Raw genomic sequence first — 68,827 nt, 5'->3', positions numbered from 1 at the left:
GTCATCTCTTTCTGGCTGGAGTTCATCCTTCAAAGACTCCTCGTGATGCAATCAGGACTCCCTGAGTGTTGCATGTTTAATACTCATGTTCTTCTGCCGTGATGCACGGACGGCTTGGCTGAATATCAAGTACTTGCCCACAATGACTTTTATGGAGTTTTAAAAAAATACTGTCTTGCTCTGTGTGTTCTGTGGAGATGTAGAATGTAAATTGACTTTCTCTCCATTGTATGTGAATTGGCTTTTGTGGGCGGGGTGGGGGCAGCTCTGGAACTTCATAGGAATTTTTTTTCTTTTTCTTTAGAATCTGTTAGTTCTAGAAGGCTATGTCTTAGCGTTGACCATTCCAGTGTATTTCTCCCAGGTCTCTATGACTTTCTCTCTGGTCCATTCTCTGTACCTCGTATTCATTTCTGTTCTATCTGATGCTTTCACTTCTTTATTCAATATCTCATATACTTTTAGACAAATATGTTGCCCTTATGAACCTTCCCATTTAGGCTCTTTCTCAGAGAATTTTTTGTTTCTTTGATTTTTTCCCTAAATTCTTCCTATTCTAACTTCTCATTTCCTGTTTCTTGTACACTTCTCTGTGACTTGCTTTAGTTTTTTATATATTTTCAAATGCTTTGTTAGGAACATTTAATTCAGATAGAAGTCATTTTACAGTTTTCCTGTGTTTTGTGATTGATTTTGTGGGGAATCTTTTAGTGAGCTGAAATCTTTGACTCTCTGTTTTTGTTTTTCTCTTCTGTCACCTTGGAATACATGTCTGCTATATGGTTTTCATGTTAACATGCCTAGATTTACCTGAACGAGAAACACAAGTTCTATGTAGGAACAGATGAGTGCTTTGATTGGCTTAGTCACTTTCTTAGGTCTGGATCTCTCTCTTTGGTGCAAGGACTCTAATAGATTTAAGGTTTTGGGGACAGGGGTGGTGTGTCTTCTGATTCTGGGAATCTACTTTCTTCCAGTATGACCTTTAATTTCTACCAGTTGCTTCATTCTTTTCTTCACCACAAGCCTCCAAAGGACTCTGCTTTCATCCAGCTCTCCCCTCCTGCCCTGGCAATTGTGCTGCCCCAAGATTGTCACCTCTGGTCCTCTGCACTGTGGAACCCCTTCCTTTCAATTCCCCAATTGCCAGAGCTGTAGTAGCCCAGGTACAGGCCTGCTCTGAGTTCATCAGACTCTCTTGCTGTGGAGAATTTCCCTGTGTTCCCTCCTGAGCAGGCCCTCCCTGCTGTCCTCTCCTCTATGTGCATGGTCTTTGCCCATCCCTCCACTACTGTGTGGCTCCCAGACGTGGCTCATTACAAACCAATGGAAGCCAATAGTGTTCTCTGGTCCCTGGTTATTTAGGGGCAGGATTATGTATGAGTGGTGGTTTTAGTTTCTATGTTAACCCCTAGCCTTTTGAAATATATGTTGAGAGATTCAGCTGCCATCATCCTAGGTGGATCTATTACTCTTTATCACTCTTTTTCAAAAGCAGAATTTCAATAGTACACCAAAGTAGACTGTTATGTAACAGAACATCCCATCTTCATCGGCCAGCTTCAGCAATCATCAATTTATGATTGAACTTGTTTTAATACAATTCTACTCACTTACCTTTTCCTATTTTATTTAAAGCAAATGCCAGAGATCATATTTCATCTGTAATCATATGAGTATGTTTCCCTAAATGAGGACTCTTTTTGAAAATATTATCATCATAACATGATAATTATTCATAAATTAAACCCTTAATATCATAAAATAGATAGTGTTCAAATTTCCTATTGTTGTTTTTAAGTTGGTTTCTTTGAATCAGGATCTAAATAAAATGCACAAACTGTGATCAGTAGAATATGACTTTAAGTCTCTTGTAATATGTAGGTTCCTCCTCAGTTCCTTCCTTCCTTCTTTCCTTCCTTCCTTCCTTCCTTCTTACTTCCATCCATCCCTCCTTCCTCTCTCTCTCTCTCTGGTTCTTGCTCTCTTCACTCTCTCTAGCTCTCTCTCTTTTTCTCTCTTTCTTTGGCATACATTTGTTGAAGAAACTGAGTTGTTTGTTCTGTAGCATTCCCACAGTCTGTATTTGGCTAATTTTGTAGCTGGCTATACTTGAACACATTCTTCTGTCCTCCATGCTTCCTCTCAGTGGATGGTAGAACCTAGAGCAGCACTGTGTTAATAGAAAGAAAATGCAAGCCACATAATTTAAAATTTTCTGGTAGCCACATTGGAAACTAAAAAGTATAATCACACAACAATACAAAAATAATCATATACATTGCTACTTAAAGCTACACATTTAAGGGAAATATAATTCTACCATACTTATAAAGTTGTGTTTAATAGAAAAATATTTTACATTTCTTCAGTTTTTATGTTACATTTAAGTGAGTCATAAATTAAATATAATTAAAATTCAGTTCCTCAGCCATACTAGCCACATTCTAAATATTCAATAGCCATATGTTTCTATGAGGCTGCTTACTCTCTTGGAACTGTCAGATGTAGAGACTGATCAGATCCACGGTTCATGTGTTGGCAAGACTTCCTCAAACGTGGAGTGTGCTCTTCCCTCAGGAGACACATCATATCCTGTGTTTCTTCTAATGATGTTAGCAGCCCTTTGTGCTCAAGGCCCAGATCCATTTATTGATTATGTGGAGCAAATGGTGATATGCCATCGTCGTGTGTTATTGCTAGGGACACTTGTAGAAAGAGAAACTTCCCCTAAATAACTGTTTTGCTGTTTAACAGTACAGCGTGTAAAGAAAACCACAGCTAAATGAGCTGGACCCCTAGCATCCTCCGTGGTCACCTATTAGTTTCTTTTCGTTTTCTTTTCCTGTGTTAATATGAACTCCAGGATTCAGACACATGGAAGTAGTTCAGTCCATTGCAATGTGGTCCTTACCAATGCTCCAATTATCCTCTCTTTCAGCAGTGAACCTGGTGACTTCAAGTTGACTCATTAATCCTTTTGATAAGACACTCATGGTCTTTGGGAGCATTCCTGATATCAGTATACAAGGTGTTCCTGTCTCATCTTGAATATTTACTGCCTCTGACCTGGACTCAGTCATTTCTCTAAGAATCTCTGGTTTCTTTTTGTGGGAAACAGTATTCTCAGACTAAAATGTGTATCCTAGAGGTACTCATCGACGTTGATTTATTTCCAGTGGACAGTTAGGGAATGCATATTTGTGATCATATATATTCAGGTACTCACATGTATTCACAAACACTGCCAATTCAAATTTAGAACCGTAGAGTTTTTATTGAACATCTATCTTTCGTTTGAATCTCCTTTCTCTAACACCAAACCGGTTTTGCTTTTAAGGACATGGGGAGAAATAGAATTAGAATATCTCATGGTGTCTCATTTGCTTTTCCCCATATTATATGAATGAAAGAATAAAGATAATAGTAACAATACCACTAACAATACAATTGAGATAAGGGGCTTTTGGTTTTGCTACAATCTTGAGGTATGCATAAATTATTGTGTTTGAAGTCTCTTGGAACATTTCTAATCCTATGGCTATTCTACAACAGGGATACACAGGTTCTTCTGTTACATTATGCTTTCAATGTCTAGAGGTGAAATTTTTAAAATTTCATTTAGTTTTATAATTATGTAAAAATGGATATGGTTTGTAACTCAAATCTAACCACATAAAGTATATTCAGACGAGTCTAGCCTTGACTGTAAGATCTGCAAGTGTCTCAAAGGCCTGGGAGGAGGTGGCTCAGGGACTCCTGGTCTCCACAGAGCTGGATTCCCTGGACAGGATTCCTCCTTCTGGCTGAGATGAAAAGATGAAATTTCCTAGACTCAATTTCAAAGCCAGCTTAACAGGGGTTTTAGTGTACAATGGCGACATCAGAGCTAGAAATTCTGACTAAAATCTGAATCAGTGAGAATAGAATAAATGGAAATTCTGAATGAAATAGGCCATTTAAAGAAAATACAGGTCAAGATAGCGTAGGCAGTCTCTGAACTCACCTCCTCCCACGGACACAGCCAATTTACAACTCTTGGAAAAATTATCCCTGAGAGAGAACTGAAAACTGGATGAGAGGAACTCCTGCAACACACGACAATCCTAATCGAGGTGGAAGAGGCAGAAATTCCCTTCTGGAGAGAAAAAACGCCACCTTCACAAGCCTCAGTGCTTAGCGGCCGCCTGGGAGCAGCCCAAAGGTACGCAGCCTTCCCTGGTGCAGTGGGGGCCCTGAGCTGGGGAGTGCCCCCGCTGTAGGCATTTTTTGGACCCAGCACAATTGAGGTGAGTGGTGTAATATCTGACTTTGCTTGCTACTAAAACATTAGGGAATACCACCAGTAAAACTGGCTCGCAAAGAAATTAAAGCCAGCTTTTAAAGGGCCCACACACAAACTCACCCATTTCAGAAAGCAACTTAAAATCACCAGAAAGAAAGGTGCACAGTGCTTTGGTGAAAAGAGACTCACCTAATAGGCTCTGAGTGCATCTCAGTGAGTCCTCTCCATGGCCTGGGTCATTGGCGGCAGCCATTGTTGTGGGCTGGTGTGGGCGAGGTGACACAGACACTGGCAGATGCTGTTGGAGTTGCCACTGTGGTCTGCTAGCCCAGAGTCTGCCCCACCAACTAGAGCACTGATTTTATCCAGCTCAGCCAGGGCAGGCAGCCCACCTTAGGGACTGGCCCCACCCAACAACAAGCCCTCGGGCAACTTGTGGGCCTGCTAAGTGAGCTGCCTGGATTCTCCCCAGCCTGGCGAGTGGGGCAGGGCATGCACAAGGAGCGGGTGGAGAGTGTGGGGTGGTGGTGGAGTGTGTGGGGCTCCCAGCTTGGAGAGACTGCATCCACTTCAGGGGGTCAGGGCACGTGCATGGGGCAGGACTGTGTTGACTGTGCGTGTGGACTTGTGGGCAGTGGGGCTTGTCAGCTGCAGAACTTGTACTTCTCAAAGAGCCATATAGGGGGCTTGCCCCACATTCCAAAGCCTGAAACAATTGGGTGCCTGAGGCGAGTCCCACCCAACTGTGATCCTCAGAGAGCTGACAAGAGCACCTGAGCCTAACAACCTGCCATGCTGGAGGCTACTCACCTAATAGAAATACTGCAACAAGAATGTCTTAGTCTGCTCAAGCAGTATAACAAAATACCACAGACTGGTTGACTTAAACCACAGAAATTTCTTTTCTCATAGTTCTAGAGGCTGGAAGTCGGATATTAGGGCATCAGCATGGTTAGGTTCTAATGAGAGCTCTTTTCCATTTTGCAGATTGCACTTTCTCACTGTGTGCCCACACGACCTCTTTGTGGGTATGGGATGGTGGGGGAGGCAGACAAAGACAGAGACACAGAGCTTTCTGGTGTCTCCTCTTGAAGAGCACTGGTCCCATCATGAGAGCCCCATCCTCATGACATCATCTAACCCTTATTACCTCCCTCACAAAGGCCTCATCTCCAAATACCATCACATTTGGGGTTAAGCATTCAAGATATGAATTTTGAGGGGAGACACAAAATTTCAGTCCATCGCATTCTGCCCTTGGCCCCCTAAAATTCACGTCCCTATGGTATGAAAAATACACTCATTCCATCCCAACAGCCCAAAAGGTCTTCACTCATTCCAGCATCAGCTCTAAAGTCTAAAGTCCAAAGTCTCATCTAAGCACCATTTAAATCCTGTGTGGGTGAGACTAGAGCTACAGTTCATCTGGAGACAAAATTCCTTTCCAGCTGTGAACCTGTGAAACTAGACAAGTTATGTGCTTCCAAAACACAATGATGGGACAGGCATAGGACACACATTCTCATTCCAAAAGGGAAGACCAAAAATAAACATTTGTGATGCTCTAAAAGATTGGAACAACATTGAGATTCGTGGAACACTACACTCAACAACTGTGGATACACACTCTTTTCAAGTTCACGTGGAACATTCACTAAGACAGACTATAGGCTCAATTATAAAATGTGCCTCAAAAATATGAAAGACTAAGACTCTGAGTATGTTCTTTGACCATAAGAGAATTACATTAGAAATTAACAACAAAAAGATATCTGAAGAATTGCCAAATATTTTGAAGTTAAGCAACACGTTTGTAAAAAACCTATAGGTCAAAGAAGAAGTGACATTGGAAATTAGAAACTCTTTTGAACGGAGAGATGATTGAAAAGCAATATATCAAAACTGATAGGATGAGGCTGAAGAAGTCCTTAGAGGGATGTTTCTGTCTCCAAATGCTTGTATTAGAAAAGAAGAAAGGAACTAGATCAATATTCAGAGCTATCATTTTGAGAAGATGGGAAAAGAAAAGTGCGCTATGCCAAAGTAAGTGGGAGGAGGTAGATAACAAAGCAAGGCACTGGAATACATAAAGTAGAAAACAAAGAATCAAGAAAGAAAATCAACAAAAGCAGAAGGTAGTTCTTCAAAAAGATTGATAAACTTGATGTACCTCTAGCAACACTCATCAAAGAAAAGAAAGAGAAGGATGGAGGAAAAGAGAAAGAGAGAGAGAAATTAACAATATCAGGACATAAAGAGGGGATATCACAGCCCTCAAACCAAGAGGATTATCCCAGGCCTTGAAACCTAAGCAAGGAACTCCTGCTAATGCTTGCCCACCTTGATTTCAAAACTCTTTGGGGTCAATGACTCATTTTTACCTTCCTTTTTCTCCCTTGTTGAACTGGAATGTCTATAATTTTTACCCAGTGCCTGTCCCATCGATTGTCTGTTGAGGACAGATCTCAAGATGGAGAGGAATTGTACTACCCAGGAGCTGTACTTAATGGATTACACTCAAGGAGCCTCAGCAGCACCTGATATAGAATTTGAACTGAGGCCAGCCCCATGGCTTAGCGGTTAAGTGTGCATGCTCTGCTACCGGCGACCCGGGTACGGATCCCGGGCGCGCACCGCCGCCCCACTTCTCCGGCCATGCTGAGGCCACGTCCCATGTGCAGCAACTAGAAGGATGTGCAACTATGACATACAACTATCTACTGGGGCTTTGGGGGAAAAAAAAGGAGGAGGAGTGGCAATAGATGTTAGCTCAGAGCCGGTCTTCCTCAGCAAAAAGAGGAGGATTAGCAAGGATGTTAGCTCAGGGCTGATCTTCCTCACAAAAAAAAAAAAAAAAAGAATTTGAACTAATGCTGTCAGGGGATGAGACTTCGGGATCTTTAAGAAGGTGTGAATATGTTTTGTATTTGGGATCTTTGGAGCCAAAGGGCGCATTGTGGTAGGCAGAATTTCTAAAGTGGCCTCCCAGATATGTCTCACCCTAATCCCAGAACCTGTGAATAAAATGAGACATCACTCCTGTGATTAGGATGTTACACGGCAGAGTTGACTAGAGGGTGGGGAGATTATCTGGATGGGCCAGATCGAATCACGTGAGTCCTTAAATACAGAGAGCGTCCTCTGGGTGGTAGAAGAAGACAAAGCCAGAGACATTCAGAGCATGAGAAGGACTCAATGCAACATTAGAGCAGAGATGATTTGAGAATGGAGAAAGCCCCCTGAGAAAGAATGCACAGTCTGTGGAAGCAGAGAATGGCTCCTGGTTGACAGCCAGCAAGGAAACGGGGAACATCAATCCTTCAACTGCAAGGAACTGAATTCTGCCAATGCAGGAATGACCTTGGAAAAGGACCCTGAGTCCAGATGAGAATGCAGCCGGCCAACACCTTGATTTCAGCCCTGAAACCCTTAGCAGAGAATCCAGGCATGTCATCCCAGATTCTGACCTACAGAGTCCAAGATAATAAACGGGCATTGTTTTAAATGGCTCCATTTGTGGTAATTTGTTACACAGCACGAGCAAATTACCACAGATGCCTCTCTCTACTCGACTGAGTTTCTCTCGTCAGATACACGTAATCTGAAGGCTGCAGGAGCAACAAAATCTGCAACCGCAGGGAAAGTCCTGTATGCACCTTCATGTGACTTGTCCTGATCCTGTGCATCTTAAGGAACACTGCGAAAGGCATTTCAAACACTCAAGGAATGGCTCTTCACCCAAACCTCTGAAAAAATAAACAAGGAGCAATGCTTAACTCTAAATTAACGTTATCTGAGAAGTCATCATCTATTTCTACGTCCTATGTCGAATTTATGCTCTCTCCTTGTACACTGGAGCTCACCTAACAAGACTTTAAAGCAAGTACCACTTACTGGCACAGACAAAATTCTTCCATCACAACAGAAGCCTCCAGTGTGATTAAATTTCCCCAAATAAATGAAAGTCCCAACAATGCAACCCCTCTGCCTGTTCTTATGAAAAATAGGGAAAAGATCCGTTGTTGAAAGTCCCAATTTACCAAAACTTTTTAAATTTGAAGGCCTTGCTTTCTGATTTTTATTTTTCTCGTGCCCAGTCGTGGGGGCCTGACTCCACTGGGTGGATGGTTTCAGTTCACTGGGCTCTGTCTAGGAGGAATTCAGGTTAGCAAAACCTCAAGTCTCTCCTGTGAATCAGTCCCTCACCCACAAAATCCAGAACGACATGTGAAGCCAACAAACAGTATCATCCCCAGCAAGAGTGGTGAGTTTGCACTGCTATTGGCTGCCAGATTATCCAAGAGAACAGAGAAGATGGAAATAGAAGACAACGGAGAAAAAAGAAATCCTGGTTTCAGCTTTTCCAGGATGCCAGTTAGTTGGGCTAATTGCCCAGATTCCAATTAAATGGTAACTCCTATGGGCAAATCTCCCAACAGGGGTTAATTGTTGGCAAAATAAATGGCAGGTCCTGGGACTATGCATGTTGGCAAGAGGTTGGAGAAAAGAACATTCTCACAGATGGTGAGACCATGACTTGGTACCACTTCTTTGTAGGGCACTGAGGAGTAAGTTAGCAAAATTAGAAATGCACAAGTACTTTGATCAGGCAATTCCATTGCAAGGAATCTATCGTAGAGAAGAGTACAAGTGATGAGGGAGATATGTGTAAGGGTGTCCCCTCCAGCATTACTTGTAACCATAAGCATTGAAACCAATTTCATGTCCATCGACTGGGAAGTGTTTCAATACATAATGGTCTGTCCACACCATAAAAGGATATGCAGAAGAGAACGAGGGAGATGATGAAAACGCTGAGGGAAGGACTGACAAGAGCTCACGTACAGTATTTACTATGTGCCAGGCACTGGGCTCTGATAAGGTCAAATTTTGCCTGAGCCTCGTGATCCTGAAAAATAGGACAGGTTAAGAAATCCTGCCACCCTTTGTCTCCTAGTCAGTATGGCTGACTGCCAAGAACTACCCTTTCCCGTATGACTTAGATGACATGCATGGATGCCTTCCTTGTCTACTTATCAGAAGGCCAGACACAGCCCCTCCCATCTCCATTCTTTGCCTCATACGTGTTTAGCTGAACCGCTTGAGCCTACTAAACAATTAGAACAAAATGGTTGTTAAACCAACTCTGGTTAAGTTTCTCTCCTGCCTCCAGGCCCAGGAATTTTGACCCACCCTCAGCCTGACCCGAGAGTAGGCTGGCCCCAGGGTAACACGTTCCCTGATCTGCTGTCCAACCAAGCCACCCTTTTATCTTACTTCACACTTGGCTCTTCTCCCCTTACTTACTCCTCCCCATAAAAGAAAGCTCTTTGGTCTGACCCTTGAGACATTTGCAGATCTTCGCAGTCAAGGCTAGACTATTTTGAATATACCTTATTTCGTTAGATTTGAGTTGCAAACCATATCCATTTTTACATAATTATAGAACTAAATGAGATTTTAAAACTTTCACCTCTAGACATTGAAAACACAATGTAACAAATGAACCTAACTGTGTAGCCCTGTGGTAGAACAACCCTACGGATTAGAACTATTCCAAGAGACTTGAAAACACAGTGATTTATCTATACCCCCAGACAGTAACAAAACCAAAATCCACTTTCCTCGTTGTGTTATTAGTGGTGTTGTTGCTATTATCTTTACTTTTTTGTTTCTATAATGAGAGGAAAAAGCAAATGAGCCATTGCGGGATATTCTAATTCTATTACTCCCCATGTCCTTTAAAACAAAAAATGCTTGGTGTTAGAGAAAGTAGATTCAGATGAAAGATAGACGTTAAAAAAAATCTCCTGTAGGGCCAGCACCAGTGGCCTAGTAGTTAAGTTCCACGTGCTGCACTTCAGCGGCCCAGGTTCAGTTTCCCGGACGCAGACCTACACCACTCATCTGTCAGTGGCCAACTGTGGCGGCAGCTCACGTGCAAAAAGAAGAAGATTGGCAACAGATGTTAGCTCAGGGCGAATCTTCTTCAGCAAAAAAAGAAAAAAATATAAAAAACAAAACCCCCAAAAAACCCTGTAGTTCCAAATTTAAATTGGTAGTATTTGTGAATATATGTGAACACATGAATACATATGAACATGAATATGCATTTCCTAGCTCTGTCCACTGGAAATTAACCAACGGCAGTGCATACCTCTAGGATACACATTTTGATCCAGGAATACCATTTTGCGCAAAAAGAAACCAGAGTTTCTCAGAGAAATGGCTGAGTCCAGATCAGGAGCAGTAAATATTCAAGGTGAGACAAAATACCTTGTCATACTGATATCAAGAAAGGTCTCAGAGGTCATTAACATATTATTGACAGGATTCAGGAGCCAGCTCGAACACATGTTCATTGCAGAAAGGGACAATAACTGGAGCATCAGTAAGGACCATATTGCAATGGACTGAACTACTTCCATGTGTCTGAATCCTGGAGTTCATATTAACAGAGGGAAAAAAAAAGAAAAAGAAAAGAAACTAGTTGATGACCACAGAGGACGCTATGGGATCAGCTCATGCTCATGTAGCTACAATTTTCCTTACACACCGTGCCGTTAAATAACTAAATTGTATTTAGGGGAAGTTTCTCTTTCTACAAGTGTCCCAGGTAATAATGTCCCATGACGATGGAATATCACCATTTTGCTCCACGTAATCAATTAATGGAGCTGGGCTTTGAACATAAAGGGCTACTAACATCATCAGAAGAAACACAGGACATGGTGTGCCTCCTGGTGGAGCACATACCACTTTTTAAGGAAGTCTTGCCAACATATCAAACATGGATCTGATCAGTCTCTACGTCTTCCAGGTCCAATACAGTAGCTACTAGAAACACATAGCTACTGAATATTTGGAATGTGGCTAGTGGTACAGAGGAAGTGAATTTTAATTTTATTTCATTTATAACTTATTTAAATGTAAACTTAAAAATTGAAGATGTCAAATATGTTTTTATTAAACACAACTTTAAAACTTTGGTAGAACTATTTCCTTTAATAGTAGCAATGTAGAAGATGAGTATTTTGTATTGTTGTGTGCTCATACTTTTTAGTTCCCAATGTGGCTACTCAAATTTTGAAATTACTCACATGGCTTGCATTTTCTTTCTATTAGACAGCACTGCTCTAGACTCTACCACCCACTGGGAGGAAGTATGGAGGACAGAGGAACGTGTTACAGTATACCCGAGTACAAAATCAGCCACATTCAGACTGTGGCAATGCTACAGAACAAACAACTCAGTTTCATCACAAATAATTGACAAAAGAGGAGAGAATAAGAGTGAGAGGAAAAGAGCAAGCGAAGGAGAGAGCAAACAACAGAGAGAGAGAAAAATGAGGAAGAACCTATATACGCAAGAAACTTAAAGACATATCCAACTGATCATAGTTTGTGAATTTTATTTGGATCCTGATTCAAAGAAACCAACTTAAAAACAACAATGGGTAAATTGAACACTGTTGATTTCATGATAGTCAAGATTTTAAATTAATTAATGAATAATCATAATGTTATTATGATAATACTTTCAAAGAGAGTCTTCATTTAGGGAAACATTCCGTTATAATTACAGATGAAACAGGATGTGTGGGATTTGCTTTAAATAATATAGGAAAAGGTACGTAAGCGGGACAGTAGTAAAATAAGTCCAGCCATAAGTTGATAATTGTTGAAGCTGGTCGATGACGATGGGGACGTTCTGGTATAAAATTCTATGTTTGTGTACTATAGAAATTCTGCATTTGAAAAAGAGTGGTAGAGAGTACAGGTCTACCTAGGAAAACGGTGGCTGAATTTCTCAACATGTATTTAAAAGGGCTAGGAATTAACATAGAGAGTTGTCAAAGAAAAACCCAGTTCTTTCTTTTCTGTGTGTCTCCTTTATTCCTCGCACGAAACACTTCACTTCTGACACTTCTGGTCACCAAATGTGTGGGTTTTTTGTCCCCACGCCAAGCACTTCTCCAGGACACCAGGTAGGTGTCCTACAACTTCACTCCATTCTGACACTGTCTACCTGGAGATAGTGTCAAATCCCACAGATTAAGGGTTCAGTCCCATAAGAATGTTCCCACCTCACTTCACATGCCAATTGCATGTAGTAGGTCTCCAGGTTATGAGTAACTTCTGTCCGACTTGGGTACAAAGCAGAAGTTCCCACAATCCCCTCCTCCTCAGGTTTGGTTAGCTGATGAACAGCCAGATGATGTCCATAGGGTGAGGTCTGGAAGGATCCCGAGTAGAGGAGCTCTGTCCTCGTGGAGTCAGGGTACGTCACCCACCCAGTGCGGATATGTTCACCAAACCGGAAGCCCTCTGAACCCCCTACTATCGGGATTTTTTTAGAGGCTTCCTCATGTAGGCAGGATCAACTATTAACAACATTTCCAGTCCCTCTCCCCTCTCTGGAGGGGGGTGTGGGGCTGAAATTAAATGTTCAGAACAAAGCATTTGTGTATATGCAAAAAACAAAACTAACATAAGAAATGTGCAACTCAAAACAGAAGTGGACAAGAAATAGGAAATGAGAAGTTAGAATAGGAAGAATTTAGGAAAAAAATCAAAGAAACAAAAAATTCTCTGAGAAAGAGCCTAAATGGGAAGGTTCATAAGGGCAACATATTTGTCTAAAAGTATATGAGATATTGAATAAAGAAGTGAAAGCATCAGATAGAACAGAAATGAATACGAGGTACAGAGAATGGACCAGAGAGAAAGTCATAGAGACCTGGGAGAAATACACTGGAATGGTCAACGCTAAGACATAGCCTTCTAGAACTAACAGATTCTAAAGAAAAAGAAAAAAAATTCCTATGAAGTTCCAGAGCTGCCCCCACCCCGCCCACAAAAGCCAATTCACATACAATGGAGAGAAAGTCAATTTACATTCTACATCTCCACAGAACACACAGAGCAAGACAGTATTTTTTTAAAACTCCATAAAAGTCATTGTGGGCAAGTACTTGATATTCAGCCAAGCCGTCCGTGCATCACGGCAGAAGAACATGAGTATTAAACATGCAACACTCAGGGAGTCCTGATTGCATCACGAGGAGTCTTTGAAGGATGAACTCCAGCCAGAAAGAGATGACTGGGGAAATTTTCACTTTTAAACAGCTGGTCATCATTGAATATATTTAATTGTATATGTAAAACAAAAATCTAGGAACGGACAAGATGGGAAAAATAGTATGTAAATGCTATATGTTTAACCAGGTTGAAATAATACAATAAGAAGTGGCAGGAAAAGATGGAAGAAAAGAGAAAAATAGAATAATGTCAAAAGTTTGAAGTTGAGAGATATCATTTAAAACATGTAAAACAAATATGAGAAGTTTGACAAGTTCATAAGGAACTGAAGATGTCAAAATAATTTTCGGCAATGTCAAACACTATCTATACAATCCTTCCTAAATGCCAAACAAAACTCATACAGACACACCCATACACGCACACACAAAGAAAACAAGAAACACGGAGAAAGAGACAGAGCAAATGAAGTCTACTACACAGGGTAAGTAGAGCCTAAGGATATGGGAGGCTTTAGCATATAAATATGAATAGGAGAAACAGGAATATTTACATTAATTTATCCACATCCACTAAAATCAATGATGAAAATAACCATTATAGCATTGAACGTAAAAAATCCACAAGTCCACAGTGATAGTTAAAACAGAAATTTTAATGAAACGGAAGGGGGGAGGAATGTCCTTTTCCACAGCACAATGCCAGCAACTACAAGTTTACATGAATGACTGAATTAGAAAATTCCCAACGTATAAACACGAATATGATAATTGACATACAGCAGGGATCATTAATGGGTGGTAAAAATTTCTAGGGAAAGATCGTTGAGAAGAGGGTATTCATAGTCTCAAAGTACCACTCACCAAATTACTAACGGCAGAAAGAAAAAGATGTGTCTTTACAATGAACAGATCTTGTAGGCCCCTCCATATCAAAGAGACCAATGCTAGTCTCAGTAATGGTGGTGGATAAGCTGGACATTCTTGGTCTCCAGGTGGGCTGCGCTAGGAAGCACACAGCATTAACTAACTATACAGCATTCTTGGAGAAAAGGTGAGCCTGAATTTAATCACGAGGAAACGGTCAGACAACTTCAGAACGTAGACCATTGAGCCAGACGACTGACCTTTCCTCTCCAAACAAGGCAACGTCACCACCACCACAGACAACCACAAAAAGGTAGGAGATGTTTTTGGTTCAAACAGACCAAAGAAATATAACAACATAATCTTTTTCAGTCCTTTGGAACCCAAAATATCTCTTCTTTTTCTTGTCTTACTTGTGGTGGCATTGACTGTTGGAAGACAGGCCAGTTGTCTTGGTCAATGGTCTCAATTCTGCAGGTGTCTGATAACGACCTCATGATGAAATTCAGGCTAAACATTGTCAACAAGAACACTGCATGGTTAACGCTGTCTGCTCCTAGCACAGCCCTGCTGGTGGCAAAGAATATCCGGTTTGCCATGTTGTCTTTTTCCAGTTGTTCCCGATTCCGGTTAGGGACAGCACGGGAATTGAGAGGAGCAAGCGTTAAGGTCTCTCAGAACTGTGTGTGGATCTAGGCAATGGTCTCCTTAGCGATTTATCACAATTGGAGGCTGAAGGGCTGGGATGTCTCCCATCAAACCAGGCTGTTGGAGTAAAAATCTTGGAGAGTGGTGTCTGGTTGTGAGGTTCATTCTAAGCCAAGGACCCTCTAGAGTTTTCTTGGGGGCTTTAACTTGATTTGCTGGTTTAGATTTTTTCATCAAGTGGAAAAGCGACTTTTTATAATGGGGTTTCTTCTTTTCTTCGTTCCACAAGTACTTGGTATCTGAGAGAGACAGGAAAAAAGGTCAGTGTGAGTCCTTGTCAGGTCCTGCTGATAGCTGAGCCTGCAGGGATGGCTACCTGGTGACAGAGGCCAAGAGCAAGCTGAGCTCCTATTGGGAGGAAGAGCTGAAGCGGGGAGCTGCAGGCTGGCTGAAGGGGAAAGTGAGATCCACAAGTTAGAAGAAAAACCTCCCTAAACTTCCATCCAGTCTGTGGTGCAGGAGCTAGGGACCCCTGTCTTCACCTCACCAGGAGGCTGGTGACATCCCAGCTCAGAGCTGCTGCAGAGCCTTAGCCAGATCCCTACCACCCTTTCCTCAGCAGCCGCTTCACTCCTGAATCCCCTTCCTCTGGAGCAAAGTGATGGCTTCTCACACCTCCCCGGGAGGAACGTTCTCAGCCTCCATCACGCACATTCAGAAACAGACTGCTGTTGGAAGGGGAGGGCCATTGGTAGAGAAACACACCCTCTTTTTCTCTATGTCCCAGTCCTCTGAGGATGAGGGGCAGGCTATGGGAAGAGTCCTGGAATGGGAGAGCCTACAGGAACCTCAGAATAGATCCAAACCCAGTTCCACCTTTCACAGAAGAGCAGCTGCGGTGCCAAGGGGCAAAGGACTCACCAAAGCCATGTGACCTGTTACTGACAACCCTAGGACTAGAACCCAGGCCTCAGGCCCTTTCCACACATTTGGGGGAATGTGAGAGGAAAGGCTCCAAGCTGCAGGTGTCAACAGGTAGGTCACCTTGGCTGGGTCACCTTGGCTCTACAAATTCTATCAGCGGCTGATGGATACTCAGCCATTTCAAGGAAGTGGTGAAACGTTTGGGACATTTCTATGTGGAACCTGAGATCATAGGAGACAAATGGCTCCTCTCATCTCTCGCTGTGTAGAGAGTCACTGGGGAGCTTTTTAAAAATACTGAAGCCCAAAACCCACCCCAGACCATTTAAATGAGAATCTCGAGGTGTGAGGTCAAGGCATTCATTTTAAATTACATTTCACCTGTGCTTGTTACATGGCGGTAATAATGCCAGCTCCAGTGAGGTCCTGAGGTGGGGACACTGAGTCCCTGGAAGCCCCATGCAGATGAGCACAGGCCTGCACATCTGGGGCTGATGAGAAACCTCACTCCAGGCCAGTCCAGCACTCCCACCAGTGACCCAGGTTCTCATTTAGGTTTTTCAATGGGGCTCTCTCTCCTCAGTTTTAACACTTCTTATTGACATGGAGAAGTCCAGGGTTAAGGGTTGTCCTAGGTCGGGTTCCCTAAAAGAGGCCCAGGAGGAGGACCCGTGTGCAAGTGATGCATTAAGACAATGTTCCCAGAAGAAACAGGCAGTGGAGTTGGGGAAGCTGGGAAGGGAAGGCAAAGAAGCCAAGAGAGTGTGTGATTTCAGACAGAGTGCAATGTGATCAGTGGCTAAATGATGCTCTTGTGATGAGGAGGACCATGGGGACAGGCTTCCCCGTGGCTAAGAGGAAAGGCGAGAGCGAGTATCAGGACTGTAGCAGTGGGAACACAGCAGAGTTCAGACTGCAAACAGGAGATAGAGATGGAAGGGCCTGGCAGAGTGGCAGCCGCCATGGAAAACAGAGGTAAGACCAGACAGAGGTAGCATCAGTTGTTGGACTGAACACACAAAGAAGAGAAAAAGAGTGGGAGATTGAGCTATAACCTTAGATAGAGAGCAAGCAGGAATAAGTGCATCTAAGAACCACAGATGTGATTACCTCTGGACCCTAAGCTTGAAGGCCAGGGAATCTGCACGCTAGTCTCCATTTGCTGAGCCGTGCTTTTCTTTGGAGAATCCTCTGTTTCATGACGCTTGAGGTGTTACCGTGGCCGAAGACTTGACACCCATGCTTGCTGGCAGCCGAGCCCTCAAGAGCATCACCCTTCAGAGGTTCTGAGGGAGGGTTCTTCATTCTGAGAGTAGCAGTCAAACCCAGCTCTGAAAACAAAGCCACAGCCAATAGGATCCACTGTTATTCCTGATCTTACTGTGATTTACTCCTCCACCCAAGAGGGACATTGAATAAGGAAAGTGGCTGGAACAAGAACGGCCATCTGAAAGTCCAGGGGTGAAGTCAAGCCACTGCAGACTCTTTGATATTTTCTTTGTTGTTGATCTTTCTTAAACTACCCAGTATTGATAAGATTGCCAGGAGGCAAACATGCTCCCAGTTGCCAAATAAAATCTAGAAAAATAGAATTGATAAAGACAAACAGTGCCTCAGTAGAGAAGACAAAGTCAAGGAAATCACATGGTCAGAGGTTGTCCTATTGGAAGGGAAGAGATTGTAGCGATCACACAAAACCAGAGTTGAAGGAAAAACTTATGAGAGAAGAAAACTGGGGAAGTGAAAGAGGGAATTTACAAACCTTGCATAAATATATATTTCATATGTGTACCCTATATACGATGTACACACCAAATACACATCACGTATATGATATATAATATAAATACAAATACGTATAAGTATTTATTTATCTAATTGAACTAATGAATACATAGGGATTTGGAGACATTGAATATAACATTCTAATTACTATTCTGGTCAGTTGAAATTGAAAAAAATTTAGAAATACAAGAAGAAGGAGAAAAGCTGTGGTGAGCAACAGATGACCTGTGAAACACCAGGGAAGAATTCCAGGAGGAGGAGAGTGAGACTACAACAAAGAGCATTAACAGTATGTGTGAGAGAATGATAGGTTGTGTTCCCCCAGATTCATATATAGAAACCTAATCCCCAACGTGATGGTGTTTGGAGGTGGGGCCTTTGGGAGGCAGATCCCTCATGAATGGGATTAGTGTCCTTATAAAAGAGACCCCACAGAGCTCCCTTGCTCTTGCCGCCATGTGAGGACAGAGCGAGAAGACGGCCTCTGTGAACCAGGAAGGGGGCTCTCACCAGCCATCGAATGTGCCAGAGCCTTGATTTTGGACTTTTCGGCCTCCAGAACTCTGAGAAATAAATTTCTGTTCTGCATACGTCACTAGGTCTGAGATATTTTTGTTACGGCAGCCCAAACAGGCGAAGAAACTATCCCTGGCCAAAATATCTGGTATGGAGCTTGCTTTCCTGCTCAGGCCTCTGTGGAAAGTGAGCAGGAAAGCGAGAGCCTGAGCCAGTGAGGCTGAGTCTTAGCTGGGATTGGGGGAAGCCAAGGGAAGTACAAGAGAGACTAGAGGGAGCAGAAGACAACTAAATACCCCAAGGTCTGATGGCACTTGTCAGGGCTACGCCTCCCCTGCCACTCACTGAGCACTTTCTGTGAGACCTCTCCATAAGCGACAGGGGTGCCTCTTGTTGCCTCACCTCCACTTGGGTCTCTCCTCGCTCCTCAGCTGAGATCATCGCCTGACGGATGAGTGCCAGGCAGCCCCAGGCTCCAGGAGGAGATACCGAGAGTGGTGGAGGGTAAGGAGGAACACGACCCAGATGAAATGGATGTCAGGGTTGGAAAGCTCAGTGTTAAGAAAACCTGAGCAGGAGTGGATCCTGATGAGAAGAAAACAGAGGACATGGTCTTCGAGAGGAGTGGAGAGCACGAATTAAACGGAGTATCCTCGGGCCGGCCCCGTGGCTTAGCGGTTAAGTGCGCGCGCTCCGCTGCTGGCGGCCCGGGTTCGGATCCCGGGCGCGCACCGACGCACTGCTTCTCGGGCCATGCTGAGGCCGCGTCCCACATACAGCAACTAGAAGGATGTGCAACTGTGACATACAACTATCTACTGGGGCTTTGGGGGGAAAATAAATAAATAAATAAAAAATTAAAAAAAAAAATAAACGGAGTATCCTAAAAGACACTGATTCGTGCACTTTACAGATGAAGGTGGCCCTTTGTTTTCAAAAAGGGGGAAAGACCGAAGAATAAGCAGGAGACTGAGCTGTGTGCCACTGTTTCCACCGTGACTGAATGTGCCTAACACATTGTTACTGACGGCACCTAATAGGGCAAAATTGGCCTGATGATGGATTGTGAGAGGAGAGGGAAAAATGGGCAAACGTGCCTTTCTGAGAAAGCAAGGGACGATGGGGTCCAGAGAGAGTGGAGACCATCAGAACTGCTCTACATCAGATGGAACAATGCATGGGACATCATTTTGTAAGGGTTAAAGCAGCACAAAGATACAGGGTTAGACGTGATATCCTCACAGCTCCTCGCAAGCAATTTTTATTGAATCGGACACTCTGGAAATGATGTCCTTAATACTCCCAAGAACCATGGAATACAGACATAATTTTCAGGGGGTTCAGATAAGGGAATTCAGATGTAAACACCTAAGAAGATAAATAACTTGGCCAAGGTAAACAGCCAATAAGTTGCAAACCCAGGACCTGGGGCAGAGCTGTCCTAAATCCAAGGCTCTCACCCACCTCACTCTACCTCATCACGGATTTCAACCTGACCCGAAGCGAGCATGGGAGAGGCCCCACTGCCACCTCCACACGCAACCCTGCGACGACCAAGACGTGGACTAGAGCTTCCTATTCCCCTTTTGTTTCTTATGTTGGAAGAGCGGCCCTTGGTTTCCAGAGTCAGTGTTGGCTGCAAAATTCCAGATGGCGGAGAGAAGGCCAAGCCTGGCTTTGTCATCACCGCCATGGAACTGGCTCAGCTGCAGTCGCAGATCATTGGTCACCCCGGTGCTTGGCTCCAGCTGTGCTTGTGCAGTTTGCAACTCTGTCCTTTGGAAACTCAAGTTTCCGCTGAAAGGCCCTTGCTGACAGACCTCCTGAGTAGGAGCTGAAACAAGAAGCGGTTTCAGTAGGACCAATCCGAGTTTTCCTTTGCTAAGCTCTCTCAGACCACCCATTTCAGATGTCTCTGCCTGTCAGGGACACCACCCAGTGACCCAGGAAACAAAGGCAGACTTCATGTATTTGAAGGAGACGTCACCATTCTGTGTGTCCCTGGGGAGGCTGAGATGGCAGGTGCCCAGACTACAGGGTCCCTGAAGTGGACAATCACCTACTGGAGTCCAGAGGGCTTTGGATGGGCAGACGAGGTCATGCCTATTATTCTGTTGCTATTAACCTTAGCCCAGTAGCCTGCAGAGAAGTTTCTAGAGAGGACTCAGGAGATGGGGGAGAAAGAGTTGTTGATGTCTACCCACAAGAATATAAGAAGATGGGAAGAAGTATGGTCTCAAGGCTTCAGGTTCCAGTAGAAAGGGAGTTGGGAAACTGTAGACCAAGGACCAACTTAAGAAATTTTTGCCAAGTACTAGCACCTTTTGACCTCCCTTGTCTATAAGTTTCAACTGCCCTCCACCCACCCACCCACAGACACACACACACACACACACACACACACACACATATGTATGCATTCTTTTGCCACTTGAGGGGAGGTACTAGCAGCTGTAAGTAAGGTAGTACAAGTCTGAGTCCCTTATTGGAAACTTAGGGGCCAGAAGTGCTACAGAATCAGACCTTGTGGCTCTTCAGGGAGGTAATACAGTGCACAATCCTTATATTACACACCCCTCAGTGGGGTCTGGGCAGTACTCCCTAATCAAATACGTTTATATTTCTACTGTGAAATGAAAACATACTCTCAGAAAGAGGGCTGACCAAAGACTTCAAACCACCTCAGGCCACTCTGCCTAAGCCTAAAGCATGGTCATGGCCCCCAGGGCCTCCTCCACACTGTTGTAGGCTCCCCTTTCTCCTCCCCTCTACACATCCTCATTCCCACCAAAGAGCGTTTTAAGTGTTTCTTAAAAATGTCATTTGGGATTGTGTTGCCGTTTAGATTCCTGACGACACACTCTGCGAGACCCTCATCGTTGATGCCTGGATTCACCAATCTCCTTCCACTTCTCTGATTCTGCCATCTCCACACTATCAAACGTCTCAACAGTCTTATCACCTAGAAGTCCTCTTCTCATCATGTTCCAACTCTACTTGTGCAAACTCCTCCTGCTGCCTTTGTAGTCCTTCGGTCTTCTGGCCTCACGTTCTGCTTTGCTCATAAATTAGGCCAGGGCCCTATCAGGCATGCTGGTTGATGATGGTTTCTGTGAGAGTAGCACACTGACACTAGACTCGTGATTGAAACTATAACCCACCCATGAAAGAAGTCACCGGGGCTGCACAAAGGATGAAAACCATGGCGATTTATGGAGGATGGGAAACCAGAGCCAGAGCTTTGGCCTCATTGAAACTAATGGGCACAGGCAGGATGTGGCGTTCAGGGTCTCATTTTTAAATCTTCAGAGGGACATAGTCACCCCAGAGGAAGTAGAGAATCTGCTTTGAACCCAAAATCATGGTAACAGACCTCCAAAATAATTGAGCAAAACTGTTAGCACGTGTGGATGGCCAGACAAGAGTGGAAGACACTGCTCAGGAAATGCAATTAGCAAGAACACTGCAGGAGAGATGAGGTGCCCCATGTCAAAGAAAGAGGTCTGACAAATGCCTGCTGTGCACCTGCTGTAGTGGTGGCTGTGAGGTGGTCATGACCCCTTCTCTCTCCTGCCTAGGGAACAATGGCTTGCAGATGCCAATGGGGGACAGGCTGAGACAGACACGACTAGGCACTAGGGTGACATCAAAGCTCCCGGGTCCCCCTGACATCTGTACTTAAAACTCTGCCCAAGAGACTGCAGAAATGATATCTCTCTACCTGGCAAGCAGCAGTGAGCACAAAAAATATGGAGGCTAACTGGGAGACCACCTGATTTCTCTGCTTTATAATGGGAGTACTCACTGGCTGCATCCAGAGCCAAGCTGACTTTAGTCTCATTAAACACGCAGGCGGTGCTTCTGAGGGCTTCTCCGGAGCTAGACAGATCACGACGACTGGAAGGAGTCAAATACTGTTTACCCAATGGATCTTGAGGGACTTCCCTCACGTGCTCCTTCTCCTGCAGCTCCCTCTCCAGACTGGTGAGATAGGGAAGACAGAAGATTAGATTAAGAGGGATTAGACACCACAGTATACCAACTGGTCCTGATTGGAGGCTTAAGGGTAGGGTCCAATGGTATCCCTTCAAAAAGGAGGAAGGAGGCTATCCTCCTCTGACTGGGGCAAAGCCTGGCTGCCCTGGAGCAGGACAGAGAGAGAGAAAGAGCAAACAGAAAGTGCTCAGTGCAGTGGCCAGACAATGAGATGATGATGGAGACTGCACTCTCCCTGTAAGGTATACTCATCACACACATCACACAAGGAGAACCCTTACAATGGCTTCAACTTGGTGAATAAATATTGTTGAATTTACATACGGCAGCCCAGTGAAGACAGGCTTCTAAGGCTCTGTGGACTCTCAGAGATCTTGTGCCTTCCAGGCCACTTTCTATCAATTTCGTGACATTTTACGATTTTTTTTTTTTTTTTTTTTTTTTGTATATTCCTTTTCTCACTGTGCTATACCTATCAAGGACCTAAGGCCAACAGTTGAGAAAGCAGATATGCATCTCATCATTGTTTTTAGCTTTCCAAGAGAGAGCAAGGGATTTCTTTAAGGGCAAGAAATCCCCCTGAGACTGCTTGGTTCCCCTTGTCAGACTGACTCTACAAGCACCACAAAGACAATAGACAACCTTGTTCAAAGGGCTGTGCCATCACTGCTTGAGTGAATGAAATCAGCAACATCAGCAGTGTTGGTTCACACAGGCATGTGAAATCCGGGGCTATTCGGATCTCGTGGTCTCTTCTTTCAGGTATTCTCCCCATATTTTATCTTTGCTTATTAGCCACTGATCATTCATTGTTACCTGGGGGTCAGCGATTCTTGTTCTTCTTCATCTTCATCATCCTCCTGGGTTTCTGCAAACAAAATTCAGAAACATCCAGACAGAAATGAAATAGTGCCCCTTCACCTATTACACACACAAAGGCTTGTCTGGGCATGGACAGCAATTATCTGTGTATGAGGTCAGGACGCACTGAGAGAATTGTTCTGAAAGCCCCGTGCTGGACTTTGAAGGAATGGCCTGGGATGAATTACTGACCCATTGGGCAAAATGTCCCTGATCTGGTGGATCCCCATCATGGCATACTCTAAGTTTAATTGGCCAAAGATCTTTTGTCTCCAGATCATTGGGTTCTTGTACAGTTTCCCTCTGGCATTCTCTAGTTATATCCTTACTCCTTCCACAGAGCAAGTTCCCAGACCCAGCAGCTCTATGTCCCCTCACAACTCTCACATAGATCCTACTCCATTCTCTAAAAGGAGGATAAAAACACCCTCTGCCGCACCCCTCCATACAGCCCGGGACTTCACGGGGACCTCCAAGTTGGCTTTCACAGCGTAAGAGGGGAAAATTCTCTTTATGGAAAGTGTTCTAGTATGACTCAATGTATCTACCACCAGATTCTACTATTCTAACTAAATAAAACCCCAACAGTTAGGATTTTTATCCTTTTATGAAGTACATTCATGAGCAGTCCCTCCTTTCATAGTTACAGCTACCACGCAACACTTTTTTTGACCCATTTTACAGACGAGGAAGCAGAAATCCAGGTAGGATAAATCAATCACTTGCCTATAGTTATAAAAGCCAGTGCTCAGGCAAAAGCCTGAGGAACTCATGCTCAGTCCAGGACTCTTTTCACTCTGACGAGCTGCCTCCTGTCACGTCCCCCTTTTGGTGCTCTAACACTGGGTCGATGCTGCCTCCTGCCCCAAAGGCCACGGTCCATCACAGAGTAAGCAGATATTTGGAACACAATGACCTCCCCCTGTGCATTTCTCCTCTCTGCTCCCACCCAGCCAGTCGTGGTCCTGTCATGGCCCTAAAGTGCGATGTGGAAAGCAGGGCAGCTGGTAAAAACACTACTGGGGAGGGGAGGAGGCTCTTGTGAGCCGGGGACGTCGGAGGGGCTCAGTGCAATCAGGGCCTGTGGCCGCCTTACCTGGGCTAAGCTTGCAGACAAGGCACTCTGCCAGCCTGCGTCCCTCAGCCAGTTGCTCTCGGAAGCCCTGCCCCTGGGAGTTGTCAAGGTCACCGTGGGTGAGGAGGTCCTTGAGGTGCTGATTCAGTAGGATAGACACCTCTCTTCCTTCCCGTAATTTCTGGCGTATCTGGGTCAGCTTTCGTGCGTGATCATGAATTAGGAAATGGTATTTCCTATCGTGGGAGAGAAGAGAAATCTTCAGAGGGGAAACGGGGTAACGATAGATGATAAGGGGTTTGAGAGAGAGTTCCGCGAGAATAGCGCCAAAAGGCCGTCCCAGTGTAAATCTGCTCATTTTTGGTGAACCCCGTTTTTGCCTTTTTTTGTTTGTTTGCATTTTACATACAGTGACCCAGTAAAAACATGCTCCTGAGACATTCTAGACCCCAAGAGATCTTGTCACTTCTAGGATTCCTTCTCTAAATGTTGAGACAGAATATGAATTTTATTTTGTCTGGTTACTTTCCTTGTAATGAAATACCTGCCAACAAGCTAAGGCCAACGTGCAGAAAGCAGATCTGTATCTTACTCTGGGTTTTAACCATACAGCAGAGAAGAAGTCATCTCTGAAAGGGCAGGAAATCTCTAGGCCTGGTTACTTCACTTTGAGTGTGACAGACTACACATGCTACAAAGAATATGGACAATCCAGACGGGTGGAGTGAGTGAGACCAGTACAGTCAGCAACTTCTGTTCTCCCTTGCATCAGAAAAGTGACTACACTGGACCTCTGGGCCTGTTCATTCCAGAACCCTCTCTATATTTTACTTGCACATTACCTCCTCTGATCATTCGTTGTTACCTGGGGGTCAGTGATTCTAGTTGTTCTTCATCCTTATCTTCATGGTTTTCTGCAAACAAATTCAGAAAAGTCCATTTAGACATTAGTTACTTCCACTTCATCCATTATAAACCCAGGGGCCCATCTGGGCACGGAGGCATAAATTATCTACACGTGAGTTCAGGAAGGTGTCATATTTTGTCTTTAAAGAAACGGCCTGCCATGGTATTCTGATCGATCAGGCAAAGTGGCCCTGAACTGATGGATCCCAGAAGGGCATGCTCTGTGTTGACTTGGGCAAAGAGTTAAAACTTTATTTTGCTACCCAGATCAAGAGATACTTCTCCAGCTACCCTCTGGGCTTCTCCTGCTGTATCCCCACTCCTGCCACACAGCTGGTCCCCAAGTCCAGTAACTCTGTGTCTCATCACGGTTTTCATATAGAACCTCCTCCTTTCTCTAAGGAGAAGAAAAACAATTCTGTCCCACGAGTCTCATATAACTCGGTACTTCCTGGGGACTGCCACGTCTGCTTCTACTGTTTACCAGGGAAAATTCTCTCCATGTTAAGTGCTAAGTATTCTAGTGTAAACCAACATCCCACTACCAGCTTCTACTATATCAAGTACTTAAATCAACCCCAGTGGGTGATTTTATCCTTTGGAAAGTACACTCATAAACATTCGCTATTGGAATCCTACAGCTACCAAGCAACATAGTTTTTAACCATGCTCTAGATGAAGAAACCAAAATCCAGGAAGGATAAATCCATCACTCGCCCACTGTTAGTAAAGACAACACTCAGGCTGGAGCCTGGGAACGTCCACGCTGAGCTCAGGCCTCTTTTCACTCTAACAAGCTGCCTCCTATCACGTCCTCCTTTCTGTGCTCTAACACTGGGTGGATGCTGCCTCCTGCCACAAAGGCCACGGTCCATCAGGGAGGAAGCAGATGGTTGGAACACTATGACCTCCACCTTGTGCATTTCTCCTCTGTCCTACCACTCAGGCAGTCCCGGTCCTGTCATGGTCCCAAATATGACATTGAAACCAGGACAGCTGGGAAAAACACTATGAGGGGAGGTGTGGAGTCTCTTGTGAGCCAGGCACCTTGGAGGGGCTCAGTGCAATCAGGGCCTGTGGCCGCCTTACCTTGGCTGAGTTTGCTGATAAGGCCCTCTGACAGCCTGCGTCCCTCAGCCAACTGCTCTTGGAAGCCTTGCCCCTGGGAGTTGTCAAGGTCACCGTGGGTGAGGAGGTCCTTGAGGTGCTGATTTAGTAGGATAGAGAAGTCTCTCCCTTCCCCTATCTTTTGGCGTAACTGGCTCAGCTCTCGTGCCTGAACTCGAATTAGAAAATCGAATTCCCTACGGCGGGTTAGAAGGGAAAATTGATCATTGGAATTGAGTGATAGGTTATTAGGACCTCCACAGAGGTTTCTATGAGAATATCCCCCAATTGCCTTCAAAACAGAATTCTGGTAGCTGTTTGGCAAATGCATAAATGGTTTTGAATGCTATATCAGCAACCAAGGAATACGAACACCTGAGGCCGCCTTCTAGGCCGCCTTCTCTCAATATTTAACAGAATATGATTTTTTTTGGTCTAGCTACCTCCTTTGTTGTGAAATACTTGCCAACGACCTAAGATGAACTCTGCAGAAAGCAGGTATGACTCTCACCCTGCATTTTAACCAAATATCCATGAGAGGACAGGTGGTGTCCGTGAGTACAGGAAATCCAGGAGAGTAGTCAGTTCACCTTGGTTCAGACTAACTCTACAAGTGCCAGAAAGAGAATACACAGCCTTGTTTAAAGAGCTATATCATTGTTGGTTGAGGGAATGAAATGAGTGCAATCAGCAGGTTTTGTTGACCCTTGAGTCACGAATGTGGCCTCCTTTGCCCTCTTTGTTCTTTCTAGGACCACTTCCATACTTTACCTGTCCTTTTCCCTCCTCTGATCATTCATTTTGGACAGTGGTTCTTTCTCTTCTTCATCCTCCTCGGCTGCATGATTTTCTGCAAACCAATTCAGAAATGTCTAGTCAGACATGAAGTAGTTCCACATCACCCGTTACAGACACAGGGGCCTTTCTGGGCCGGGAGACATAATTACTATGGATGATTTCAGGATACACTGAGAGAATTTCACTGAAAGTTTTCATTTTTGTCTTTAAAGAAATGGCTTGGCTTGGTTTTATGATCCATCAGATAAGTGTCTTTCATCTGCTTGATCACCATCATGGCACGCTCTGCCTACAATTGGGGAAAAAGTGAAAAATGTCTTTTGTTCCACAGATCACCATATACTAGACCAGCTGCACTCTGGACTTCTCCACCTGCAGCCTCCTCCACGTGTATCCTCCTCCTTGCCACAAAGCTGCTTCCTAGGCTCAGTCACTCTGTGTCCCATCACAGCTCTCAGAAACAATCTCCTCCCTTCTCTTACAAGAGTGTAAACAACCCTGTCCCAAGTCCCTCCATACATCCAAGGACTTCCTGGGCACCTCCAAGATGGCTTCTGCTATGCTATCGGGGTAAATTCTCTGTATGTGGAATGTTTCAGTATAAACCAACTTTCCCACCACCAAGTTCTACTATACCAGGTACCTTATCCAACTCCACGCACTGCGAGGCTTTCTTTTTTCTGAAGTGCATTTGTAAATACTCCCACAGTTGATCACTGCAGCTACCATGAATAGATTATTTGATTCATTTTACAGATGAAGAGACAGACATCAAAGTAAAAATCAATCACCGTGTTAGCCCACCGTTTGTAAAGAAAACACTCAGGCTGGAGCCTGAGAACGTCCACACTGAGCTCAGGACTCTTTTCACTCTAACAAACCACCTCCCATCATGTCTTCCTTTCTGTGCTCTAACACTGGGTGGATGCTGCCTCCTGCCACAAAGGCCACGGTCCATCAGGGAGGAAGCAGGTGGTTGGAACACTATGACCTCCACCTTGTGCATTTCTCCTCTGTCCTACCACTCAGGCAGTCCTGGTCCTCTCCTGGCCCCGAATGTGCCAGGAATGGTAAAAACCAGGACGGCTGGTTACACATTACAAGTGATTGTATAGAATCTCTTGTGAGCTGAGGACCTTGGAGGGGCTCAGTGCAACCAGGGCCTGTGGCGGCCTTACCTGGGCTGAGCTTGTGGGCAAGGCCCTACGCCGGCCTGCATCCCTCAGCCAGTTGCTCTTACAAGGTCTGCCCCTCGTAGTTGTCTGGGTCATTGGGGTGAGTAGGTCCTTAAAGTGCCGATTGAATAGGACAGAGACATCTCTCCCTTCCTGAAACTATACAAGCATGGGGAGATAAATACTCTCTAGCAAAAGCCAGGGTCTTCTAACACTGTAGGAAGCCTCATGTTGGGCCTTTTGAGAAGTGGCCGGGCTTGTCTTCTTGAGCCATCAAGTGAACTGACCCAAACCTGGTAGATCATCATCACCATGTCCTCTACCCTGAGTTGAGCAAACAGTGAAACATGTCTTTTTTCACCAAAGATCACAGGGAACATGTAATCAGCCTTCAATAGGTGTTGCTGAAAGAGTCAGCTATGTCCCAACAGACACCCTAGTTCTTGGTGAGATAGATGGGAATATACACTAAGACTAGACTGGTGGATGGAATCTATACACCCCAAGTAGGAAAGCACATTTGGTGCTTTCAAGAGGACAGGATCCTCGGTGATTCACAGAGGGAGGAGCACCAGGGTCCATGCTTTCTTTTCAGGGAAAACTCCAGACATGGAAAGACAGAGATATCTTTCTTTTGGTACTCAGAAGACTGTTTAGCCAGGACAAGAAACCTTATAAGTGAGAGAGACTGGAGTTCAGACCTGAGGAACCGTTATAACAATTTCTCCAAAGATATAGGCAAGACTACAACTTTACTGGGACAGTCATTAATGCTCAGTTCAGAAACACAATTAATAAGAAAATGACAGGAGAGATCAGAGGTCCCATCTTAAAAGCAGCAGCTCATGTGACCCTTGTTGTGCACATGCATCAGTGGTGGCTGGAAGTGTGTTATGATCCCTTCAGTCTCCACACTCTGGTTTGCCTGGTGTTCAATGACACGTACTTGTCACTAGGGCCTGGGATGACCATAACCTGGCCTGGGACTCGGATGGGTGTAAGGCTGCTTGACCCACGTGATGTCTGTGCTTACCACTGACTCTTAGATTCTGATTCAAACCAAAGAGGGTCTTCAGGGCCTGCTGGCAAAGAGACATCTCTGTACCAGGACAGAGGTGTGAACACACAGAATATGAAGGCTACCTCGGAGGCCATTTGGAGATTTGTCCCCTTTACAAGAGAGTACTCACTGGCTGCATCAAAAGCAGAGCAGACTTCATGCTCCTCAGACGGGATAAGAGTACTGTCTGGGGGATGGCAGGAGTCAGACAAGTCTCGCTGAGTAGAAAGAGTCAAACACTGTTCATCCAATGAGTCCTGATGCACATCATTCCCTTCCTCCTTCTCCTGTAGCTCCCTGCTGAGCCTAGAGGCACAAAGATAACAGAATATTAAACGAGGAAGGACTGGTCACCACAGTGCCCCAACTCGTTCTGATTGGAAGACTAAGGGCAAGGTCACAGAAGGTAGAGAGGGCATCCTTTGAAAGAGGAAGAAGATAACAACACTTCTGTGACTGGAAGTAGGTGAGGCTCCCACGGTGGTGGGAGAGAGACGAGCAGATGCTCACTGCACTGTCCAGACAACAAGTTGAGGAGGAAGGAGACTCATCAGTCATGAAACACAGCACACATTGAGAACCATTCAGTTCCTACAACTCCAAAGCATAAATTTTGTTCTCCTTTTCTTACAGAGGCCCAGTGAGTAGAGGCTCCTGGGGCATTGTTGACTCCCAGAGATCCTGTGCCTTCTAGGCCTCTTTGTCTCAATATTGTAACCCGACATACACTTTCTTGTCTAGTTATAGTTCATGTGATGACATCCTTGCAAAGAAATAGGCCAAATGTGCAGAATGCAGATATGCATCTTATCTTGCTTCTCCACAAGCAAGAGAGGGCGGGTGGTCTCCTTGAATGCAAGGAATCCCTGCGATTGAGGTGTCCAACTGATTCTAGGTTACCCAACTTGAGAACTTAAAACAAATTGGAAACCCCAATACGAGAACTCCCAAGTTAACAGACAGCATTCTGAAAAGGGGCAATTCGTGATTGACTCATTTGATGAAGTAGGAAAACTTGGCACTTTCTGCTTTGACCTGGAGTGGAAAACTTCAGCAGTCACCATTACATTCACAGCCATGATTATCAGAGTTACCTGGGGGCTGCTGACCCTTCTCTTTCCTCATCCTTCTGATCCTTTTGAGTTTCTGCAAATAAATTCAGACAGGGCCAGTCAGAATAAAAAGTTGCCTCTTGACACATTAGCAACCCAGTGGCCTATCTCAACACAGGGACTATAAGTATTCTCAGTATGAGAAGAGTATATTCTGAGAATATTCCTGGAGGCCTCAGGTTGTGTCTTCTGAAAAGTGACCAGGTTTCCTTTCCCGAGTCATGGGGCAGACTGTTTCCTACCTAGGAGATCAATATCACAATGGTGTCTGCCCTAAGTCTGGGCAAAGAGTTAAACATATTCTTCCAGAGGCCATGAGGAGCTCATCTAGTCACTTTCTGGTGATGTTGCTGCAAGATTCACCTCTCACTCCACTAGATGTCCCAGTTTGTGTCGGTGTGGATGAAATTATACACTGAGACTAGACTTCTGGATGGAATTTATTCACCCATAAATAGGAAAGAACCTTTGGTGCTACCCAGAGAGCAGGATTCTTGCCATTCAAAGTGGTGGAGGGTATGAGTGTCGATGTCATGCATTCAGGAAAAATTCCAGACACATTCCAGAGGCGTTTATCTATCATTCAAGAGGGACTTCGATGGCTCCTTATTGAGGACAAGTCAAGTTGGAGGAGAGCGAGACTGCAGCTTGGAGTTGAGCAACCATGGGAAAGGGGTGACAGGGATTTGGCCTGGGACTTCGGATGCTGTAGAGCTACTTGACCCACCGGATGTCTGTGCTTAAAAGTGAATCTCAGATTCTGATGCAAACCAAGATGGGTCTAGGGCCTGCTGGCAAAGAGACGTCTCTGTACCTGGACAGAGGTGTGAGCACACAGAATATGAAGGCTACCTGGGAGACCATTTGGAGCTTTGTCCTCTTTACAAGAGAGTACTCACTGGCTACATCAAGAGCAGAGCAGACTTCATACTCCTCAGCCGGGATGGGGGTACTATCTGGAGTATGGCAGGGGTGAGACAAGTCTCGGTGAGTGGAAAGAGTCAAACGCTGTTCAGCCGATGAGTCCTGACACACATCTTTCACTTCCTCCTTCTCCTGTAGCTCCCTGCTCAGCCCAGAGGCACAAAGATAACAGAATATTAAACGAGGAAGGATTGGACACCACCACATCCACATCCCAACTGGATCTCATCGGAAGACTAAGGGAGAGGTCACAGAAGGTAAAGAGGGCATCCCTTGAAACAGCAAGAAGATGACAATCCTTCTATGACGGGAATTGGTGAGGTTGCCATGGCAGCGGGAGAGAGAGGAGCAGATGCTCACTGCACTGTCCAGACAACAAGCTGATGAGGAAGGAGACTCAGCTCTCTTCTATGGTACAGTCATGGCACACAGCACACAATGAGAGCCAAAGCTGTTCCTACAACCCAAAACATAAGTTTTGTTCCACTTTTCTTACAGAGGCCCAGTGAGTAAATGCTCCTGGGGCGTTGTTGACTCCCAGAGATTTTGTGCCTTCTAGGCCCCTTTTTCTCAATATTGTGACCCGATACACACTTTCGTGTCTAGTTATATTTCCTGATTTCACAACAAGAAACAGGCCAAATGTGCAGAAAGCAGATATGCATCTTATCTTGGTTCTTCCCAAGCAAGAGAAGACAGGTGGTCTCCCTGCTTGCAGGAAATCCCTGAGATTGGTTACTTTGCCCGGAGTCCAACGGCCTCTAGGTTACTCAACTTGATAGCTTAATACAAAGTGGAAACCTCAATAGGAGAACTCCCAAGTTAACAGACAGCATTCTGAAAAAGGGCAATTCGTGACTGACTGATTGTATGAAGTAGGAAAACTTGGCACTTTCTGCTTTGCCCTGGGTTGGAGATCTTCAGATGTCACCATTGCATTCACAGCCATGATTATCAGAGTTACCTGGGGGCCGTTGACTCTTCTCTTTCCTCATCCTTCAGATCCATTTGAGTTTCTGCAAATAAATTCAGATGGGGCCAGTCAGAATAAAAAGTTGCCTCTTGACACATTAGCAACCCAGGGGCCCTTCTCAACACAGGGACATAATTATTCTCGGTATGAGAACAGGATATTCTGAGAATATTCCAGGAGGCCTCAGGTTGTGTCTGCTGAAAAATAATCAGGCTTCCTTTCCCAAGTCATGGGGCAGACTGTTTCTGACCTAGGAGATCAATATCACAATGTTGTCTGCCCTGAATCTGGGCAAAGAGTTACACATATTCTTCCAGAGGCCATGAGGAGCTCATCTAGTCATTTTCTGGTGATGTTGCTGCAAGATTCACCTCTCACTCCATCAGATGTCCCTGTTTTTGTTGCTGTGGGTGAAATTATACACCGAGACTAGACTTATGGATGGAATTTATTCACCCACAAACAGGAAAGAATCTTTGGTGCTACCCAGAGAGCAGGATTCTAGCCATTCAAAGTGGTGGAGGGTATGAGTGTCGATGTCATGCACTCAGGAAAATTCCAGACACATTCCAGAGGTGTTCATCTATCATTCAAGAGGGACTTCGATGGCTCCTTATTGAGGACAAGTCAAGTTGGAGGAGAGCGAGACTGCAGCTTGGAGTTGAGCATCCATGGCAATGGAGTGACAGGGATTTGGCCTGGGACTTGGGATGTTGTAGAGTTACCTGACCCACCTTATGTCTGTGCTTAAAATTGAATCTTAGATTCTGATTCAAACCAAAGAAGGTCTTCAGGGCCTGCTACTAAGGAAACATCTGAGTACCAGAACAGAGTTGTGAGCACACAGAACCAGAAGGCTACCTCCGAGACCATTTGGAGCTTTTTCCTCTTTACAATAGAGTACTCACTGGCTACAGCAAGAGCAGAGCAGACTTCACCCTCATCAGACGGGTTGGGGAGACTGTCGGGAGTGTGGCAGGAGTCAGACAAGTCTCGGTGACTGGAAAGTGTCACACACTGTTCCTCCAATGAGTCCTGACGCACATCATTCACTTCCTCCTTCTCCTGTAGCTCCCTGCTGAGCCCAGAGGCACAAAGATAACAGAATATTAAACAAGGAAGGATTGGACACCACCACTTCCCAACTGGATCTCATCGGAAGACTAAGGGCGAGGTCACAGAAGGTAAAGAGGTCATCCCTTGAAAGAGGAAGAAGATGACAATCCTTCTATGACTGGAACTAGATGAGGCTGCCATGGCAGTGGGAGAGAGAGGAGCAGATGCTCACTGCACTGTCCAGACAACAAGTTGATGAGGAAGGAGACTCAGCTTTCCTCTATGGTACAGTCATGACACACAGCATACGATGAGAACCACAACCGTTCCTACAATTCCAAAGCATAAGTTTTGTTCCTCTTTTTTACAGAGGCCCAGTGAGTAAAGGCTCCTGGGGAATTACTGACTCCCAGAGATCTTGTACCTTCTACATCCCTTTCTTTCTACATCAAGACATGACATGATTTTTTTTGTCTAGTTATGTTTCTTGCTATGAAATCCCTGCCAACAATCTAAGGCCCACCATGCAGAAAGCAGATTTGCATCTCATCCTGAGTTTAGCCATAGAGCAGAGAACAGATGGATTCTGTCAGGACAAAACATTTCCCCAGTCTGGTTCATTTCCCTTAGGTAAGACTGACAAGTATCACGAAGATAATGGACAACCTTTTTAGAAGGCTCTTTCTTTACCGGTTGAGTGAATGTAATCATTCAACCAGCAGTTTATGTTACTTTTGCATTTGAAACGTGTGGCTACTTTTGACCTCTTGTTCTCTTCATTTGGGGACCATCCTCGTATTTTACCCATCCTCTTCCAGGCCCTGATCATTCATAGTTACCTGGGGTCTAGGGACGCCTTTTCTTCTTCATCCTCCTCAGCTTCATGATTTTCTGCAAACAAATTCAGAAATGTCCAGTCATGCATTAAATAGTTCCATGCCACCCATTATAAACACAGTGGCATGTCTGGGCATGAACCTATAATTACCTATGTACGATTTCAGCATACACTGAGAGAATTGTACTGAAAGGTCTCTTATTTGTACTAAATAAATGCCCTGGCTTTTTTTTATGATCTATCAGACACAGTTTCCTGATCTGGTGTATCACCATCATGGCACGCTCTATCTGAAATAAGAAACAACGTTAGAAATATCTTTTGTTCCCAAGATCACCATATACTTGTCCAGCTTCCCTCTGGTCTTCAATGACTGTATCATCCATCTTGACATAAAGCTCGTTCCCAGGCACCATGGGAACTTTCTCTAAGGAGACAATAAACAATCCTCTCGCTCTCCACTTAAGACGCCTGAGGAGACTTCCAATTTCTGGACCAGCGTGTAAGGATCTTTGAAGTCATCACTCCTGTCCTCACAAGAAAAAGGCTGAACAAACTGAAAATCTACCACTCTTCTTAGATCCACCAGAGAATGAAGGTCAGAGGGCAAACCACTGCCCCCAAAGCTGGAAATACAGGCAGGCTAGACGAATACAGAGAATTACAACTTATTGGAGCAGAAACCTAGGCAGGAGCCAGTACCAAAGTACTAAAACGCAGCATGTAGTTGACTAATTGCTGGAGGCTCAGTGTGGAGAAGTTTGAAGTTCAAAGCATCAGGGGGACCCAGTCTTAGGAGAGCCCCCACATTTCTGGAGAGTTTTATTTCCAAGAGCCCTACCAGTTCCTCAAAGTGAAGACTAGAGAAAAATCTCCTCAGGCTTCTGGCAGGGTAAGAGGAAAGTAGCCATCTTGAAAAACATCCAGAGCATTTTGTTTTTCTTGACAAGGCCTGCTCTCAAAGAAACTATTTTACCAGAGCCTAACCAACTGGGATGCTACCAGATCCTAACTGACCTGGGGGAAGGAGAATACCCAATTCCAGCCCCCTCTAGCCTTCCTTGTTCACCTAGGGGGACAGGAGCGAGAACTCTGAGAAGCCTTGGGAATGTCACAGCACAGGGACACAGGCAGACTAAAAGACTGAGACCTAATCATAGGACTATAGAATGTTTATACACACACTCGCACACCTTACCACCACATCAGTAGGGGTCCTATAAGATAACAGCGGAATACAATGGAAAGAACTGCAAGTCTCAAACCTCATTTAAGCAGAAATCTCTAGGGAAGCTCAAGACAACAGAGGAGACAAAGCAAGAATGCCAGAGGACATTTAAGCCTCTGACACCTACAGCTACAGCAAACAGTAACCCTAGCCTAACCTCTAGCCAGATAAAGATAGAACCTCACACCAAGGCCTACATACCTCAAATCCTTTTAACTAGTACATCATGTTTGGCTTTCAACAAAACATTAAAAGACATACTATAAGACAAAAAAAAAAAAAAAAACACTTTGACTCAACAGAGCGAGCATCAGAACCAGACTCAGATATGGCAGACATGGTGGACTTATCAGGCCAAGAATTTTAAACAACTGTGATTCACATGCTAAGGGCTGTAATGGGAAAAGTAGACAGCATGCAAGAATATATGGGTAATGTAAGTAGGAAGACGGAAACTCTCAGAAACAATTCAAACGAAATGCTAGAAATGAAAACACTGGGACAGAAATGAAGAGTGCCTTTGAGAGGTTCAACAATAGACTGGACATGGCTGAGGAAAGAATCTGCGAGCTTGAAGAAACAGCAATAGAAATGTCTCAAACAGAAACACAAAGGGGAAAAAGAATGAAAAAGAACAGAATATCCAATAACTGTGGGACAATTACCAAAGGTGTACTATATGTGTAATAGGAATACCAGAGGGAAAACAGAAGAAGTATTTGAAGCAATAATAACTGAGAATTTTCCAAAATTAATTATAGACACCAAACCACAGATCCAGGAAGCTCAGAGAATACTAAGCAGGGGCATATCAAAAAAATACACACCTAGGAAAGAACATCATATTCAAAATGTAGAAAATGAAAGACAAAAAGAAAATTTTTAAAGAAGCCAGAGGGAAGAACAGCTTACCTATAGAAGAGTAAGGATAAGAATTACATCAGACTTCACGCCAGACACTCTTCAGGCAAGAAGAGAATGGAGTGTAAGAAGAAAACCCTCCAACCTAGAATCCTGTATCCAGTAAATTACCCTTCAAAGCCAAGGAAAAATACAGACTTTCCTTGACAAACAGAAATTGAGGGAGGGCCGGCTCCGTGGCTTAGCGGTTAAGTGTGCGCGCTCTGATGCTGGCGGCCCGGGTTGGGATCCCGGGAGCGCCCCGAGGCACCACTTCTCCGTCCAACGTGAGGCCGAGTCCCACGTACAGCAACTAGAAGGATGTGAACCTATGACATACAACTATCTACTGGGGCTTTGGGGGGAAAAAACTGAATAGATAAAATCTTTAAAAAAAAAAAAAAAAAAAAAAGAAATTGAGGGAATTTATCACCAGTAGAACTGTCTTGCAAGAAATGTTAAAAGAAATTCCTCAGAACAAAGGGAAATGATATAAATCAGAAACTGGGATCTACACAAAGAAAGGAAGATCATTAGAGAAGGAACAAATTAAAATGAAATTGTTTATTTGTTTTGTTCTTGATTGACCTAACTGATAACAGTTCAAAATAATAGTAGCCATAATGTACTCAGTGATTACAGCTTATGGATAAGCGAAATGAATGACAGCAACGCTATAATGGACAGGTGGAATGAATTGGGAATACTCTGTTATCAGGCACTTGCACTACCCAGGAAGCCATATATTGGTACTTGAAAGAGGGCTTGGATTATTTGTAAATGTATACTACAAACTCCAGGGCAACCACCGAAAAAGATGAAAAACAAAAAAAAATAGGGGTGTAATTGGCATGCCAAGAGAGGAGAAAAAAACCAGAATCACATAAAACTCTTATTTACAACCAGAGAAGGCAGAAAAAGAGTGGAAGACAAAAAGAAAGAAACCAAGCAAAAGAGCAACGAATATAAAACAGTAACAACTATGGTAGATAGTAATCCAGTATATCAACAACAACCTTCAATGCCAGCGGTCTAAATGCACCAACTAAAAGATGACCGTCAGAGTGGAGGAAAACGTAAGACTTAATGATATGTTGTGTATAAGAAATCCACTGTAAATAAAAAGACACAGGGTTAATAAAATTAAAAGGATGGAGAAAGATATACCATGCTAACACTGATCAAAAGCAAGCTGCAGTAGCTCTATGAGTTTCAGACAAAGCGGACTTCAGAGTAATGAAAATGACCAGGGATAAAGAGGGGTATTACCGAACAAAAAAGAGGTCAGGTCTCCAAGAAGACATAACAATTCTTAATGTGTATGCACCTAGCAGAAGAGCGCCAAAATAAATGAGGCAAAAACTGAGAATGGCAAGGAGAAATAGATGAATCTAGTACTCTAGTTGGAGATTTCAACACCCCTCTGTCAGAAACAGGCAAATCCAGCAGGCAGAAAATCAGGAAGGATATAGTTGAACTCAACAGCACCATGAACCAACTGGATGGAATTGACACGTATAGAATGCTTCATCAAACAAGGGCAGAACACACAGTCTTCTCAAGTCCACACGGAACATTCACTAAAATCGGCGCCATGCTGGGCCATTAAAACACACATTAACAAATTGAACATAGAAAACATACAAAATACGCTCTCAAGCCACAATGGAATTAAACTAGTAATCAATAACAACAAGATAGCTACAACATTCCAAAATACCTGTAGATTAAGCAATATACTTGACACTTGTCAAAGAAGAGGTCTCAAGGGCAACTTAAAAATATTTTGAACTAAACGAAAATGAAATATAATCAAGATTTGTGCGATGCAGCAAAAGCAGTGCTTAGAGGGAAATTTATAGCATTGCATTGCATATATTAGAAAAGAAGAAGGATCTAAAATCAATAATCTAATATTCCATCATAGGGTACAAGACAAAGAAGAAAAAATTAAATGTAAGCAGAAGAAAAAAGTAATGAAATTAAAGCAGAAATCAATGTAATTGAAAACAAGAAATCAATAGAGAAAATTGACAAAACCCGAAGCACATTCTTAGAAATGCCCAACAAAATTGATGAACCTCTAGCCAGATTAACTAAGAAGAAAAGAGAGAAGATACAAATTACGAATATGAGAAATGAAAGAGGGACCATCACTACTGATCGGATGGACATCAAATGGATAATAGAGGAATATTAGGAACAATTCTGTGCCCTAAAATTTTAAAATAGATCCATTTCTTGAAAGACACAATCTACCAAAACTCACAGAAGGAGAAATAGATAATCCCAATAGGCTTATATCTACTACAGAAATTGAAACAATAATTAATAATCTTGCAAAACAGAAAGCACCAGGCCCAGAAAAATTCACTGATGAATTCTCTGAAACATTTAAGGAAGAAATTATCCCAATTCTCTACAATCTCTTCCAGAAAATAGAAACAGAAGGAATACATCCTAACACATTCTATGAAGTCAGCATTAACCTACTACCAAAACCAGACAAAGACACTACAGAAAGGAAAACTACAGGCCGATATGTCCCACGAACACAGGTGCAAGAATCATCAACAAAATTTGACAAGTTGAATCCAACAAAGTATAAAAAGAATTATACACCACATCTCAGCAAGATTTATTCCAGGTATGCAGATGGTTCAACATTCAAAAATCAATTAATGCAATTCACCACCCCTCGGGGTAGAAGCAGACAGTTGGACCAGAATGGCCTGTACCCCGGGCATTTCTCCTCACTGTTCCCACCCTGCCAGCCCTGGTCCTGTTGTGACTCCAAATGTGACATGGAAACCAGACCAGCCGGTTAAAAACAAAATTCCCTTGTAAGTGGAATCTCTTGGAACAGCTCAATACAATCAGGGCCTGTGACTGCCTTACCTGGGCTGAGCTTTTGGGCAAGGCGCTCTGCCAGCCTGTGTCCCTCAGCCAGTTGCTCTCGGAAGCCCTGCCCCTGGTAGTTGGCAGGGTCATTGTGGCTGAGGAGGTCTTGGAGACACTGATTGAGTACGACAGAGACTTTTCTGCCTTCCTGTATCTTTTGCTGTAACTGGGTCAGCTCTTGAGCCTGATCTTGAATTAGGATATCACATTTCCTAAGGGGGGACACAAGAGAACATTTAAAAGTGCAAAGAGTTGAACCATAGGTTATAGGAATTTTAAAGGAGATTTCCGTGAGAATATCCCCAAGGAGCCCTCAAGCAGAATTCGGGCGTATGTGTGGTGACCCGCCTGTGGTAAAGAGAAAGAAGATGGTAAAACAAAGGCTTCCTCTGTATTAGAGAGTGCTCCTGTAAGATCCCTTGACATCCCATTCATCTTGTTCTTCTATAAGCAAAGCCAACTGTCTCCCTAAACCTGCTTTATAAAGATGTCCCTTCAGTTCCTTACTGAATGGCTATGTGCATTTTGATGTAAAAATGCACACAGTGCCTTATGTAGTGACTGGACACAGAACCAGACGCAGAAATGTGGACAGGCACAGCTGGTGTTAATTGGAAAGAATATGAGAAGGACAGTGTCAACAAGACAGCAGTTTTAAAAGATTTCTCAGAGCATAATTGACATACAATATCCTATTTGCTTCAGGTGTATATCATAGTGATTTGATATTTATATACATTATGAAATGATCACCACGATAAGTCTAGTTACCATCTGTCACCATACAAAGTTATGAGAGTATTATGGACTATATTTCCTATGCTCTACATTCCATCCCCATGACTTACTTATTTCATAACTGGAAGTTTCTACCTCTTAATCCCCTTCACTCATTTTGCCACCGCCCCCCTCCCACTCCCCCCTCTGGTAACCATCAGTTTCTTCCCGTGTCTATGAGTCTCTTTGTTTTGTTTTGTTTTGTTTTTTAGATGCAACATGCAGGTGGAGGAAAGGAAACCCTCGTATGCTGTTGGTGGGAATGTAAATTGGAGCCGCCACTACGGAAAACAGTATGGAGGTTTCTCAAAATCTTCAGAAAGACGGCTTTTTACTGAAAGCAAGGATGACAAGCTGTAGTCCGTCAGGAGGTGATTGTGATTAAAGGTAAGTGAGGTGGTGATTGCACAACATCGTGAATGTACTAAATGCCACTGAAGGGTTCACTCAAATTTGGTCAACTTTATGTTACGTGCTTTTCACATCAATAAATTTTATTTTCAAAAAAGAGTAAAGGAGGCCTTGAGTAATTGGAGTCCATCATTTACCAATTATTGTTCTCTAATTGTTTTATAAATATCCGTATGCATGTGCCTGTCATGAAAATTTCTGCCCTTCTCCTGGCCCAGAGTTGCTCCTTGCCCTTCTTCAGAGATTCCTACAACTTCCCACCAGCTGCCCAGCAGAGAGCTCTCCTTACCTGAGCTTCTCAACTAAGGCTGCCTTCTCTGTCAGCTTCCCCTCCTCAAACTGCAGCTTCTCTCCCAGCACGGACTCAACGATGCCTTTGCACTCTCCACACTCTGAGAAAAGACAGAGATGCCCGCCTCAGTGGAAAGCTGGCCATGTTGCTGTGGTCACTGCCTTCAAGGGAGGAGGCAGGGTCCATCTCTCTCTCTCTGTCTCTCTCTCTCTCTGTCTCTCTCTCAGAGAGAGACATAACCCCAGCACCAGGCTCTCTGCTGGGATTTCCACATCTTATTCCTCAGCCTCCCAACTGCATGTCGTTTGGTTACTCTCCATTTTAGAACTGAGGAAAGAGAAGTTCCAAGGCAGAAAAAGTAACCAGACAAGATTAACTGGTATTTGGCAAGGTCAGAATTCAATTCCCTGAGACCGACCCTGAGTCATGGGCCACTTGACCTAGACTTGCAGCCTCTTGAGTAAAACGCTAAGCAGGGGCATGAAGTAGCGATTCCTGTGTGCTTGGGAAGGCCCCTAGGACTGCTGACTGTTGGTTCCCCTCAGCTCAGAATTTCAAGCACAAGTACCTTAAAGATGAAAAACATTTATGTGAATACAGTTCTGTACAATATCACACATGACTATAAATCCCTGAAGGAAACATGCACGGACACTAATAACGTTTGTTTTAAATTAAAAGTAGTGAAGCAAGAACTCATAAATAGTGTTTGCTCTGTGCGAAGAACTGTTTAAGGAGCTTTAGAGAAATAACTCATGTAATTCATTGCAACCACTCAAAAAAGTAGGTACTATGAGAGCACCACATTAACAGAGGAGGAAACTGAGGCACAGAAAGATCCACAACTTGGATTTGAGCCCAAGAAGACTGGCCCAGTGTCCATGCTCTTTATCACTGCACTGTGTTACCTCAATACCAACATCTCTGGTGACATCATTCTTCTTCACCGTCTTCAAAATTTGTTTCCTTCAGTTATGTTACGATTATAAAAAAAGACGTAAATAAAACTTAGTTTGTCCTTTCTCAAAAGCTAGTCTCTTCACTTGCTTAAATAGCAGTCTTCAATTTTTTACATTTCTCTGTCAGTCATTTTAACTTAACCCCTCCCACAATGGTCTATTGGAAAATGCCACCAATTCCGGCTCAGAGTTGTCAAGATTCCTTCTAATCACTCTGTTGTGCACGGGCCCCCATTCTCAAGATTCCTTTCGTCACTACAGCCCCCTCTTACTGAACGGGTGATCGAGTTTCCAATCGTAAATCTGACTGGGGGAGGGAAGGCCCTGCCCCAAACACTGGCTTGAAATTGTCCTGGGGCTGGTGGCCTCCCCCACTTACCCTCATTCTCACTTTGGCCACATGTCTCATGTCCCAGACCCTCAATATCACCTGGACCTGCTGGCCATCCTGCATCATCAGAGGTTCACCAGCTCAGAGAGAGACAGAGGGGGTGGTACAGATTCTCTGATTTCCCCAGAAACACCCTCAACCTCACCACAGTGGTAAAATGGCTTCCTCGGGCTCAGAAAGAAGAGCCTGTGCTCAGGAAGCTCAGCTTCCCTCTCAGCAGCGTAGTCTCCGTCTTGATGGCATCCCTCATGGATAGCACAGTTTCAGTGAGGAGCGGACTCATCTTCAAGCTCCTTTAAGGCAGGTACCATCACCTGCTTCCCCCAGCGTGTACCATCACCCCGTTTTCCCAGTGAAACTAGCACAGCGCTTTGCCAATGGGACCTCAGAGAAGCCTGAACTGAGGGAGTTCATTAGTCCTCGACGTTTCTGCCAACAGTGACGCAGGATCTCGCTCAGTACAAAGAGGATGCTGAGAGCAACAGTTTAGCCTGTTCCTGAGAGAAACAGGCAGTTCTGTGCCTGCACCGGGATCAGTAACCGGGATCTGAAGTTTAATTCCACCTTACACCTCACTGCAAACCTGGCAAAGCCCCTCAACTCTTTGTGCCTCAGTTTTCCCATGCTCAGCACACTGAGACTAAGATACCCACTTGTACCTTTCCTGGATCCTGGTCTGAGTGAAAGCTATTTTGCCCAAGAGAATGGAAGATAAGGTCTGGAGAGTTTTTAGTTTCTTAGAGGGAAGACAGTGATCATTCATCACTCTGGTGACCATGACCCTGTAGGACTTACTGTATTTCTGCAGCTGGTTGGCCAGGATGTAGGCAGTAGATTCAGATACAAGAAATTTCTCTCTGAGGTCTCTAAAGTCCTGTTTGCTTTGTGCCAGCTGGGATTGAAGCTGCTGGTTGATTTCCAGGATGGTACTTTCAGCCCTCGGATCAGACAAAGGGCCTAAAGATTCTGCCATGGTGACGTGCGGCAGAAGAGGTAGAGCCAGGGACTGGGGAGAAGAAACCCAAACACAGAACGGGTTAAAAACAAGTGAAATCAAATAGATTTAATCAGGACTGAGGGGTGATGATACAGGGTTTCTTAACTTACTGTTGGCAACGACTTGATCAACACCCCACAATACTTGAGAGTCCGGAACCCCCAAAACAAGGTTCAAGATGCCAGAGCTCAGAGCCGAAGGCACTGTCCGTAGCTCACACTCCAAGAGGAGTGAGTGAGGGAGGACCCAGCGTGCCAGGTAACGGTCTGGAGTTGCCATAACAGAATTGGAAGGTGGGGGGTGTCATGGAATCTTAGGAGCCCTTGCCTTCCAAGTGCCTAGGCCAAGCTGCTACACAAAGATGTCTGATTTCTACTGAAGGTCACCAGCAATGGGGACCACCCCTCAGCAGCCACTCTCAATAGCTGTCGGCCCTTGTGCTGATACCACAACTATTCTCTTTCCAAGAAATAGCTAAGCATAATAATTTCTCAGTGTTCGTTCTTGTGTGTTTATAAAAACATCAAGACAGAAATTGTTTCCCAATAACTTTTCTTTCCTTCAGGGCTGTCATGAAGTCACCAACCTTCTCGTTAAACTAAAACAGATCTTAAGGCTTTTCCACAAGTGAAAGATGTCAAACTTTTAGACTCTCATGATGTTCTTCTCTGGAACTTCTCCAGTTTTTTCTATATCTGTAAAAAAGTGGAGGACAGTGGCCGGCCCTGTGACTTAGCAGTTAAGTGCGCGTGCTCCACTACTGGCGGCCCAGGTTCGGATCCGGGGCACGCACTGAAGCACCACTTGTCGAGCCATGCTGAGGCGGCATCCTACATACAGCAACTAAAAGGATGTGCAACTATGACATACAACTATCTACTGGGGCTTTGGGGAGTAAAAGGAGGAGGACTGGCAATAGATGTTAGTTCAGGGCCGGACTTCCTCAGCAAAAAGAGGAGGATTGGCATGGATGTTAGCTCAGGGCTGATCTTCCTCACACACACACACAAAAAAAGTGTAGGACAAAACCCAGAGCATCACACTAAGTGAATGAATAATAAATGCACAAAAATGTGTCCTGTCCTGACTCTCTCCATTTCTTCTCGCTGCATCCCTGTGTTATGTCAGCTTCTTACCCATCAGTGGGGCAGCATGTTGGCTTTTCATTAAACTGAAGTCAAGTGACACCCCTACCTCCTAAACTCCTCTTCTATCTGTCAGTTGCTCTTCTGTTGTTTTTCTTTAATGTCACTAAACACTATATTTCATATTTGTCACTTACGGATTTCATTCTAGTCCCATGAGAGTTCTTTCCAAGCTGTCAAAATGATTAAAATAGTTTAGTTGTATATCCTTAAATACACGTAGTGACCATTCTTTTGGAAAGACTTATCAACCTGATGCTATTTTTTATGTTCATTCAGTTCACACACATATTGAACAGACAGGGATCCAGAACAGCTTTTATGGATCTTTACTTGATAGATCTCTTTGAGTTGTCCTATGCCATTTAAATGTAGTTGTATTCTGCTAACAGAACACGGTCAGCTCAAGGTCATGGGTCAGGGATGGTTGATGATCCACAGTGTACGTGTGGAATGGGGTTCAGTGACATAGAAGCTGAGGTTTAGAAGAGAGGGTGGGGCAGGCAGCAGAAAATGATGCCCTGAACCCCCTCCTCACTTCTTCTGCATCTGACCGCACCTGGGTCTTGTGAGCCTGAGACTTGGGAGATCCCCCGGAGCATCGCTTTCTTCAGTTTAGCTACTGGACTTGCCTGAGTTGAGGGTGCAGCTGGTGTAACCATGTGCCACCTAGCATGCATGTCAAAGTGAAGCATGGAGGACCGGATCAACCACTTTTGAAAGTTTATCTTCTCCCCATCCCACGCCATCCTTCATCTACACCATGTAAAGATATTGGTGTGTGAGATCCACCAAAGGCTTTAAAGAAATCTATTTTCTGGTGTCTGTGGGACCTGACATTCTACGGGAGAAAGAAAAGTTTGTCAAATTCCTTCACTTTAAAAATGATGAAAGCGAAGGCTCACAAAAGTTATGTGACTTACTTGAAGTCACACACGAATGAGTTTTTTGCAGTGCTAATTATAGTAATCATAATAACAGTAATAGTCCATTGAGTGATACTGGGCCAGGCACTTTGCTAAGCACAGTAGACATATGACCGCATTTTATTTTCATCATAAGCCTTTGAGGTAATACTGTTGTCCATAAATAAAGTAAGAAACCCGAACAAGAGGGACATTAAGAAATTTATTTGGCCAAATTAAAAACAGAAAAAACACTTTTTGTTATAAGAGCAAAGAAGTGATTGCCTTCCATTTTGTTAAAATAAGAGAAACCTGTTTTGTTTTTATCCTACATTTGTCCCATTTACTGCTGCTCTTTTTCTCTCTCTGTGACCTGGCTTTGCTTCTAGAGCCCTACTTTGTTCTACTAACCCATCTCCAGGCACGTCCAATAACAGAAGTGATGGCTGGGCTCTTCCAGAGTCTCCCTGAAATGCTTGCGGTGTCACGTCAGACACAGTCTGGAGGCAAGAGTGACCCATATCTGAGAATGGGCAGCTGCTTTCCACCTCATTCAAGTCGGTATGATGTCAAATGACAGAAAGGGATAATTTCCCTTTAACTCCGGAGTCACGTCTCAGTGACTGTGATCTATTGGGCTGAACTGACCTGAACTTGAGTGGACTTGCTAACTTTCTGGTTTCTTAACTGGCTAGAATATTTATAAGACTTTCTTACTTAAATATCTCTCTTGACGTTTGAATTAACAGCAATATGATTTATTTTTGTAAGGTAAGAGGCTAGGAGAAGACTGGTTCCTTCAACGAGCAAATAAGGGTAAAATTAACTTCCATTCAAAGCAAGCTAGAATTTGAAATTAGGGCTTTTGTTGTTTTCAAGGTGGACTGTAGGTACGTCAGGCGTATGTCCCCAAGGGCTTGCGTCTTTGCTGTAAACCGGATGAGGTTAAAACGGGGTCAGATTGGCCAGGTCCCTTTCAAGTCTAGGGTCCTCCAACAGTTCCTCCTCCGCTTTAGAGAATGGATTGAAAATATCCTTGTGGTTCTGCTCTGTCCTACTTTTGTGTTTTGGGTAAAAGTTATACAGCTCAGTGTTTCTCCCACCCCCAAGTGGATCATTCTAAGAATCATCTGGGAGAGTTAGCACAAATCAAGTTCATGGTCCTCATTTGTAGTGATTCTGATCTGGTGGGCTTAGGTGGAGCATGGAATCTATGTGTTAAAGTTACTCGGATGTGAAATAGGTTGAGGACCCACTGATATCATCAACCTTCCTCACAGTTTGGGGGATGATCATTTCAGATATATTATTAATTCTAATCTTCGGAATCGACTCGTGATGAAAGCATTACTTTCCCCTGTTTGCAGATGAAGAAACCAAGGCATAGAGAGGGTCTTTAACTGGCCCAAGATCCCCTGGCTGTATGCAGCCAGATGTCAGGTAGAGTCCCCCTCTCCCTCAAACCCCGTTCCCACATTTTCCAGTTCACTCTCATCTCAGGTTTTTCCAAGTGGGTGCTTCCTTTGCCTATACTTCATTTCTACCAAAAGATAGCTGCATTTTGTTTTTTCATCCCATATATTTTTCACAGCAGGCTAACAGCATCCTATTATGGCCACTGGCTAGTAATTTGAGGCACATTTTTTAATGAAAATACAGGGCATAGGAATGTGCAAAGTCATGTTGCTGATTATTATCATTATGGCATAATTCATAAACTGTAAAATTCACCGTTTTGTGTACAAATCAGTGACTTTTAGTCTATTTGCAAGGTTGTGGAAGCATCAGCACTCTCTAATTCCTGAATATTTTCATTACCTCAAAAACGGAACACCGTACCTACCGGCAGTCACTCCCTATTTCCCCCTTCTCCCAGCCCTTGGCAACCGCTAATCTATTTTCTCTCTCTATGGATTTGCCTGATCTGGGCATTTCTTCTAAATGGAATCATACAACCTGTGGTCTTTGGTGTCTGGCTTCTTCATTTAGCATCATGTTTTCAAGGTTCATCCATGGTTTGGCGTGTATCGGTACTTTATTATTTTCATATTTGAATAATAGTTCATTTTATGACTATACTACATTTTGTCCGTTCATCAGTTGATGAATATTTGGGTTGTTTCTACTTTTGGCTGTTATGAATAATGCTGCTATGAATATTTGTATTCAATATATGTGCAAGTTTGTTTGTGACCATATGTTTTCAATTCTCTTGAAAATATATACCTAGGAGTGGAATTGCTATGTCTACATCAGCTCTAGATTTAACTTTGAGCCACTGACAAACTGTTTTCCAAAGCAAGCTAGAATTTGAAATTTTACATTCCCACTAGCAATGCAGGAGGATTCCACTTTCTCCACATCTTCCTCAACACGTGTTACTGCCTATCTTTTAATACTAGTGGGTGTGAAATGGTATCTCCTTGCAGGTTTGAGTTCCATTTTCTTAATGACTGATGAGGTTGAGCATCTTTTCATGTGCTTATTGGTCATTTGTACATCTTCTATAGAGAAATGTCTGTTCAAATCCTTTTTCCATTGATATATTAGACTATTTGTCTTTTTACTGTTGAGTTGTAAGAGTTCTTCATATATTCTGGATACTAGGCACTTGTCAGATACATGTTTTGCAGCTATCTTCTCTGATTCTGTGGGTTGTCCTTTCACTTCCACGTTAGCATCGTTTGAAGCACAAAAAAATTTAATTTTGATGAACTCCAATCTATTTATTCATTGGTTGTTTTTGCTTTAGCTGTCATATCTAAGAAATCATTACCTAATCAAAGATCACAAAGATTACACCTATATATTCTTCAACACACTGCTTTGAATTAGAACTTTCCTGGTTTAGGGTAGGGGGACATTTTTGAACTTTGATTCCTGTAAATTGATACACATATATATATATCCCACTTGATTGATATTCACAATCTGCCACACACTCCAATGGAGCATCCTTGTGCTATAACAGAGATCTGGGAAATGGTATTTATTAACATCCTGGCTTTGATTGAGATGAGAGTTCTGGTCATGCGGGACAGCTTCTCCTTGACCTCTCCTGGGTTCAAAAATTGTTCAATATCTTTAGAGTTGAACAAGTGCTTGAGTGTCTTTCTGAGAAACACTTGGGAGTCCAGGATGTTCGAAAGCTATAGTGGACTCCATCCTTCCACTCCAGACAGCAATGACTGCAGGGGTTGGACTCAGCCAAGACTTTCATCACTGGTGTTAGGTGAAAACTAGCCCTGCTTCAGAGTTTGGGGATGGCTGTTCAAAAGGGTCTTGTTCCTCTCCAATTCTTTGTACTGCATACACGACTTCTCTCTAGAAATGGTGGGAAAATGTTTATTTTAGAACAACTAATCTGCTCTCTGCCAATAGTTTTCTGTCTACAGATTTAAAGGGAGTAAGGGATGACAAATATGTTCTTAGCACCTATTATTGTTCCAGTGATCATATTTAAGCTTATGAACTATCTTATTAGTCAAGTTTTATCCTTTTCGTTATGAGAAAAGAAAACTCAGAATGACTACAAAATCTCCCAAGATCGCAAATCTAGAGAGGAGAGGACTGAGCATCAGAAACCATTTCTGTTTGGCCTTCAAAGTCAACCCTGTAGCATTGTATCCAACTGAATGGCAGTACTTTTGTTGGAATAAGTCTCAGTGTTTGTTGTTCGAGGGTGATTTTCCCAAGACAGCAGCGTGTCATTTTAATATTATTTGAACTTTTAAATTTCACTATCTCTTTTGGTTTAACCATACATTTTAGTGTTTGTTCTGTTCCATTGCTTTGGGTTTCTTCTCAAGAGAATCTTTTTATTTATATTTTGAATATTTGTTACCTATTTTCTGTCATTTCTCACCTTTTTTACTCTTTGTCATCCCCTCTCTCTCCTTTTTATTGCTCACATTTCTTTATTGAGGTACAATTTACCTAGGGCAAAATGCACAAAACTTCAGTGTACAGCACAGTGAATTTAACAGGTATGCATTGTGTAATCACCACCCAGACCAAGAAACAGATCGTTTTCCATCATCCCCCAAAGTTCTGTCACACTCCTTGCCAGTCAATACCCATCCCCCAAAGAAAAACATATTCTAATTCTCTCACCATAGATTAATTTTGCTTACTTTTGCACTTCATATAAATGGAACGCAGTATGTTCTCTTTTGTTCTGTGTTCTTTCCCTCAATATCTGGTTTTGAGATTCAATCATAACAGGCTACCCGTGTCAGTAATTTGGTTTTTTTATTGCCAAGAAATATTCTGTTTTATAATTATAGCACAATTTCATTATCCATTTTTCTGATGATGGACAGATTTGGTTTTGGTTATTATGCATGAAGTAACTATGACTATTCATGTATATATATTTTTTGTGGAGATAATCACTTGTTTGTCCTGGGTACCTATACCTAGGAATAGAATTGCCTGGTGAAACAGTAGAAACTGACAGAGACTCTTGCAAAGTAGTTGTATCATTTTACAGTTCCATCCAAATACAAGACACTTCCAGTTTCTCTACATTCTCCCACACTTAGTATTTCGATCTTTTTAATTTTAGCCATTCTGGTGACTGTGTAGAGGTTTGCCATTTTGGTTTCAAAAGCTTTCTAGTCATGTGGCTATCTCCTTATGTGAAGTGCCTTTTCTAATCTTCTGCTCATTAATAAACTAGGTTGTTTGTGGTGTTCTTTATCTTGCTGAGGAAGATTCACCCTGAGCTAACATTTGTGCCAGTCTTCCTCTATTTGTATGTGGGACGCTGCCACAACGTGACTGATGAGTGGAGCAGGTCCGCGTCCGAGATCCCAATCCATGAACCCAAGCCGCTGAATCACAGTGCCTGGAACTTGAACCACTCTGCCACGGGGCCACCCCCTTGTAATTTTCTTTGGGACTTGTATAAGTTCTTTGTATACTTTGGATAAGTCCTTGTCAGATATACATATTGCAAGTAATTATTCCTGGTCTTTAAATTGATTTTTCCCTTTTTAAATTGCCATCTATCATAAGCCAAAGGGTTCATATTTTATGAAAGCCACTTTGATCAATTTTTCAGCTGTGGCGAGTACCTTGGTGTCATGTCTAAGAAATCTTTGCCTATACCTTGGTCATGAAAATATTTCCATTTTTCTTTCAAGGGCTATATAGTTTTAACTTTCACATCTCCAATTAACTTTAATGTTTGGTTGGAAATGGTTTTTAATATTAACTGGTTTTTAAATAAATATTCATTCTTTCTAACACCTTTTATGGAAAAGTCTTTCATTACCCCAGTGAAACGTATTGGTGACTTTATAAAAAATATCAAATAATTGTATACGTATGTGGGGAAATATTTTACTCTCTGCTCTTTCCCATTGATTTGTTTGTGTTGCCTTTACTTCCACCAATACTATAGTGTCCTAATTACTGTAGCTTTAAAGTGAGTGTTGAAATCTAGTAGAGTGTGTCCTCCAACTTAATTCTTCTTCAAGGCTGTCTTGGCTATTCGAGGTACTTTCATTTCCATCTACATTTTAGAATTAGCTTGAAAATTTCCCCCCAAAAATGCCTGCTGCAATGTTACTTGGGGTAATGTTGACTTGACATTCTAACAATATTGAATCTTCCAATCTATGAATTTGATAGATATTTTTTTGATTTATCTAGTTCTTCTTTAACTTCTCTCAGTAATAATCTTCGGGAGTCCTTATTATATGTGTTCTTAGGCATTTAATGATTGTGGATGTTAATCTCTTTTGTGTTTTACTGTATTTCATTTTCTAAATAACTTATTGCAAGTATGGAGAAATATAACAGATTGTTATATGAATGCTGTTGAGGTATAATTTAGATAGAATAGACCACACCACTTTAAAGTATACAATTAAATGCATCTGACAGATGTATACACTAATGAAACTACCTGCTACAGTCAGGATACAGGGCATTTCCACTATCTCATGACTTTCCTCATGCCCCTTTGCAGTCCATCACTCCCTCAACCCTAGGTCCCAGGCAACCACAGTCGTTACAGATGGGTTTGCATTTTTAACAACTTTATATAATGGAGCCATACACATACTCTTTCATGTCTGCATTTCCTTATGCAGCATAATGATTTTAAAATCCATCCACATTACTACATGCATCAACAGTTCATGCCTTTTTACTGCTAAGTGGTATTCTTTGTATGGCTCTATCGTGTCTATTTATACATTCATCTATTAAGGGACATCTGTGTAGTTTCCAGGTTTTGGCTATTATGAATAAAGCTTTTATGGATATTCATGTGCAATTGTTGTGTGGACATATTCTGTAAATACCTAGCAGTGAAATGGCTATTCACATGATTGGCATATGTTTACTTGCAATTCAGCTTTTCCAAGTGGTTGTACCATTTTTCATTCTCACATTTGTAAGAGATTTCTAGTGGCTTTACATCCTAACCACAAGTGGTATTTTCAGTCTCTAATTTTAGCCATGGTAAAGGATGTGTAGTGGTAATCACTGTAGTATGAATTTATTTCCCAGATGACAGAGTTGAGCATCTTTTTATGTGCTTTTTGGTCATTTATATATCTTCTTTTGTGAAGTATTTCCTCAAGTCTTTTGACCAATTCTCTTATTGCATTATCCTACCTGACAAAATACGTGTAAGAAAAGTACACTGAAAATGACAAAACATTACTTTGAGAAATTAAAGAATTAAATTAATGGAGAGATAAAACTTGTTGTGGATTGGAAAACTCAAGATGATTTAGATGTCAATTCTCCTCAAACTGATCAACAGATCTATTACAATCCCAATCAAAATTCCAGCAAGTATTTCGGGACATTTACAAGTTGATTCTAAAATTTATATGGGAAAGCAAATGATCCTGAATTATCAAAGCAATTTTATAAAAGTAGACAAAAGGTGGATAACTTACACTGCCTATTTCCAGAAGTACTATACAAATCTTTTATCCAATTTAAAATTAATTTCTTTGTCTTTTTATTATTTGGTTTTAAGGGTCTCTGTATACTCTGGGTATAAGTGTTCTATCAGATATGTGATTTACAATTATTTTCAACTCACTGTGGCTTGACTTTTCATTCTCTTACCAGTGCTTTTGAAAAGCAAACGTTTTCAATTTTCATGACATCCAATTTATCAATATATTCTTTTATCAGTTATGTTTTTGGTATCAATCTAAGAAATCTTTGTCTAACCTAAAATCACAAATATTTTCCTCTATGTTTTCTTCTGGAAGTTTTACAGTTTTAGGATTTACATTTAGAGGTATTACCTATTTGGAGTTAATTTTTGTATATGGTGTGAGATATGGGTTCTATTTATTTATTTCACTATTTTTCATTTGGATATAGAGATCCACTAGTTGAAAAGGTTGAAAAAGATCATTCTTCACCATTTATTGAAAAGACTATCTTTTCTCCACTGCGTTGTCTTTTTGCATTTGTCAAAAATCAGTCTCTTTATATGTATTAGTTTATTTTTAGACTCTTTACTCTGTTCTATTATCTATTGATCTATGATGACAACAATACCATACTGCTTTGAATACTATAACTTTAGAATAGTTCTTGAAATCAGGTAGAGCTGGCCATCCAACTTTGTTCTTTATTTTGTAGGTGTTTTGACTATGCTAGGTCTTTTGCATTTTCATATTCATTTAGAATCAGCTCATTACCTTCTACCTAAGATGCTGACTGATATTTTGAGTTGGGTTGCATTGAATCTATAGATCAAGTTGGGGAAAACTGACATCTCAAAAATAATGAGTCTTCTGACCATGAACAGGGAATTTGTCTTCATTTTTTTAGGTCTTCATTCATTTCTTTCACCAATATCTTGTACTTTCATCTGTTTGATGCTATTATTTTTCACACTTTATTTATGCATTGAAATTATATAGACATAAAATAGATTTATGTACATTGATCTTGTACCCTGCTGGAAACAAATGCTTCAGAGTCAACCTGTATCTAGCAATGACCATAGCTTTGGGGACTTGTGTATTTGCCAGGTGAGAAGAATCTCCTTCAATTCAGTTGGGGCTTTATCATCAATCCAAGGAAGATGAGCAAAACCCAAGTTGAGTCCTGTTGCTGGGCAGTGTTTGTAGGAGGGCTTTTGTGGACTAACGAATGTGAAAGGTTTTGTATGGTCATCGATAAGAACGCCTTAAAAGTAACCATTTAGTTTGGTGAGCCTGCCAATTTATCCTTGTGTTTAGGTGCAATACCAGTTACAGATTTAGGGGTCAATATTCTCCCTTATTATTTAATTTAGTGTTCCATGATCTATTCCAGCATTATGCACTGCCAGAATCTTTCAAATCATATGCAAAGATATATCTGTTACATATGGTGAGTTTGTGCCCATTTCTGACTAGTCTTATGGTTGATGTGTTCTATGATAAAAATGACACCAAGAGCATTAAAATAATTAATAGCAGCAGCCCGAGGGGCTCTGGGTGTGTGACATTTGTAAGCTTTAGGAGACACTGCTTCCTACCCCATATCTGAAGTAGGTGTCGAATCCCATCAGTCTATAATCATCAGATCCCTGAGGCTGCAACATAATCTGTAGGCCCTTTGTATCAGCTTCATTCCCTAAAAGATGGTGAACGACCTTCAGTTCAAATTATGCCCTGACTGGTGTATGTAGCATATTTAAGTTATCTCTTTAGTCACTGATGTTTCCATCCAGTCATGTAAAGCTTGCTCACCTGGATGACTCTCAAGGTCTCCTTCCCAATGGGTCAGATAACTTGTCTCAGAAAACCAAAGCATCCATTTGTCATTATGTGTCTCTCCTAAAGCTTATTCTTGATGGGCTAAAACATGGCTCACAAACAGCTGTAAATGTGTTTTATTTATATCCGTTTAATGGTTTTCTAAAGGCAGTGACCCAACCGACTTTCTTTTTACAGTCCAATTTGTTGTTTCCCAATGCTCCGCCCATTTGGCAGGACCAAGAGTCAGTATAAACATAGACTTATCCCCATTGGTTTGTTACCAACCAAGTGATGGTGTGTACATTGCATACAATTCTATACATTGGGCTGACTGTGCCCTCCTTCTTTTACCTGTTTCCTGTTGGGTGTTCAGGTGTTGTAATGTCACTCACTACTTCCATTGACATCCCTGGATGACAGTGCTGCTCTCTGTGAAAACAGTTGTTTTACACTGCTATTTATCGAAGTTATCATACTGTCTTTAAATCTGCACTTTTATGAGCATGATTAATAGTTAATATCTATAGTATTCAATTCTTCAGTTAGGTCAAAAACTAAAATTTCAAAATAAGAAATAAAATAACCGCCTCATTATTTAGATGTTTTTAAAAAGTATACCACTTCCATTTCAGGTGTGTGTGCTGATGTGCAGATTCCTCACTCCCCTTAGAAAAGTCACTGTTGGTCCAAGACAATACAGAATAAATTACGTACAGAATGATTGTAGATCATGGGCTAAATTTTTAGCGTCTTTGGGGTCCAACATTTGTTCAACATGTTTTTATAAGATGTAATGTTCTTCTGAGCCAACTCATTTGCAGCTCCAAAAGCCTCAAGCCATCTTCTCCACCCTCTTGTGGCCACTGTCATGAAATCTACTCTGCCTCTTCTTATGGCACCTGCCATGCGATCTCTTTTGTCATGGCCTTAGAGGCAGGGCCATTTTTTCAAGCTTATTTAGGGCATGAAGAACTTCCTGTTTCCTAAGATCAATGGAAGTGAGTGGCTCTCTCTGTTATTTGGGATGTAGGGCCATCATTTGGGTGACTTGGAGAATATGTTGTCTTCACAAGTCATCAGGTGCTCCTAAATGCAATAAATTTCCTCACTACATGACACTAAATCCCACCCATCCATTGTATTCTTGAAAATGTCACTTTCTGAGTGGGATCTTGAAGGTTTTTGAGATTCATTGCCCAACCACACATTATTCAGTCTTTTTGAGTCCATCTCTCTGCTTTTTTTCTTGATATGGCTACTATCTAAACAGGATCTGTGAAATGAAACTCAGGCCAAGAATTTGGGACACTCAACTATGACAGTTGGCAGCCGGGACACTCGCTGGAGGAGATTCTCCAGATGCTTTTTGACCTGACTCCTCAGGAGGTAGAAAGCCAGGTGCTCTCATTGCTCCTCCTCATCATCTTCCCTTTCCCCAGGATGAGACTATTGTGTCTGCTATTGATGTTGTCACCTACAGAGAACCGAGGCTGAGCTGGGGACAGACATCTTTCAGCTCTCTTCAGTAAGGAATGTATCCTCCAGTGTAATCAGCACAATGCTTGACCCACAGGGGCTCAGTAAATGCATTCATGGAGCTAATTTAGAACCCATGTTATCTAGATAAGCAGAGATGTTATATTTTGTAGAACTTGATAGGATAAGTAGAGGAGTGAAACAGGGAGTTTTAGTTTATTCTGTTTCTAAGGGAACAAAAGTCATTGGGTTTATTAACCACTTGAATATCAGAGGGCCAGGTTTTAGTGCCAGACACCCCTACCTTCTCACTGCAAACTTGGAAGTTGCTGTACTCTATATTTACCTTAGTTATTCAATCTAAAATTTGAGGATGAAATACCAAGTTCCAAAATTCTAGAAATATGGCTGATATTTAAATTATTTTTGATGTGGGGAGAGAACCTTGAAGTCTGGAAAATATTTAACTTATCAGAGAGAAGACAGATCATCACTTATCATTATGGCAAGGAGGAACCTGTAAGACTGCTTACCAGAGGGGCAGAGGGGGAGGGCAAAATGGGTAAAGGGGGTCATTTGTATGGTGACGAATGGAAATTAGACTTTTGGTGGTGAACACAACGTAGTGTATACAGAAGTCGAATAATAATGAAGTATATCTGAAATCTATAGAATGTTATACCAACGTTATCTCAATAAAAGGTAAAATGAATAAAAAAATTTTTTTCAAGACCTATTAAACTTGCCTCTTTATTTCTCCAGGCCAGGACATAGCAGCCACTGATATCAGCAGTTTCCTCTGGAGACCTTGGTAGTGTTGACTGCTTTGAGCCAACAAGCAGCCCAGGTCAGTCGTATCCTGAGAGGCTGAAATCTGGCTGCGGCCCAGGGTCGTTGGGCCAGGACAGGCCATCCAGCTGTTGGAAAAAACAGAAGGGGTCCAGCATAACCGCTGAGGTCATCCCTACACAGCACTGGCCACTTCCTCCAATGACCCACCACCACTACGCTTTTCATGACTTCCTGGTTACTAGACTGAGAGCTCTGTGAAAGTTGCGATATTTTATTCATCTCTGTCTTCATGGCTCCTAGCACCAAGTCAAGCCCCGAGGAGGCTCTCGCAACACTCATTCGCTGATCGAATTAAAGTGGTTGCAAATCTCCATCACCTCACTATGTTCCTGTCCCAAGTGTCCTGTCAGGGATGCTCTGCTCTCTCTCATGATGTAGCTGATGCCCATCCTTAGAGAGGAGCCTGCCCTACAGTCTCTATGCCCTATGACTCTCACCTGTGGTCAGCTCTGATGACGATGGGACTGTCCTCAGGGATTCCTCTCAATGGTTCACACTGTTATTAGGAAGAGATGTCCTCGGCCTATCCTCCCATCCTCTGGGCTGCCACAACACCCACGATTAGGAGAGCTACCACATTGGGTTGAAACCATCTGTTTGTATTCTTCCTCTCACTGCTCCGATTTCCTCAGAGAACTCTTCCTGATATCTTCTTGAAGTTCTTAACACAGTAGAAGGAAAATTTGGACTTCAACAAATATTTAAGACATACTGTATGTAAAGCCTTTCTCAACCGTAAATGCAGAAGAATATTATTAGTATTACTGCTTTAGATGCAAGGGTACCCCTACCCTGGTCTCTTCTGACCTTAGGGCAGAACTGTTTAAGGTAAGAATGGACATCTCCAACCCTTCTCCAAACATCACTTATCCCTCTAAGCCCACACTTACTGGGAGGGCATCCACTGCGAGGGCAGCCCCAAGGTCAAGGCTGGGGGGGTCTAGGGCAGAGCCTCATGGTGGCTCCCTCCTCTTGGAATTGGTGCTTCCCAGCAGTAGAAACCAACCTTCATCCATCCTCGGATCTCTTTGGCAGGTGCATAGGTTCACTGTGGAGTAAGCTGCTCTCCCAGTCCTCACTGCTCAGCTCAGGCTGCTCTTTGAGGAACTGGGTGATGCTGCACACATTCCTCAGTTTCCCTGACTTTTCTGAATTCAACTTGTCCTTATTCTCACCTCCTTTGGCAACCACTGCTCCACTAGCACCCGGCCCGTCTTAGAATTATTCTCATCCTCCAAACTTGCTAATTTTCTTTCTTCCATCTGGTCCTTCAGTTCTGTGTTTTCAGTGTGTGGGCTCAGCTCAGGCTCCTGCAGGAGACACACAGAGAAGGGACGGAAGTCAGGTCTTGGCTGCAGTTCCCAGGGCACATTTAACATGCCTCTCAGTCCCTCATGCACTCAGAAAACTGAGCAGGAAGGGACTTTGGAGAATCTGAATAACAACCTGGTCTTATTGATGAGGAAAATGAGGCTGAGAGAGAATACGAGATTTTTCCAAGCTCCCTCAGCACTTGATGGCAGCAAAGCCATCACACAAGGCTTGGCCACAAGCTTCCCTGTCCAAAGCGCCTAACACATCCTCCAGGAACCCACATCTAAATTTCAAGAGACATTGGGTCAAATATCAGTATTTCCACTGTTAAAACAAAAATATCTGAATGCTCTTTCCAGGGACAATTCCTTTTTCACAGTTATGTAGTCTCATTATTTATACTCAGTCAGTTTTCAATCCTGGCTGACACAGTGAGACAATGGAACACATAAGTATTAAATAAAATTTATCACAGAAATAATTAAAATGTATTTGTGTGATTATCTATAAAACATCTGGCTCCTGTGCCAGTAGATCATCTTCCTGAGAGCAGGCGCTCTGTCTGCCTTGTTTATCCCATCTCCCCAGGGCCTCTACAAGATCCTGCCAGACAAAACACTTAGTATACTTGCCAAGTGGATAAATAAGATTTACCACGGGCCGGCCCCGTGGCTTAGTGGTTAAGTGCGCGCACTCTGCTACTGGTGGCCCGGGTTCAGATCCTGGGCACGCACCGACGCACTGCTTCTCCGGCCATGCTGAGGCCATGTCGCACATACAGCAACTAGAAGGATGTGCAACTATGACATACAACTGTCTACTGGGGCTTTGGGGGAAAACAAAAGGAGGAGGATTGGCAATGGATGTTAGCTCAGAGCCGGTCGTCCTCAGCAAAAAGAGGAGGATTAGCACAGATGTTAGCTCAGGGCTGATCTTACTCACAAAAGAAAAAAAAAAAAAAAAAGAGTTACCAGGAATATCTAACTTTTACTTATGTCTTCTAGTCCCAACCACATTTGCAATAAAATCCTATCCTAGGTCTGTGCTGAAGCAATCCCGTAGGAAGAGCAGTCAAAGGCTCAAATACCAACACCACCACGGACAAAGTATGCTTTCCCAGATGGTTTCACTACCTTCTCAGACAGATTTATCTCATGTATAATAGAGAAGAATGTATAGTGTAAAATAGACAAGGCAGCATTGACCACTAGAGTGCTGGATGATTAAATGTGATATCCTGCAGTAGACAGGGCTCCAACCCCTGGGCACTAGCAGCACAGCTAAAGAACGCCCACATCAGAGTCAACGTGGTGCTTGTTAAACACCTCCAGAGATACTGCCCAAGAAACCGCATTTCAGACAAAAATTCCACGGAGATTGCATGCAAGGAAAAAGCCTCGCCATTAAAAAAAAACAACAACCTAGGATGCAGACTCTGAAAGCTCCAGTGTAACAAGAATGACAGCTTTGAGCAGAGCAAGTCCCTTGTCCAAAGTGGCCTTTCCATGGCAAATGTCCCTCTTTCCAAGAAGGGTTCCTATTTGATGTGGGACACAAAGAGGACCCTTCTTCCACAGTCTGGGCTTCTAGCACCTCCACTGTCCTTTCATTTCTCCTCTGCTCTAATCACTGGATCTCAGCTCTCACATGGGTCATTTCTTTATGAAGACCTCTGTTGTCTTCTTCTCCTCTTGGAGAAAGAGATGGCAGAGATCAGTTCTGGGCTTTCTCCTAAGCCACCTAGGGGAGCTGAAAGAAATCATAACTGATAGAAATCAGGTCAGTAAAGAAGATCCCAGAGGAGCATGAGATCGCAAGGGCAGGCCCTCATGGGAGATGGTCAGAACATAGTCAATATCAGACCTATTCAGGTGGGGAGGACATACTGACCAATTCTGTGAGCAGAGAACTGGGCCATGTCATTCCAGACTTCTGATCTACAGAACCGCGAGATAACAAACGTGCATTGTTTTAAACCACAGTTTTTGTAATCTGTTAATATGGAGCAATAGAGAACTAATTCAGATGCTTATCTCTACTCTCCCGATTTTTTTTTCACTTTTTTTGCTCATAAAGATTAGCCCTGAGCTAACATCTGTTGCCAATCTTCCTCATTTTTTGCTTGAGGAAGATTAGCCCTCAGCTGACAACTGTGCCAGTCATCCTCTACTTTATATGTCAGTCAACGCCACAGCGTAGTTGATATGTGGTGTAAGTCCACATCCAGATCTGAACTCGTGAACCCGGGCTGCCGAAGGGGAACTCACTGAGCTTAACCATTAAGCCACAGGACCGGCCTCGTCGCATCATTTTTTTAATTTTCCGAAACATGTATTCTAATCCCTGTGAAGCAAAGGAAAAAATCAAAGAACCACAGTAAAAATCTTGAGCTATGTAAATCTTGTGCTCACCTTCATATGACTGTTCCCAAGCCCTTGTATCATGAAGGACACTATGAAGGGCATTTCAGGGCTGGAGGAATGTCTCTCTAATGTGACCAACAAAACTTCTGGAAAAATAAAAGTGGTATAATACTTAGCTCCATGTAACATTATCTACAAACCCATCATCTATCTTCATTTCCTATGGCAGATGTTTTTAGCTCCTTGTTCTCCTGAGCACCCAGAAAAGCTTTTATAGCAAGTATCACTTACCAGCATAGGCAAAGCAATTCAAGGAGAACAATAGAACAGCCACTATATTAAGTTCCCCCAAAGTCCCTAGAACGCAATCTCTCCTGTAGCTGTCACTAAAGTTAGAAAATGATCCATTACATAACGTCCCGATCTAATAAAAATTTACACTTAATGGTGTCTGTCTTCCACATTTTTCTTCTGCTCAGGTTCAGTCATGGTGACCAGGGATTGGGGATTCACTGCAGAGAGGCTCAGAGGAATTCAGGGAGGTGAAGAAAATGTTCTAAAATCAGACTCTATTGAGAAACAACTATATAAATCTACTAAAATCATTGATTTGTACATTTACAATTATTGAAGTTTACTATGTTATATTAGTCATGGTTCTCCAGAGTAACAGAAGTAATGGAGATTTATTATGAGAAATTGGCTCACACAATTATAAAGGCTAAGAAGCCCCCTGATCTGCCATCTGCAAGCTGGAGACCCAGGAAAGCCAGTGGTGTAATTTCAGCCTGAGTTCAAAGGCCTGAGAACCAGGGGAGCCAGTGGTATAAATCCTAGTCCAAGGACAGAAGAAGACCAATGTCCCAGCTCAACCTGAAGAGCAGGAAGAAAAAAAGGACTGAATTTTTCCATCTTTGTTCTATTTGGGCCCTCAAAGAATTGGATGGTGCCCACCCACAAGGTGGGAGGCAATCTACTTTACTGAGTCCACCGATTCAAATTCTAATCTCCTCCAAAACACCCTCACAGACACACTCAGAAGTAATCTTTAATCTGAGCACCCCTTGGTGCAGTCAAGTAGACACATAAAATTATCCATCACATGTATGTATTTTTTTTTTTTTTTGCTAAGTAAGATTTGCCCTGAGCTAACGTCCATTGCCAATCTTTCTCTCTCTCTTTTTTTTTTTTTTGTATGTGAGCCGCCACCACAGCATCGCCACTAACAGACAAGTGGTGTAGGTCTGCACCCAGGAACTGAACCCGAGCCTCAGAAGCAGAGTGTGCTGAACTCAACCACTAGTCCACCAAGGCTGGTCCTGTATTTTTTTAAAAAACACGAAACTTTACGTTTCTACTCCAACATGTAAAGAGCTTCGAAGTCATTACTTTCATCCTCACAACAAGAGAAAAAGTTGAACAAACTGAAAATCAACAACTCTTCCTAGGTAAAGCAGAGAACTGAGGTCACAGGGAAAACTGCCACCCCAAAAACTAGAGAGACAGGATAATGCAAGGAATCACAGCTTATTAGAAACAGAAGCTGCGGGGGCCGGCCACTGGTAGGAACACTTATACAGTTATTGGCCCATTGCTGGAGGCTGAATGTGGAATAGCTTGAGAATTTAAAACTCCTGGGAGCCCAGACTTGGAGGCGGGTACCCATACTTTTGTGAGTTTTACCTCCAGGAGCCGGAACAGGTTCTCATGGCGAAGATCAGAAAAATCCCCAGAGAGTTGGCACTACCAACTTCAAGTCGTGCTATAAAGCTACAGTTGTCAAAACAATGTGGAATTGGTGAGAACACAGACAAATAGATCAATGGAACAGAACAGAAATAGATCTACATAAACACAGTCAAATGATCTTTGACAAAGGAGCAAAAGCAATTTAATAGAGAAAATATAGTGATAGTGTTTTCAACCAATAGTGCTGGAGCAACTGAACATCTACATGAGGGAAAAAAAAACAATCTAGACAGAGACCTTACACCATTCACCAGGTGGATCATAGACCTAAATGTAAGGTATAAAACTATAAAACTTCTAGAAGATAACATGGAAGGAAATCTAGGCGACTTTGGGTTTGGTAATGACTTTTTAGATACAACACCAAAAGCATGATCAATGAAAGAAACAAATAAGTTGGACTGCCTTAAAATTAAAAACTTCCACTGTGTGAAAGACACAATTAAGGTAGCTAAAGAGAAGCCACACCCTGGAAGAAAATCTTCGCAAAACACATATATTATGAAGGACTGGTACCCAAAATGTACATAGAACTCTGAAAACTCAACAACAAGTAGGTGAAAAACCCAATTAAAAAAATGAGCGAAAGATCTAAAGAGACACCTCACCAAAAAAGATACAGGTGGCAAATAAGCCTATGAAAGATGCTCGAAATCATTTGTCATTAGGGAATTGCAAATTAAAACAATGAGATACCACTACACACCTATTAGAATGGCTTAAATCCAAAACACCGATAACACCAAATGCTGGCAAGGATGTGGATCAGCAGGAATCCTCACTTATCAGGTATGGGAACACAAGATGGCACAGCCACTTTGAAAGACAATTTGCCAGTTTCTTACAAAACTAAACAAACTCTTACATTTGATCCTCTACTCAAATGTCTGTTCATGTCTTTTGCCTAGTTTTTGTTGTTGTTGTTTGTTTCTTTATTATTAATTTTAAGACTTCTTTGTATGTTCTGATCACAAGTCTTTTGCCATATTTATGTTTTGCTAATTTTTCTCTCAAACTGTAACTTTTCATTCTCTTAACTGTTTTTTTGCAAAGCAAATATTTTTAATTTCAATCAAGTCCAATATTGGTGTTTTCTTTAATGGATCATGCTCTTGGTATCATACCTAAGAACACTGCCTAACCCCAGGTCATGAAGATTTTCCTCTGTGTTTTCTTCTGTAAATTGCATAGTTTTCCATTTAGTCCATTTTCCACCGTTAGTCAGTTTTTGTATAAGTTGTGGGGTTTAGGTGGAATTCTTATTCATGTGGATGTCCAATTATTCCAACACAATTTGTTGAAAAGAAACAAGGAAAAGGAAAAGTCTTTCTCCGCTGGATTGCCTTTGCACCCTTGTCAATGATCAATTGGCCCTATTTCTGCAGTCCTATTTCTGGACCCTTTCTCTTCCTGCTCAATTGATCTGTGTGTCTATCCCTTTGCCAATACCACAATATCTTGCTAACTGCGGCGTTATAGTAAGGCATAAAATTGGGTAGTGTAATTACTCTAACGTGATTCATCTTTTACAAAAATATTTTTAGCTCTTCTGAGTTTTCGTAGTTGTTGTTTCTGCCTCTCCAGACTACCCCCATGAGAATTTTGTTTATATCTACAAAAATTTATTCTAGTATTTTGATTGGTATTGTATTAAAACTATCAATTAATTTGGGAAGAATATAGATCTTTCTCTGTTGAGTCTTCTAATCCACGAACGCAGTATGTTTCTCTACTTATTTAAGTGTCCTTTGACCAATTTTAATCAGTTGTCACTAACAAATCCTGTACATGTTTTCTTAGACTTATATTTAAGTATTTCCTTTTCACTGGGGAACTATTTTAAATGGTATTGTTTTTAAACTTTTGGTTCCCAGTTTGTATATTCTAGTATATAGAAATATGTTTGGTTTTTGTATATTGACCTTGTATCCTGCAACATTGCTCAATTCATTTATTAGTTATAGTAGTTTAGGATTTTTTTTTTCCAGATTCCTTGGGATTTTCTCTGTGGACCAGCATATTGTCTGTGATGTAGGGACAGTTTTATTGCTTCATTTCCAAACTGAATGCCTTTTCTTTCTCTTTCTTGCCTTATTGCCCTGGGACAGACTTCCAGTACACTGTTGTTAGCAATGGTGAGAGTGGACATCCTTGCCTTGTTACCAATCCTAAGGGAAGAGCATCAGTCTTTCACCATTCAGGATGATGTTAGCTGTAGGTTTGTTTGTAGATACTCTTTATCAGGTTGAGGATGTTCTATCTATCCCTAATTTACTGAGAGTTTTTATCATGAATGGATGTTGTATACTGTCAAATACCTTTTCTACATCAATTGATATGATTGTGTACTTTTAGTTCTTTAGACTATAAGTATGATCAATTATAATAATCGATTTTCTAATATCGAAACATATGTACATCTAATATTGAACTGAAAAGCAACAGCTTCCCATTTACATCTATGTCAGCTTCCTCTTTGCCCAGCCTTCCTGAGATAAACCCTACTTAACTCTAATATATTCCTCACTTTATATATTGCTGGCTTAAACTTGCTAATGTTTTGTTATAAAGTTTTGCATCTATGTTCATGGTGGATATTCATCTATAGTTTTTTAGGGAAAGGAGATTGTCTGGTTTTGGTATCAAGATAATTAATGCCAGCTTCCCAAAATGAGTCACGAAGTGATTCCTCCTCTTCCCTTTTCTGAAAGAGATTATGTAGAATTGGTGATAGATATTTCTTCTTTAACGTTTGGTAGAATTCCCTATGAATCCATCTCGGCCTGGAGATTTCTGTCTAATTTTGAATACAGTTTCAGTAAGAGTTATTTAATTATTCAGGTTAGCTAGATCATCTTGAGTGAATTTTAGTAGTTTGGTGTTTTCAAGAAATTGGTTGAGTTCTTCACATTTGTTGAATTTATGTGTGTAGAGTAAGTTGTGAAATTCCTTTCTTTCTTTTCGTTTAGATGTCTGCCATGTCATTCGTGGTATTGGTCATTTGCGTATTCTCTCTTTTTTTCCTCATCAACATGACTAGAAGTTTATCTATTTTATTGAACTTTTCAGAGAATCAAGTTTTTTGATGTATTGTAGGAATTTGAGAAAGAGTTGGGGAAGGGAAGACCTTAAAGGAGAAGTTGTAGGATCAGAGTAGTCACCTACCAGTTTCTTTGAAAGCAAGCATGTCTAGTTGCCAAAGTGGGACAACAAAGAGGGAGCTGACATAGAAGTAAACCCTGAGATATTACAATAAGATATTGCTGTGTATCTTACTGTGAGGATATATTATGAAAACCATTTAGGCCAATAAACCTTACAACTTAGAGGAACAAAAGTCTCAAAAAACAAAGTATCAAAATTGCTATGCGAAGAAATGGAAGATTTAGAGAGCTCTACATATGTGAAAGTAATTGAGCTCATAATTTTAAAACTTTAAAACAAAGTAGACTCTAAGGCCCTTATGGTTTCACTGATGAATTCTGTTAAACATTTAAGGAAGAAATGATGACAATCTTACACAAAAACTTTCAGGTAATATGGAAGAGAAGGTAACACTGCCAAACCCATTTTATGAGGCCAGCAGAACCTCTTTCCAAAACAGCCGCACAAGGATATTTCAAGGTAAGAAAACTACAGACCAATACCCCTCATGAACATAGACACAAAATCACTACAAATTATTCAGCAAAGTGGATCCAACAATACACAGAAAGGAAAATATATCATGACCAAGTGGAGTTTATCTTAGGAATGTAGCATTACTTTTAACAGTAGAATATTAAACAATGGAATTAATAACACTAACAAAATCAAGGCAAAAATTCTTGATCATTTTAATAAATGCAAAAATAGCATTTCACAAGATTCAACACCCATTCAAGTTCAAAGTTTTAGGCAAATTAGAAATAGAAGGAAAGGGCCGGCCCGGTGGCTTAGCGGTTAAGTGCACGCGCTCCGCTGCTGGCGGCCCAGGTTCGGATCCCGGGTGTGCACCGACGCACCGCTTCTCTGGCCATGCTGAGGCCGTGTCCCACATGCAGCAACTAGAAGGATGTGCAGCTATGACATACAACTATCCGCTGGGGCTTTGGGGGAAAAAATAAATAAATAAAATCTTTAAAAAAAAAAAAAAAAAAAAAAAAAGAAATAGAAGGAAAATACCTTAATCTGATAAAGGGCATCTATGAACAACCTACAGCTAACTTCATATCTAATGGTGAAAGCCTGAACACCATCCTCGAGACATTGGGGAAAGTCAAAGATATCAGTTCTCACCACTTCTGCTCAACGTTGCATTAGAGGTTCCGGCCAGAGCAATAAGGCAAGAAAATTAAGTAAAAGGCATAAAGATCAGAAAGGAAGAAGAAAACTCATCTTTAATTGCAAATTGCGTAAATCCTAAGGAGTCTACAAAAAACCTGCCAGAATTAATAAGTGAATTTAACAAAGTGCCAGAGCTGCAACTTTGGGGACAGGAAAGGAACTACAGGCAAAGTGGAATCTGTACCTTGCAAAGGGACATGAGGAGGAGGGGGTGGTGAGACTGGTGAGGGGCCTGTCCTTGTCTGAGCTAGGGCAGTTTTGAGGGGAAAAAGAAAGGAAGAGATATCTTCTCTGTGAGCCAGAGGAGAAAGCTTCAAGCACCAGGTAGGGATGTGAAGAGGAGTCAGGACGCCTAAAGTACTGGCAGCTGGAGATGGTTAGCAGCTATAGAGGGGAGAAGAGAGCCTATCTACAAACTTGGAATTTCATTTAAAAATAAAAATTAAAGAAGGACTAAATGCTCCTTAAGGTGAGGAGGTGGAGAACCTGAAGGAAGGGTTAGGAGTAGAAATGTCTGGGTTGCTGTGGAGAAGCCTGTTGATCACTTCCATGAAATTTTCCTTCACACAGTCTGCTGGACAGACCTCGTGTCCCTGGATGTGCACAGTCAGCTCAGCCATGGAATCTCCAGCCAGTACTCCTCGACTTGATGGCCTCAGCTGTCCTGAACCTCCCCAGGCCCTGCAGGCAGGCAGTCTGCAAGAGGAGAGAAAGGGGTTGGGGAGGAGGGTACCTGACAGTCAACTTTAAGGAAGACAACAGGGTACCTAACTTAGGGACCACACACATTACAAAGGATTTCGTTAAGCTACCATATAGCCAGGAAGAGGGAAAGGAAATTTAGCAAAAGTAAACATGGAGCAAACAGCTTAGGCTTTCTGGGTAGACAACGTTCTTGAGTGGATCTACGTTCTTGGGTGACGGAAGACATTTTAACTAAGTAAGAAGGTCCTTGAAAATTCTTATCTACATTTTTCTGTGAAGAGAAGGAAAAGGTCATGGCCTTCTATTCCAATGGTGTCTTCTTGGAGCGGAGTCCGGACAGGACAAAAGGAGAGATCCTAGGGTCAGGGACTCGTCCCTCATCCCTGGGAACCGCTCCGAGTCGTCTCACCTTCGACCCCGGAGGAGCCGGGGCCCTGAGTGAGAGGGTCAGGGACCTAGAACCAACAAAAAGGATCTCTTTTTTGGCAGAGTTTAGGATTTAAGGAGGAGATTCCCCCAGACTGAAGTACAAAGTTTAGGACGACCCCCTACTGGCCTCGAAAGAGACTCAGAAGCTCGGGATTCTTCTGGCAGCTGTAGGAAGCATCCGAGGAAAATAAAATGAAATGCGCCCAACCTTCTGCTTGAACCCATGACCCAGAAATTTAGTCTCGCTACCCCACGACTGAGCTGAGAAACGCTATTTCATATTTATTTTCTACCTGTTCAAAAACAGGACAATCGGTGCAATTACAAGAGGTGCCCTGTGAAGACCCCTCGTGGTGAGGGACCGAGTGGACGCCGCCTCTGCCTTTTACCCCCGAGGCCCGAGGGTGACCCCGAGGAGGGGTTGGCACTGGCTTGGTCGCCAGGCCCCTTGGCGGCGGGGCCAGGGCCTCCGAGGCCCAGCGAGGGGCAGAGCTGTACGGAGCCAGCGGGGACACTGCAGGCTCGGTCACCCGACACGGCTGCCCTATCTCTGCGGACCCGGCCCCTCGGAGAACCCGGTGTCCGGGACCCCGACTCCTGAGGAGGAGGCGGGAGAGCGCGGGGGACACGGAGGCGAGGCGCGGATGGCGGCGGGAGCAGAAGAGAGGCGCGACCGGAGCAGGGCGGGGCCCGCGGGGCTGCCTTCTCGGGCCGGAACCTTCCTTTTCCAACAGCAGGACGCGAGGGGACGCGGAGCCGGACACCACGTCCCGTCCACGCGGAGAGAAGATGGCCGTGGCTCGGCCTGAGGGGGAGTCCTGAGACGGGAGCTCGGGGGCCGGAGGCCGAGTCCAGGGAGCTCCCATCGCCCCGGCGGGGCGGCGCGGACGCCCGGAGGTGGGCCCGGCCTCCCTCGGCCCCGCCGCCCGGGACGGGCTCCCGCCGGCGCCGCTCCTCACTCCGGCCCGAGGGGGTTCCTCTGCGACGAGGGGTCGCCCTGCCTCTCCTGCTCTCCCTCTGCCGGTCTAGGCCCGTCTCTGGGGACGAGATCAGGTCCATCTGGGGATCGGCGACCGCGAGGGGCTTTTAGGCCTCCCCCACATCCACCTGCTCTGCCCGGATTACTAGGGTTTCCCGCCCTGAGGTAAACTCCCTGCCTGGAAAAAAGGGAGTCGGGGGGTCCTTTCCTTTCCTTTGCAATTGTCCTCTTCCCACTGTCCCTGGAGCTCTGATGACTCTCAGAACAGGACCTGGGACATCCTGGGGTTTCCCCCATCTCCTCCTCCCCTCCCCCTCCGTTTCCATCCCGCCCCCTCTCTCCCCTCCCTGTGGCCCTTGCTGTCTCCTCCTCCTCCTTCCCGCTTCCTTCGTCCCCTCGGCTCCCGCTCTCCTCCCTTTCCCCGTCCCGCCCCTGCACACACACAGGCCGTCAGAACGCTGGGAAGGGCTGCCGCAGTCTGAGGAAGGGGACGCACGTCTTCCACCGACTGGAGAAGCCCGATTGCTTCTCGGGTCCGCACCCTTGGGGGGTCTCTGCTGGAGAGAGAGAGCGGCTGAGCGTCCGCAGGCAGAGCCCGAGGCTGGGCAGCGCGGGCCTCCCGCCGGCCCAGGACCATCCCGGAGCTGGGGCGACCCCGAAGTGCAGAAGCCCGGGTTCGGCACGGGTCATGCTTGACCAGTCAAATCCGGGGAAACTGAACCGCCCGGCGCTGTCCTCCTTTACTGACCCCACGGAGAAGCAGCGCTGGTTCCCCGTGTCGCCCCCTCGTGGCTGCTTTGGGTACGGCGCCCAGTGATCTGCGCAGTGCGGGAGCTGTGGGTGCCCGAGACGTCAGAAAATTCCAAGAATGCGGAGCAAGACTCAGGACCTTGAAATACCAGTCCAACAAACTACTCACTAAAATAGACACGTGGAACAAAAGATATGCTCCTCTGTCCTGGCTGCAAGCGGGGATTGAAAAAGCACCTCTCTAGTGCTTTAGGATCCAGAATGTGGATAGTCCCACAAATGTGGGCCTCGGGATCATT

The 68,827-nt window shown here is 43.2% G+C and overlaps 2 protein-coding genes across 6 annotated transcripts; both read right to left on the bottom strand.

Moving 5' to 3' along the window:
* Positions 1 to 15,075: 15,075 nt before the first annotated feature.
* LOC106800273 (NBPF family member NBPF6-like) lies at positions 15,076 to 54,010 on the bottom strand. 3 transcript variants are annotated; one of them, XM_087444543.1, is made up of 18 exons: positions 53,937 to 54,010; positions 42,602 to 42,812; positions 40,454 to 40,556; positions 38,974 to 39,188; positions 33,949 to 34,000; positions 32,962 to 33,131; positions 32,045 to 32,096; positions 31,056 to 31,222; positions 30,139 to 30,190; positions 29,175 to 29,350; positions 26,783 to 26,861; positions 25,994 to 26,208; positions 24,864 to 24,912; positions 24,020 to 24,234; positions 22,879 to 22,930; positions 21,872 to 22,047; positions 16,876 to 17,096; positions 15,076 to 15,140 (listed from the first exon to the last, which is right to left on the bottom strand). In XM_087444543.1, the coding sequence occupies exons 2-17, from the start codon at positions 42,777 to 42,779 to the stop codon at positions 16,885 to 16,887; spliced, it is 2,163 nt and encodes a 720-aa protein (XP_087300669.1). In that variant the 5' UTR covers positions 42,780 to 42,812; positions 53,937 to 54,010; the 3' UTR covers positions 15,076 to 15,140; positions 16,876 to 16,884. The 3 variants fall into 3 exon arrangements, with proteins under 3 accessions (XP_087300669.1, XP_087300672.1, XP_087300676.1); XM_087444546.1 differs by having other exon boundaries at positions 32,962 to 33,128; XM_087444550.1 differs by lacking the exon at positions 15,076 to 15,140 and adding an exon at positions 18,469 to 18,651 and having other exon boundaries at positions 17,041 to 17,096.
* A 5,633-nt stretch (positions 54,011 to 59,643) lies between these two features.
* Positions 59,644 to 68,505, bottom strand: LOC147918002 (uncharacterized). Of its 3 annotated transcripts, none has more exons than XM_087444529.1 (2): positions 66,250 to 68,087; positions 59,644 to 59,736 (listed from the first exon to the last, which is right to left on the bottom strand). In XM_087444529.1, exon 1 carries the CDS (start codon positions 67,856 to 67,858, stop codon positions 67,121 to 67,123), a length of 738 nt encoding a protein of 245 aa, XP_087300655.1. In that variant the 5' UTR covers positions 67,859 to 68,087; the 3' UTR covers positions 59,644 to 59,736; positions 66,250 to 67,120. The 3 variants fall into 3 exon arrangements, 2 of the variants coding, with proteins under 2 accessions (XP_087300655.1, XP_087300646.1); XR_015555429.1 differs by lacking the exon at positions 59,644 to 59,736 and adding an exon at positions 68,223 to 68,505 and having other exon boundaries at positions 66,076 to 66,361; XM_087444520.1 differs by lacking the exon at positions 59,644 to 59,736 and having other exon boundaries at positions 66,076 to 66,361; positions 66,636 to 68,087.
* Between the last annotated feature and the right edge of the window lie 322 nt (positions 68,506 to 68,827).

Source organism: Ceratotherium simum, chromosome 2, assembly GCF_057802395.1.
Source record: "Ceratotherium simum simum isolate JZ-2026a chromosome 2, ASM5780239v1, whole genome shotgun sequence".
NCBI lineage: Eukaryota > Metazoa > Chordata > Mammalia > Perissodactyla > Rhinocerotidae > Ceratotherium > Ceratotherium simum.
The sequence above is the reverse complement of the archived record's forward strand: the minus strand, read 5'-3'. Positions and strand labels throughout refer to the sequence as shown.

Bases quoted from the DNA above. Each gene is read 5' to 3' on its own strand.
- LOC106800273 (XM_087444543.1), bottom strand. From the start codon at position 42,779: ATGGCAGAATCTTTAGGCCCTTTGTCTGATCCGAGGGCTGAAAGTACC. The intron at 30,191-31,055 runs GTGAGTACTCTC...ATTTATTTGCAG, and splicing joins CTCTGCTCTTGATGTAGCCA to AAACTCAAAAGGATCAGAAG. The intron at 22,931-24,019 runs GTAAGGCGGCCA...TTTTGTTTGCAG, and splicing joins TGTCTGCAAGCTTAGCCCAG to AAACCCAGGAGGATGATGAA.
- LOC147918002 (XM_087444529.1), bottom strand. From the start codon at position 67,858: ATGGACCTGATCTCGTCCCCAGAGACGGGCCTAGACCGGCAGAGGGAG.